The sequence below is a fragment of the Anastrepha obliqua genome, chromosome 4, assembly GCF_027943255.1.
Source record: "Anastrepha obliqua isolate idAnaObli1 chromosome 4, idAnaObli1_1.0, whole genome shotgun sequence".
Taxonomy (NCBI): Eukaryota; Metazoa; Arthropoda; class Insecta; order Diptera; family Tephritidae; genus Anastrepha; species Anastrepha obliqua.
This window is the reverse complement of record NC_072895.1, coordinates 69913774-69985862: the sequence shown is the minus strand read 5'-3', so window position 1 is coordinate 69985862 and position 72089 is coordinate 69913774. Positions and strand designations below refer to the sequence as shown.

Sequence of the window (72089 nt, the reverse complement as noted above, 5' to 3'; positions counted from 1 at the left end):
TCCTTGAACCAAATTAAATGTTTTTCACAATGAAACACAAAAAAATGTTTCTTTTTCCATATTTTTTTAATAATCACATGGGTCAGTTTAATATGGCCAACCCTGTATAAGCGATTTGATATTCCTCAAGATATCAATTAATTTTGGAAACAGTCTCTAAAATTATTGGTATAGGTTCTATCAACTTTCGACAAAATTTGGCAGATATTTTTTTTCATTCTTCGAGCAAACCAGGCTCAAGGTCACTTCTTGATGAACGCTTGTGTCGCCGCACTTTACCTTCGGGATGGGTCCAAAAATTTCTTATTAGATTTTTCCCATATTTTTCTGTATGTAAATGCTTTGTGTTGAAAAGTATCCATATTTTATCATCAAAAACTATGTGTTTGGGGAATCGTTATCGTGTCGAAATAAAAGCTTGTTCCTTGAGATACCCATTTTTCTGTACTGGAATGAGATTTTTCCTTGAGAATGGACAAATAAAGACGTTTATCTATCGTGCTATCTATAAAACTAGTTTCCGACTGCCTCATATGTCACAGAACCCCAAACCATGATTGAACTTCCACGGTGCTTAGCAGTGTCTTTAAGGTTTTTGAATAACAGCTCTTTATTTAATCTCCGACACACCATAGGACGACTATTCGATCCGAAAATGTTAAACTTGCTTTTGTCACCAACGATTACGATCTTCCAAACACTAAACATTTTTTTGTTTTTTCAGTATTGGTGAACAAAAATAGCTTTTCTTTCTTTATTATTTTTATACTTATTTATTTATTTATTTTTGATATAACTGGCTTTCATCAGGCTATGCGAGCGTTGATAATGTTACTCCCTATCACTCTGCGCACTGTTTAATCAGATACTTGAGTGTTTCGTTACTTTTTGGGGCTAATATATAGAGGTATGCGCGATTTTCTTCTAAAATGTTCGCTATTCTTTGACTGTCAGCAAATTTGTTAGCACCAGGTGTTACGGTCGATCTTTAGCTCCTGGGCGATGCTACTGTACGACTTAAATTAGCCATTTCGAAATTTCGCCGTAAGATTTATTTTCTTTTCTTCTGAAGATATTTATTTTTTTGGGATCATTTTTTTTACCTACTTGACTACACCAGCGACAAACCACGAAATAAACAATATCATGTTCTATGTAACTGAAATTTTCGAATATCGGTACTTTACAGCTACTTTTTCCATACTTGCTTTGCTTGAGTTGTTAAATTTTTTATTATAAATAAAGTGAAATAATTTAATTTTTGTATATTTGAATAAATATGAATAGAAAAAATTACATGAAGGGTTTTTCCAGTTATTTTATTCTGCTGGGAAATAAGAAAATATGCTGCTGTATGTAGTTTTAAGTCCTTCACTGTATGCAAGTGCCATACAATGGTGAATCCGTGAGTGGTTGGATAAGACAAACTGTCACGTGCCGCCTAATAAGTAGTTGGCATATTTCATATTGACTTCTGCTGATAGCTACAATTTACAATCTTGTTAGATCTAGAACTCAAACTAATAAGTATAAGTCCTGTCTTATGTGTGGAGCATACATAATATGTACGAGTATATGTAGAGGTATGCCAAATATTAATTTGGATTTACAAACATATGTTTATACCTATGTACAATTGTATCAAATACCTTTATGCTTGACAGCTTAATTTTACGCTTATGAATTGTCACCCCAATGGTCTTGAGATGCCACACCAAGTGTGACTTAATAATAATTCATCAAAAGCCACTTAATCATCACAAAAGTAACGCCAGATTCAGGGAGCATGCAGAGAAGACACAGAAGCACTTGGCATACTGCATGGAAATAGAAGTAGATGTCAACACAAATATGCACACACACCGCTGCACGTACATTTGAAGATATAACACACACGCACATGCACATATAAGCATAAGGTGCATCCATTCATGCATAGATAAAAAGTATCTGAAAATTAGACTGACAGTTGGCAAGTGCGTTACAACTACCACTACTGGTATAGGTGTGTACGTAGGCTATGTATGTATGTATGCAATTCTTATATGCGATATAAATACAAATACATACATATATACATATCTACGAGTGCTATGTCATGCATGCATTCACACCAAAAACCCGCGTACGAATTACATTCACAAAACTCGAGTTCAATCTATGCCCCATGCTACATGCCACATTAAATGCTCCATTTGCGCGTAGCAACAAATATTCCAACAGCTAATCGCTGGCTCCCTCCAATTACAACATGTCGAGTAGTAAAATTCATTTCATTTTTTACTTATCTCTCAGCTAGCGGCGCTCGGCACGTTTTAGTTGCTCCATAGGCTGTGGCATTCACTTTTCGTTTGGAAGAGTTGCTTCAGCTACATACTTTGTGACATATTAATGTACAAATGTATGTATATTTGGTGCCGGCGCTGTTGGAAAACAGGCGCAAAGGCACGCACGCACGCACTGACTTTCAACCTCGGGCGCGTGCACTGCATGAACTTTGGTTGGTGGAGCAGCAGTGGTTTCATTACGTTCGCTGTTGAAATTGGCACTGGTGGTGGAGTGTGGCAGCATTGCCTTTGTGGTTGCACTTGATCACAATTGCATTAATAGAAAGAAATATGTCATTGAAATATATGTATGTGTGTGTGGGTGTAGACAACTGAAGTGCTTAGCCCTTTTGTGGACTCTTTCAAAGTATTATTTACGACTGTTCTGATACTTTTTATATGTTTTTAGTCCCCTTTTTTATTTGTTTATTTACTTTTGTCTTCATTTCAATTTGCATTTTAATGTGAGTCGTTTGAGTGAAATGCATCTGAAGTGCGTCAACTTCTTGCTGGGACCCTTGGGTATCCAAACGCGCGATAGTCATATATCTTGCCTTACGGGTTTTAGAGACCCTGTTTTATATTGCGTAGCTTAGACTCAGCGAATTGTGGGGAACCTTAAATTGTTTTAGCTTTAAGGGGTTAGATAACTATAGCCATTGAGTTTGTTTTGCACAGAAGGTGCATCCTTTCGACCCCGATTTTTTTCTTTCATTTGTAATGAAAATTGGGCACTGTTTGGGAACTGCAAATTTGTACAAGAACATCCCATTTTTTTTGAAGAACTTTTTACTAAATAAACAAATTGATTTTGAGTGAGGAAAATCTTTATTTAGATCTCTACGCGATCCATTGCTTTTCTGTTCACAAACTGCAGTTGTTATTAATAAAATAAAAATTATAGATCTTGCTGAAAACTATTTCATTTGAAAATTTTTTTTTGCTATTATTATTTGGAAAAAATGGTATATTAAAAAAGTCTTGCCGAATTCTGAAAATTATCCGCCGATACTGCTGCAGCGGACGATATGGCGGCGGTCATACCAGCTCGGGACACTGAGGACGCTAGAAGGAAGCTGAACCAATTCATGATAAGGACGCAAATATAGCTTGAAGACTACGACCTGCAACTTGCCAAACATAAAACCGAAGTCGTCCTTATGACACGGTTTCACATGACACTCGAGGTCAGCATGCAAATAGGCGACATGCCATTAGTGACCGGTAAAGTAGTGAAATACTTAGGTATTCAAATTGACTGCAGGCTTACTTTCTGGGCCCAGATACGGCATGCGGCAAGCTCAATTCTCCTGTACGGCAGTGAAGTATGGGGAATTGTGCTAAACTGCAAAGCCAAGCGCATTATTCCATGAATTGACAAATGGGTCCAAAGGAACTTCAGGGAAGTGAATTACTTTTTAATTCAATTCCTCTCGGGCCACGGATGCTTTCGGAGATACCTATATCACATGGGTAAGGTAACCGATTCCAGGTGCATATACTGCGAAGCGCTGAGCGATGACGCTGAACAACGTGTTTTAGTTGCAACAGATGGCTCGGGGAAAGAAATGCTCTGAGGGAGCAGATTGGCGACATCACACCGAGCAACATAATCAGCTAAATGCTCGAATGCGAGGACAGCTGGAACGCGGTAAATAAATACATCGAGAACTTAATGCGGAAAAAAAAGATTTACCTCGACACAGTGCAACAAAACGAAGGCTCATAGATAGAGACAGAAATGAGCCTTTAGCATGAAAGCTGGCTATAAATAAGGTGGACCCAGACGTGGGTGAATAGAATTGCTCCTTTATGGATGCCGTTCTGGGCCCTCTCGAAGTAATATAGAAAGCAATTTCGGGAAGGGTGTCTCCCAGAAGCTGAGGAGGGATCGTTTTAGTGGCCGCACCACACGACGCAGTAGACGACGGTCGCTGTAAGTGTGAAGGCATTTTGAACCCTATCCCACCCACCAAAAAAAAAAACCTTTTAAAAGACGACTTAGTCCCTACACCCGCTTTATGGGAGCGAAGAGCTAGCAATTTACTCTCTTATCAATCGGACACATTAAATCGAGTGCTGACTACCTCTACTTCTCTTTTTCGCCTCATAGTTCAAATTCTGGAGCACTTTAACTCATTCGAACAACATAAAGCAGCAAGCAAATCATAACTACTGCGATATCTCATACGCACACACTCATGTACACCTAACTGGGGCCATTTGACAATGTTAGTGCTTCAAAGGAACATTAAGAGGCATTAGTGGAAGGTCATGGTCAATGGCTTTCAAGCAATGGCGAATACGTCTTTATGAGTTATAATATTTATAGACCTTTCAAAAAATAATACAGCTCATCATGCTATTATTTTTATTACGCAGCACTACTGACTCAATTTTCAAACCCACCTAACCCCGGCCAGTCAGATAGCTAACATGGCGGATAAGAAAAAGAACAGGTGTAACTACCTTCTAAAAATTATATTATCATGGCTTAAATACTATAAAAAGAATTTTGTAGCCGTCGTCCTCACTTTTTGCAGCTCTACACCCATTCAATTCACACACATACATACATACATACATCTGCGCATAACAATTTCGAAATTAATAAAAGTTGAATGTGATGTGATTATTATAATTTATTTTATTAGTGTTATTGCATATGCGAGTAATAATCTGAGCTTTTGTTAAACAATTTCAACGTCACATGAATGGCATTTTTTTAATTTAATGCCGGCAATTGCATTCGATTGCCTTCCAAGCTGGCTGAAGTGCAGTGGTAGGCATTTTGTGCGTATGTGTGTATGTGTATATGTATTTATATAGTTTGTGAACAGTGGTCGACAGCCGCAGCACGCGCCCCCATATAACTGTACATATGTATATGCAAAAAAATTTTAAATTTAGTAGCGACTATCAATCTCCGGGCGCCGTTAACGATCTGCTGTCAGCAATTTCCATTTCCATTTCAATTCCAATTGTGATTTTCCACTTTGTGCAAAAAAAAAAAACAAAAATTAAGCATATTCGCATACATATGTTGATGTGTATTGGAATGTGAATCAATATGAAGTAAAAGTAAATATATATGTTTTTGTACATTTTCACATACAAGTAGGTATACGTCATATAATTTTAATAATTTAACCCTTCTGCGTGAATTGAGCCCATTTTTGGTTCCATTTGAGGTTACATCATATCATGGCGGCGGTCGCCGTAGCCTAGTGGTTGGTGCATGACTACGATTTGGAAGTGCAAGTGTTCGTAACCTAAATGATGGCACGAACGACCAAATGATAGAAAAAAAGTTTTTCTAATAGCCATCGCCCCTCAGCAGGCAATGGTCAACCTCCGAATGTAGTTGTGTCATGAAAAGGCTCCTCGGTTTAAAACTCCATTGTGGAACAACATCAAGACGCACGCCACAAAAAGAAGATATACTACATAGGTATATGTATAGTATGTAACTTTATGTGATATTTTTAAAGGTCGCAAAGAATTTCTCCCTTATGGGGTTAGGTGGGTTTCAGAGGTTGAAAAAAAGAAGATTTTGACTATTTTTTTTAGTATATAAAATCATATATATTTTATTTAAACAATTCACTATATCTAAGATACACATATAAACAGTATTTTGTGAAATTTTTATTTAAAAATTTCGAAAACTTAGCCGTTGGTACGTCATCTTCCTTGACGTCTCAAAAAAAAAAAAATGCTCTTGCCGTGGACAGCATAACTCATTCATCATCTAAAATCAGAAAACCAAACGGATTTCGTTAGTACATGGATAAATCTCGTTGTTGTACGAAGGAAAAAAATCCAAATTTGAATTTTTTACATGCTTTGAACCAAAAAACACATTTTTTAGTGAAATTTTCGACATACGTTGGCTCAATAAAAATAGTTGTAATTAATAAAAAAAAATCCTTCGTTCAATAACTAGATAATGTTATTTCAAAGATTTGTACAAAATTTGAACGAAATCGATTCATAACTTTTCGAGATATCGTATCCACAGACTTAAAAGATGGAGTTTTGAGATAAACACGTATACCTGCGAAGCGCTCAACTGACGTGGCCTAATGGGCGGAACTTCTGAAGGGTCTATCTCTTAGAATTTTACTCGGATCGACTTAAAATTTTAGGAGAGTATTTTAAACATACTGCACTATTTAATGAGACAAAAAAACAAAAATCGATTTTTTGAAAATTTTCAAACCCACCTAACCCCTTATACTGCATTTCTCGCATATTTCTGTACTGCGAATTATTTGTAGAGGTCATAATTAAATTTACATTGCGTCCATAGTTTTTGAAGTGTAAGTGTAGATATATGTACTGATATGTAAATAAATCTATTTTTTATTTGAAATAGAGTAAATAAATATAAATAAATAAAATAGAGTGAAAATAGAGTAAAAAAAGAGTATTTATTTTAAATAAAATATTTATTTCCCAGCCAAGATAAGTAAAAAGGAAGCAGTACCCAAGTTAAAAAGGGAATTTGTTTATTTACAACAAAAAATCATTTACATAGCGCGTTATGTATATGGGACCAAACGGCCGAGTTATGCGAGCATATGTACTCTTATGACGTATTTTCCTACACCGGGGAACCAATCCGCCATGTTATAGGGGGGATTACCTTATATATACTTATAATTAAAACATTTTACATATCTCTAATAAATATAAACTTTGTTGAATTTATGTTACTTACATGATGTTACTTGGGGCTTTTTGTGGGTCACTCTATAAAAATCTAGCACTGAAAATTTAGTGGGTGAAATACTTACATATCTGAGACAAATAAAGTCTATGTATATTAAATAGGCAAAGAAGGTCAAGAGATGTATTTTTGGATACTGGTATGATATTGGAGAATGTTTCTGATGAAGTTTCATAACCTCAAATGTAGTCAATACTTGTAATATTAGAAATTGTAGGCTAGAATATCTATAAAACCTGACAGGCTGGGTTTATTCTGAATTCAGGATTCGGATTTAGTACATTAAAATCTTTGGAAATGTATGCATAAAAATTTGAGTTTAAGACCTACGTAATTCTTCACACTTGAAAAGGACACCCACATCATTGAAAATAGTTCCAAAACTCATCTTCTTATTGAAATATAATGCAAATATGAGTGTAAAATAACAAATATTATAATCTTTAATTTCTCATAACTTTTTGATTCAAATTTTGTGATTTTAACAAAATATTATTTGACGATATTTCAAAAATTCTATGCCTTTACGAATTCGGCGAGCAATCTTTAGAAGGGATTGAATAGTGGCGCTCCTAGATAAAATACAAATTAATTACACTGCCAAACAAAATTGCAACTTTTGTCTGATGATTGAGGTTTACACTTGATGTTTACTAATTTGACATTGCTGATTCTAAATATACCCGCAAATAATTTATGACAGCTCTTGTTTACGAGATATGGCTTTCGTTAATAATTCATTGTCTTTTATTGCTCGTTTGCTGAAAAATTATAAAAAAAGGTTTTATTATTAGATATAAGTTGACATGGCATCGTCAAGACGAGTTTGTGTAAATGATCCGAATCAATTTTGTTTCATTTGCGGAGAGTATATGTTTAAAGAATACCGATTAGATGTGACACCGTTCGTAATTGAGGCTTCCAAAAATTACTTTGGTCAAAATATGCGTTGAGCTTCTACGTTTGTGAACAAATAAGAAAATGAATAGATTTAGGTACGAAACTGCTATGGTCTGGAAGGAACCCGTGAACCACCGCGACGAATGTTATTTTTGTTTGGTTAACATAACTGGCATTCAACGGAAAAATCGAGCCAAATGGGAATATCTTTGCATACGATCGGCGTATACACGAGTTTTAATCCCTAAGATATCACTTGTACCTCAAGCTGGTCCATCACAGGAGAAGCCTATGCATTTACAGGCGAATACTGATTGAAGGGATAGTGAATTTGAATGTGACCTGGAAACGCCAAGGTCATTCAACCAACGACCTTAACAGAGATTTGGATCTATCAAAGTCTGCTTCTAAGCTTTTGGCTTCTTGGCTAAAAGAAAGAAACTAGTAACAAAGGAAAGTAAAACTTCTTATTACCTCACAAGAGAAAAAAATCTTCTGAAATATCTTGTATTTTGTAAAGATGTGTACCTTGTTTAATGGCTACAATGGGATTACAAAATTACGTTTCTAATGAGTGGCGTTTATTCATAGACTCATCAAAACGAAGTCTAAAATGCGTTCTTTTGCACAGTGGGAAAAATTTCGGTCGTTGCCTGGGGCACGTTCTACTAAAAAAAAGGAATATGCAACTGTTGTTCTGGTTTTAGATGAAATTAAATATGTGGGACACAACATAACTTCGATTTAAAAATGGTAAACTTCCTTCTAAGCCAACAAAGTGGTTACACAAAATATCCCTATTTTCTTTCCTTGTGGGGCAGTAGAGCTTAAACACAACATTGGAATAAAAAAGATTGACGATTGACCTTGTCGGGGAGCGCTACTTCCCGGTCAACAGAATGTGTAAAACCCACCTCTAGTATCAAGAGATGGTATAGTTTTACCCCCGTTACATATAAAACTAGGACTTATAAAACAATTTATTTATTTATTTATTTAATACACAAACGCCAATCGGCAATATACAACTTGGTAACAATAATAAATAATAAATTTTGAGGGGAAAGGTTTAAACAAATTAATTGGGTATTTGTAACAATTAATTGATTCAGAAAAACAAAAACATTTCGAAATGTTGTTTGACCTAGGGGTATGGTAATAGACCTGATTTAATATCTGGTACGAAGGTATTGAGTGATCCGCTGTAAAAGTCCACCTCGTTGCGCAGAGAGTTGACGATCCTAGCTATTCGGTTATGTGGACCGTTAAAAACATAGTTTTTAGTTGTCCTTGTGGTTTTTAGCAGGCGGTTGCGTCTCAGTGGAAGTCCAACAGGTGAGAATTCAAAGCAACTATTGATATCTGGGGCATCGATCAGGCCATTCACAACTTTGAAAAAGAATATTAGGTCCGCTACCTGCCGACGTGCTTGCAAATTATTGATGTGGAACTGGTCATAGATCTCAAGTGTTGATCTGTATCCTCCTTGGCGCCTGTATCGGTAATCTAGGCTTCTGCAGAGTTTTACTTGTACTCGTTCAACGCGTTTGATTGCAGAGTCAGTAAAAGGAGATCAGATTACTGTGCCATATTCCAGAATTGGAAGGACTAAGAAGGAGAAAAGGCTCAGTAAAGTGTTGGAATTTGTGAAGCCCTTGCTGGTTCTTGTAATAAAACCAAGAGTTTTAAACGCTTGGAGAGTAACCTTGTTAATATGTTTGTTAAATGTCAATCTGTTGTCTATGATGATACCTAGATCCTTTATGCTGTCGATTTCACTTATTGTCTCGTTGTTTAAATTGTAGTTGGTTGGAGCACAGACGTGCGATCTTGAGAAAGATACTGCTGCACACTTTTTGATATTCAGACCTAGTTTGTTTCAGCTGCACCAGGCCGACAATAAGTCAATATCACTCTTGAGAATTTTGTTGTCTTGTACACTAGTAATCGATCTGAAGATTTTTAAATCGTCCGCATATAGCAGGTACTGGTACTCAGACAGTAAATGATCACCAATGTCGTTAACGAATATGTTGAACAGAGTTGGACCCAGGTGTGATCCTTGGGGCACACCCGACGTTACATCATGCTTGGTGGATAGATGACCATCAACCCTCACTTGAAATTGCTTTCCAGATAGATATGAGTGGATCCAGCCCAGAGCATTGCCTTGAATACCGTATCTATTGAGTTTATTTATCAGGACACAGTGATCGACCCTATCGAATGCTTTGCTAAAGTCCATGTAGATGGTGTGCACTTCGTGTCCTTCGTTTAGCGCTTGTTGGAGGTAGTTGACATAGATAAACAAATTCGAAGTAGTAGACCTCCCGCCAACAAAACCGTGCTGCTTGTTGGTGATAACGTTCGAGAAAAATGCTAAGAGTTGGGGGAGAACTATTTTTTCAAAGAGTTTAGCGAGAGAGGATTGTATGCAGATTGGTCTATAGTTGGAAACCTCAGACCTAGGCCCGTCCTTGTAAATGGGACAGACGTAGGAGGATTTCCAAACTGTTGGGAAGGTACCGGTTTGTAGAGAGAAATCAAATATAATACATATATGTGTGAGATGTCCGCTGAGGCTGGTAGCACAGTTTTTGAGGAAGGTGTTTGGTAGTCCATCCGGGCCAGCACCTTTCTTTGTATTCAATGGGAATTGCTTCCCTTTTCTGTCAAGAAAGTTTCTAAAATTAAGTGCAGAAAAGATAAAAGAGGGAATTTTCGATGGTCCACAGATATTATCTTTAACAAAAGCCTCAAATTTTACAGATGTTATGACAGAGATCGAGAATGAGTTTGTTTGGCTTGTTCAAAATTTTTGGGGGAATAAAACAAGTCTAAAAACTAATGAGTCACTTTCAAAGTCTTGGAGGGAATATAAACAACAAGTTACACTTTCTTCATAACCACCTCTACTATTTTCCTGCCAATTTTGAGGATCTAAGTGAAGAACAAGGAGAGCGGTTCCACCAGCACTTTTGTACGATGGAGGAACGCTATTAAGGCTATTGGAACGCACACATGATAGGTGACTATAGTTAGAGCATTCAGAACAGCTCTCTGCCTTCAGCTTCAAAAAGAAAATCAAATAAAAGAAAGTTAAAAACTAAATAAAATATGATTATCTTCAGATATTAGTGTTTTTTTATAAAAATACTTGTTTGTCATATTTTATTAACAAGAGCTGATACTGAAATTTCAGTTGTATATTTGAAATCCTCATACAAAATTGGACTCACATCATGTATTTTAGCCCCATCATCAGACATGCTGCTGCGCAGTGTTATATGTAGCTTAGTGTAATTAGAAAAACATAAAGTTTTGCATATTTTAGTAAAATACAAGGAATACAACTTTATTTGTCTTTTGGTATGTACATTTTACTATAGCGTCATTTCAACCCAAGGTTTGCAAATTTAAAAAACACTACGGGACGACCCTCAATTCTGCCTCAGTTGGGGTAGGATCTGCTAAGCTCAGTGACTCAGCGGCTGATAACATTCAATTTGACCGCATTCAATACCGCCAATTTGTTAAATGTGATCGTTTGCACAGTAGTGGTGCAGATGAAATAAAAAAACAACAATGCTCTAAAATTTTGATTAAAGAACGATTTTTTTTTAGAAGTGAACATTTTTATCAGCATGTGAATTTAAGACTAGACCTATTAAAACATACAGTCATATGCATACACCTACATGTGTGTATGTATGTATATATTCTCTGATTGTTTTCTATTGTACTCGTATTATCAATTTCATTTGTTTATAGGCTATGAAGTTCAGTGAACGCGAGTTAGAGTAATCTCTTGTGAATAATGAATAATAATACGTACATGCAACATTTGGAAGTGTTAGTCTTTGTCTACTTGAGCATTAGCAGTAACACCATAAATTACGCCAATGTTGACTATAGTGGGCACTGTCTTGCGGGCAATTTGGATTTTTATACGTACCCTGGGTTAGAGGACAAAACATCTTCAGGCTACCTTGAATAGAACGGCCGATTGGGCGTGCACGGTAATACATACATCGAATATATATGTACAATGATATCCGGTGGTGATGAGGTGGTTTTTATTATGCTCGAGACGAAGACTTTTTGAGTCTTACGACTAAACTCTATCGAAAACAGCAGAAGTTTGAATGATCACCTGTGGGAGTGTGAGCTTTACGCAAACATTAACATAGCGGCTGATTTTAGATCCAGCTAATCTGTTGGACTTGAATGTATGCGATAGGTCCCTATCAGCTATACCACAGAGGTGACAGAGAAGTAGAAGGTTTTTTCTGCGTTTGAAGCATCAACAAGAAGATGGATTTGGCTTCCCTAGGAACTTCCAACTGATGTCCCCTACCAAAAGAAGAAAAGGACTGTTGCGCTTGTTGAACTTAGGTGAATATCAATTACATACCTTAGTGCTAAGTGCAAGGAGAATAAGGGAAATTGCTATAACCGCCCGAAAATATTTAAAACTTAAAGCATCGGAAATGCTTTAAAATGCCCTCGAGAGTTTCAGTTGCCCCAGCTCATCTAATACAAATAAAAATAGCCATTGGTAATTCCTGAACATAAATAATAAATCACATAAAATATAAATAAAAACCAAATTTAAAGTAGAATTTTTAATTACAGCTAAGTGAAGGGGTTTGGAGAAAAGCAATTTGAAGGGAACGAAATAGATTTGAAAGAATAATAATTAGAAGCACATAATTTTAAAACAAAGTCAAATGAAAAAACAAGCTATATGTTAGATATTTCTTTTTTTTTATTTTGGCGGCCAACTCTCGTTGCCTGTGAGAAATATAAGCTTACCCTCAAATCGTTTATCGCACAGTTTAATCATTTGCACAATATGACCGCCACGGCCCGTCAGAATAGATCCGTTCACTTTAGAAATTTCATCGATCCGATTTTGATCGAATTCACGTGTTTAAAAGTCCCACTTTTCCTTTTCTTTCCAATTTCGAATATGTTGGAGTTTTTTAAAATTTGTATTCAAATTCGAAATTTTTTTAACCATTTCTGGAAAAGTTTTGACAACCTGTATTTGAAAAACTATAAGTTTCCCATAAACAAGATATTTTCCCCATTCTCAGAAGATCTATGTTAATCCACGCACGAGTTTTGGATATTGCTTGTGCCATGTCGTCCTAAGCTGAGTGAATTGTTCTGGGTGGGTCTTCCAGCTTTTCAATCTGCCGCCCAGAAAGTATTTGACTGACTTTGGTTTTAAATTTATCCAGTTTTACAAGTCGTACATTAAGATGGGCCAGGTGAAACGCACGACAATCAGCATTTGATCCAAATCAAAAGCTGTATAAATTAAACTACACTTTTGAAATAAAAACGATCTACTCTATTTGCGTAGAAGCGTCAAACAAAGGATGGACCATCTCGGGCTCATTCCAACAATGCAGAATTTCGATAGTCAGGGGAAGATCATGCCCTATTCCAATCTGGCCCGATCTCGAAATCCGTTGCCGAAAAGTGATACACGCAAATTTCTTCGTCTGGGTTCAATCAAGTGCCGCACGATTTTACCCAATCTTTTCTTTTCATTTTGTCTTTTGGAGCGTGAAGAAACTTTACTTAAATTTGGGCACATCAAAAATAGTATCGCCTACTAACTTGTGTAACAAAAAATTGAATTTCTATGCTTTTGAGTACTTCTTCTTTGGAATTTGCTACTTTCTATGCTTTTCCGAAAGGACACGGATTTATTAAATAGCTGAAGATGGCTGACACAAAGTGAAAATGATGCATCTTACATCCCTTTAATTATTGCTTCATGAATGAAAACTTAGAATTTTTCCTATAACTTTAGCTTCAGTTTTTACTTAGATATTTTTTTATAATATGATCTCTTCCCACTCTTCGCCACAGCGCGGTGCAATCCAGCAAAGAAAGAGGCACATCTTGTACCTTCACATCATAAAATCGAACTGAGGACTCGTTTTATGTGTTATGTCTTCTCTGATGGCTAGTAACTAATAAGAGGGAACCGTACAACTTCCGGTTGGGTTTGACAAGGCGCAATGTGCTTTTGCTTTATGCGATGCTGCTACGAGACAAATTGGCAGCGCTTGAATATCGTCTAACATCAAATTTGAAAAAGGCGTCCAAAAGTGAGTCTAGTTTCACATATTCGCCGTGGTTCTTGAATATTGCTTTCATATCTCAAGTGCGCCAGTCCGGTCATTTGTTATCGGATTTCCACCTTCGACATTGTGAGAAGTATGATGATGATGAATGATATTTTAAGTTATTGGACTCGTATATTGCTTATGAGCATAAGGAAATGCACTAAAAATAGTTATACCTAGGTATGCAACCGGATCATTTTGCTTTCATCCACCAAAAAAAGCGTTGCAATGGTGCTCGTATTTTGCTTTTTGATATTCACTTACGTTCTTTGTTGGGTGTTTGGATCTACAACTGTATGTTGCCTCCGAATGCCAGATAGTTTTTTTTATGAGTATCTATTATGGCAGAAATATACTCGTAGGTTTGCCTTTGCTTGTTGACTAGCGACCCCTATTAGAAAAAACCTTTACTCATTTGGAGTTTCATGCCGACAATGGGTTTTAGCCCGGGCCCTATCGAAACTTAGTCACTCCAACTATTCGACTATGGCGGCCGTTCTTTAGGCCACTCCCCTGGCTTCAAATAAAATCCTCGGCAGCAATAAGTGCCTTCTATGGGATGTTGCTTCCCAACAGTTAGTGTGAATGTGAGCTATACTCTTGATGAAGAGTCTACCGCAACAAATTTCATGCATAGTGTGGCTATTAAATAACAACCGTTGTGCAAACCCTCAATATAACCTCTCCTCCATACATTGTTTGCACCAGTACTGGAAGAGTTCTTGAAGATGCGACTCAAATGAAGTTCTCTTCAAGCAGACTTCACATTAGGATACAGATACAACTCGTATACTCCAGCAGTCGGCCAATAAAGTTGATAGTCTAACATAAAGATGGTCTAATACTTGCACTACAATGCGCTTTGTCTAGACTTGTCCTTTCACAATGCTGGTCAATTTTTCTTTATTACTTCCTGAAGTCCAGCTAGAATGCGATGGTTTACTGCATAGTTGGTTTTAAGGTGCGGTTTCATTAGCAGTTTTTCCAAGTGTCATGTGAAATTTCACAACAAGTCGTTACTATGCTGCTTCACTTAATGTCTTTTCGGCTAAACAAAACAACTACTCTGCTATGGCTGTGCTGATTTATTTACTGAAGTGAACGGTAGTGCATTTGAAATAAACATCAGTCGGCCACTAGCGGCCGGCGTATGCATATTTTTTTGACAGCTGCTTTAGTTTTATTATTTAATAGCCACACTTCATATTTCTCTTTCAAATGCCGCAAAATCTTTCGGTAACTTCGCTCAAATTTAAGCAATGAATAATTCTTCATTTTGGATTTCTCCAGAAAATGTGTAACAATATACTCTGTAGGTGCTCACCACCCTCACCGAAGTGATACTAATCAAACAACCACCCTTTAAGGGCTCTCTTTTTAGAACCAAACTTTTTGTTTATTCTATATTTATATGCATGTATCTACATGTATGCACATATCCACGTACATGTTAGGCCGGAGCATATCTAGTGTGAGTACATATATTGTTTTTTGTTTTTGGTATATCTCCCCTATAGGCGGAGAAACATACCCAATTGCCCACAACACTGCCGGCAAAATTAGTGCAATTGAGAGACTTGTATGCTTTTCTATTTACACACATACTTATATATATGCATATGTACTTTTGCATGGAATCTATATGTGTGACCACAACCAGTATTGGCGCCGTTGATAGCAACAACTATGGAAGCGAACGACGTGGAATGAAACGAAACTACAGAATTAAATGGAGTTCAGCCAGCAAGTTGTTGGAGGAGAGCTCGTCAAGCAACGATACAGCTGAGCTGAGTTGAGCTCAGCTTAGGGCCAATGAGACTTGGTCATTTACAGTTTATTTGTTGGCGAAGACGGATGCAAGCAGTAAAGCCGGAAAGTTTTAAGTCGATGTTAGGGAAAACTTGTACGAAAGTTTACGTGACGGCGCTGAAATTGAAGTCGAAGTGGAGTGAAGAGAAGTGGAGGTGTGTTGAAGCAAAGTGAGTGCAATAAAGTGCGGGTGTGTGCGCGTTTGTTTAGAGGGCATGCATGAAATGTGCCTGAAATTGCTATGCAACATCAATAACTAAATGCTAAGAAGTCGAGAAATAACAACAATGTTAATCACAATTTCATTTAAATGAATAAAAGTGCAGCAACAACAAACGAAGCGAAATAAATTATATGAATGCGCATACATATGTAGACATGTGTGTATGTTATAATGAGGACTGCGTAATCAACAAAATATGACTAAGTACTAGCAGAGTGTGCAGACAGCAGTCTTGCTGTCAGCTTGAGATACATTTGCGACAATAGCGATCGTACTGCGTAAGTAGCCAAGTGTTGAGTTCGTATATTAAAAATATTATAAGCTGCAATTACCGCGACAATAGCGCTAATAAGCGGACGCTATGCTTAAAAGTGCTATCACAACAATAACAACAACCATAGTAGCAAATGTACATATACTTTGTAGAACAACAGCACATAAGATTAAAGCGTAAAAATATAAATATAAAAACATAAAAAAAGCCAAATAAAATTAAAAAACGCTTGTGGAAAAATAGTGGAGAAAATCATCACATCCGCCGCCAGTTTCGCCGGTCGCATTGTGCTGGTGGTCAGTGTGCGTGTGAGATGCTCGTAGGTGCGTGACGAGCGTTGACGATCGTTTTGTGAGCAGCACATACTTTTTGCAAGTGATACTAGTTGCCAGCCGGCTGGCAGATACGCAATGCAAAATACGCGTCCACCGCCATAGACAATATCATACACACACACACATGCACAGGCATGCACATATACATACATACATATATCCGCTGGCACGCATGTATGTATATGTGGTACATTGTGCGTTTGGCGTATTGTGGGCCGGCCGGTCTGGATGGCAGTTTAATTTTGTATCGCAACGAGTTGTGTCCTCTTCGGGGACGCTTTGGCGGAACAACATTGCAGCAATGCTTTTATAACGCAGTTTAATTAAATTAGTGAAATGAAGCGTTCCAAGTGTATGCTTGCTTATCAGTGGCTAAGTTTTCTTTTTCTATTTCTTGAATCGAAATGGAAACTGTTGAAAAAAAACGAAAGTCTAGTTGGATAGTTAGTTAGTTGTGTGCACGTATTTATATGTATGTATGTATGGTGGATGGCTTCAGTTTCATATGAGACTGCAAATAAGAGAAGATAAACAAGTTTGGTGCCCAAATTGTGATTAATGATTCTGAATGGTGGAAAAAAAATAAAAAAATAAAGCAATTACTCATAAAATATTCATGGGAAAATTAATTTACTTCTCCATATAAAATGCTTAGTGTGCAAATTGCAAAGAAGCAAAGAATTGATGAGTTGAGTCGTTGTTTTTTTGCTTAGAAGTGAAGTGTTTTGAATTACTTAATTAATATCATACGTATGAATACTAACCAATATGAATGACTAATGCAGTCAGTTAATACCAAGAAAAATTAAAAGTGATGTGTGCATATAAAATAATAATAAAAAATAAAATAAACTCAGGCGCGCATATAGAAAAAAAACCGAATAACACTACTTAACAGCAAATTACCTTTCTTGTTGTGAATTTAGTCAAGTAATCGTAATATTTTTCGTCACCATTTGAACATTTCAGAGTAGTTGTTAAACATTTATTAGCATTGGCTAGTGGCCGTAATGCGACAACCACTAAATTTTAAAGTAAAGTAATTGTTAAAGTAGTTATCCAAAGTTTAAATAAAAAATGTAAATTTTCAAAAATAATTTTGCTGGTTAAAATATACTTTGAACCTTATAAGATATAAGTTAAAATACGAATTATTGACAAAAAAATGTTGTATGTTGGGTACTTTTCAATCGCTTTATTCAAGGCCGCAGCCAGCATAACACCAAAAATGTTCAATCTTTCAAAGCAGATATTTTCGAGAAAGTTTACATTTAAATTTTAAAAAATATTTCTAACAAATAGACTGCCTGTTTTTTGATGAACGAATTTATTAAAATACCCGCCAATTACACAAAAAATCAATATTTTCTAAATTCATCTAGGTGTTCACTATAACTTATCAAAGCTCTTCATAAAAAAGCATTTGCCGTTCGGATGCGGTATACAAAGGGAGGTCGCGCCATTTTTAGAACAAAATCACGAATTACACCACAATTATGAGGAGGAGCTCGACCAAGCACCCAATAAAGGGTGTAGCGTTAAATGTATATCAATTTTAACTAAAACGTTGGATTTTATGTGGTTGGATTTTTGTCACAATTTACTTACAAAATGCATTGAAATAAGTAACTCGATCGATCCTATGTTAAGGTTTATAGTACAGGTATAGGATTTTGACAGTTATTTAAATACCAGCAAATACTCGCTGGTGATGCTCTGTCATTAAATAATAATAATAATGAGTTGCTTTACAGGTGTCTGGTGGGCGCATAGTTCATCACAAATGTTTTAAAATCGCTTCGGTTTTTAGCCATTGTCTTGACTTGAGACCACGTCGATTTCTTCATTAAGACTGGGTCTCCATGAGCCTTCGGGGTCTTCCACTTCTGCGCGATCGGCTTGGATTCCAATCGAAGGCCATACTAATAATTTCGGAAGCAAGTTTTCGTAGTGTATGACCTATCCATCTCCATTTGCGCTGTCGGATTTTCAAATGAGTCGGTTGTTGTTTCTTAAGCCAGAACAATTCTTGGTTTGACACTCAAATATCTGGCCACCAAACACGAAGAATGATTTTGAGATATCGATTGACGAATGTTTGAAATTGTTTGTGACTTCCGCCATGTTGCGTTCCCAAAAAGCAATACCGATTTCTGATTTGAATGGAAAATACGAAGTTTGGTCTGCTTCAAAATATGCTTAGCGTAGCATATTTTCATTAGGGAGGCAAGTGCTCTTTGAGTCTCTTATTATGCTCTCAACCTCTTGATTTGCACCGCCGTCTTACGTAATCTAGCTTCCTAGATGTAAAAACTCGTTTGCTTTTTCAACTGGTTGCTTAGATATGGTGGGGCCTTAGTACACCGGAGTATTCGCGCTCATAAATTTGTTTAAGAAACTTTTATATTATATTTATATTATATATCGAGTACTCCCTGCACAGTCCATCAGTTCACCGAGCTGCTTCTGTATATTCCCCTGGCTTTTAGGCAGCAGAGCTGTGTCATCAGCATAGGCCAGATCATTCTATAGTCCACGTCGATAGGGTGCCAAAGTATATCTCTGTTTGATCCTTTATTTAGAGCAGCATTTAAGATATCGTCGATGACAATTAAATATAGCAAGGGAGACAATGTGCATCCCTGCTTTCCTGCTTGTTTTGTCATTAAAGCTTAGAAAAACAATTTTTTTTTATTTTCTCCATCGTCTATAAAAATAAACAAATTATTTGCATTATGCATTAAAGAAATATTATCCTCGTAATTTTTTCCTATTCACCTAATACAGTGGACGCTTAGGGCTCTTAAGTAGTTTGATCTTATAAAAACTTCCGAATTCTTAAGTTTTCTAGACGATTTTTTATAATTAAAGTTTTATAGTGAAAAATACCCGTATATTATAATATAATCCTACATAGATTTTGTATTTTTTAGACCATCGATAATTTTAATAAAATTTGTGAATAAAGTTTTTCGAAAATGTTTACCATGTGCTCCATTTCTTCTTCTTCAATGAAAACTTTTGATAAAAGTAGTTAAAATTTGGAATTGTTCATTTTTTTATAAAGAAGCTAAGTCTCGTTGGTTTCGAAGTTTTCACTCTTTGTTTCTTCACAATATCCGATCAAAGGAAGGGGAAGATTGGTCCATCAAATTTTTACAGCTCAATTCGCATTCTTCTCTCTCCACTTCATTAACAAATATGTTTGATTGTTTTTGTGCGGAATGAAAGTTTTTGTCCCCGCATTTTTTTGTTTGAATATTGTCTAACGCCGTTCCAATTAAAAGCAAAATTGAAATAAAAACTTTGAAAAGCTATTCATAAAATGTTAACAAATCTCATGATTTTAGGACAAAGTTTTTTGAACAATTAAAACTTGCGAGCTCGAGAATTCTCAGCGTCCATTGTACGTTAATACGAGTATAAATTTGTATAGACTAAATTTCGAGTATGAGCCTTAATACCTTATCTTAATATCTGGACTCTAATGCCACTTAGCGGGTTAATTTTTTTCAAAAGAAAAATAAAAAAAACCAAAAAAAAAAATACTTTTCCTAGGTACCCAATCTAGCGAGTTTATTTTTTTGCAGGAATATTTATTTTCTTGGAAGTGCATCTTTAATATGAGCCAAATCGGACCATTAATGCGATTTTTACGAATAGCTCGACTCCGGCGCGGCCAAATAGATTTAAAATAAAATAGACTAATACCTGCAGCTACACAGAAAAATGTCACTGCTATCGGACAAACGGATAAACAGATAAACTGACATTTATTTTTAGAGTAGAAGCTGAGAGAAAGAGTTAAATGATTTCTATTTTACCAATGCACCTTATACTACAAAACTCTTGGTATTAAATGCACTGTGAAAGACTGGAATCAGTACAAAAATATCATTACCTTTCGTTAAGAAATGTATAATAGAATTTACTAAAAAGTCATATGGTAGCAAATGGACTTCAATAAAGAATACTTCAAAGGACTGCTTTCATACCTTACATAAAAAAATTAGCAAAATTTTTAGACATCGAGCATTCAGTCTGTTTACGACGTCTGAGGAATTTCATTTTTATGAATTTCTCAATATCGAAATTTATGTTCTTTGTGTTTTCAATTTTCCTTCCATGACATTTGTAAATTCACTAATGTTTTGTATAGTATTGGATAACAGATATTATTATAAAAATGTATTGTATTTCGAAGTTAAGGTAATTTTCCTCAACAAAATTTGTAAGATAAAAAATTAGGTTAGGTCAGGTTATTCTACAGTTCTTGGAAACAGTTCGCTTAGTGATCACATATATATATATACCATATAATTGGCGCGTACACCCTGGGTGTTTGGCCGTGTTCCTCCTCCTATTTGTGGCGTGCGTCTTGAGGTTGTTCCACAAATGGAGGGACCTACCGACTCCGAACGCGAGCTATTTTTTATGAGGAGCTTTTTCATGGCAGAAATACACTCGGAGGCTTGCCATTGCCTGCCGAGTGGTCAGTGGCCACATAGTCTCATCAAATTTGTTCAATCATGAGATAATAAAATAATGGAAAAATCATTAAATTGGCTTGGAGTGAAAGCCCAAAAAGATAGCTAAACAAAAACAAAAAAAATCTGCTTAAATATCATTAATAAAAATATTTTTCTACGCTTAAACAGCTTTCGAAGTACACCTGTACAAGCTTAACACAAACACAAACAACAAATATTTTACCTCAGCCGTTTCTGCATTCAAATAAATAAACACAACGGCAAAAATCCAATCAAAAATATTTGCATGCAATCAATTGTGATAAATTAGTTTTCTAACAAAAACAAAAAAAAAAAAGCCAGGAAAAAACGAACTAACCAAATATACATAAATTTATATGAAAAGTGCACAATCAATCGAATCGTGTCAAAATGTCAACGCAATACAACAACAAAAGCAACAAGAACCGCGTTCTATCCAACAACCGACAATTCACCTACATCACTCTGCTGTTCAGCATATTTGCCTTGATTTGGCCTGCCGATGGCTTCAATTTTGCAAATCAACCGAATATTGCAATTCCATCGCCGCAGCATTTGAAATTCTTCAAACCACAAACACGCAGTTCCTACTTCGGCTACACGCTGGTGATGCGACCAACGAGGTGAGTTTGGAAGTAATAGATACAAGTGCTAAAAACTATCCTGCATGGCAGTTGAGTACCAAATAAGTGCTTACATTGTCATTATCATTCATTACAAAAATGCTTAGCAAACTACTCATTTCTGTTCTAGCCTCGGTAAAAAATTGAGCGCCTATTCTTCTATTCCTTTTATAGTTCTTATGGCTCTAAACAGGCAAATCAACTAATCAGTTTTATGCTTACAACGTAATACTGCTGACTAAAAAATACAGGGTTGGCCATATTAAACTGACCCATGTGATTATTAAAAAAATATGGAAAAAGAAACATTTTTTTGTGTTTCATTGTGAAATACATTTAATTTAGTTCCAGGAGATTCGTTTACATCACTTTTTGAATATGATATCGCGCAAGTGGTCGCCCTTAGCACGTATTTGGATATGTACAGGGTTGGCCATCTTAAACTGACCCATGTGATTATTAAAAAAATATGGAAAAAGAAACATTTTTTTGTGTTTCATTGTGAAAAACATTTAATTTAGTTCAAGGAGATTCGTTTACATCACTTTTTGAATATGATATCGCGCAAGTGGTCGCCCTTAGCTCGTATAGCGTAATGTGCCCGTTTTTCGGCGTTTTCCATAGTTTTGGCCAGCGTCTCGGCCGATATGGCGGCTATTTCCCGTCGGATATTGGCCTTAAGTGCGCCTAGTGTCTTTGGCTTGTTGACGTAAACCTTAGATTTCAAATTACAGTAAAAAGTTATAGGGTTACTCAATGGGTCAGTTTAATATGGCCAACCCTGTACTTATTACTGTCATCACAAACATCTCAAAGTCTAAAGTGCTCAGCAGTGTCTTACAGGGTCATCATTACATCTTGCATTTGCCTTCATACCTACATTTATAGATTTGTACTTACACATAATATTTATATATTTTTGAGGTTAAATATTTTGATTAGGTGACTTTTTTTTTCTCATGGTTCTCATTTCGTCTTTCATGCCATAAAACCATAGAGTCGAAATAATTAGTATACGAATTTATTAAATTTTCCGCTCTTCACCGGATCTGTCGTAAACTCGCATTCGTGGAATCAAATAACTAAATCCTCTCTTAATGCCAAATCGTAGGCTTTCAAACAGATTTTTAACGACATTTTCATACTCAACTCACTCTGCTAACATTGAATATCGTTTCATCCTCTTAAATGAGTTACAAAAATTAAGGAACTGAGACTTTATTTCGATGGGAAGTTAAAGTTTTCCACCCATTTCAATAACATTGTTTCCAAATTATACCACAATGCACAGCTTTTGTGCGGCTTTGCAGTTCAGATTTTTCCGTTTTAAACCGAGGCCTGACTAAGCCCTCTTCATATCACTGTCATTAGTCATATAGGATGAAATCAAAACTTGAAAACTAAACTTGCTTTCGACTCGCTGAGTTTCAGTAAACTCATTACTACTTTAGTGTTTGTCCCTCGACAGACAAAGGCAAATCTACGGCATTTCTCACAAAAATACCATCTGCTTTCGAAGGCGGCATGAAACTGTAGATCGTTCCCTCAATTTTAAGACAAACATCACAAATGGGAGAAGAAGCTCGGTCAATTATCCAATAAGGGCTTAACCGCCAAATATTGTTATTATTGTTATTATAACTTCCTGTGAGTCGCGTTGTAAGTTTCTGAATTTAAAATCTCTATATAAAAGATTTGCCCTCTACGCTTGCACGTTTGTAGTTAATCCGCTGAATGGATTTGTTGAGTATCCTACTACTTAGTTTTTGAAGGAGTAATGAATCCTCGCCCATTTTATCTTTCTCTATGCTTTAAATCCTCTCTCTTAAGTGTAATTGTCAATATTACGTTCTGATGTGGAGAATTTCTGGCCATCCACAATTCCATTCCATTCCAATCCATACTAAAGGTGCTCCTACTGCTCCCTAATGGAATTAAATAAGGTTCTTAATTTCGATCCGTCTCTGCCATGCGGAGCCATTCGTAGCCATTTGTATGAGTAGAAGTATTTTAACTAAGATTTCCTTAAGCAAATTTTTTCTATAGTCAACAAATAATTATTAAGCTTTTGATTAAATATATCTACATATAAATATTTTTTTACCAACAAATCAGCTAAAGGTTAGGTTCTGTTAGTGGAAGGCTACTCGAAGGCCATAAAGACCTTCCCTTTTTCTAATTCTAAAAATATGTGACATTTTTCTGAGTCAGGGGGCTAATTATCTAGCGCTTCGTCAAAACTCATAAAAATTAGTTTTAGAAAGCTGTGACAAAAATAGTAAAGCTAATTAATGCAATCAAATTTAGTTCCAAGCCAAAATGTGATGAACAGCACAAGCCAACTTAAGTTTTGAACTAAGAAGAGTACTACATTTTTACGATGATTTTTGGGGTAAAAAAAAACAAAAAAAATACCAGTCTAACGGTTAGACGCGATAGAAGTGAAACCTTCCGTAAAACAAACTGAGAGAGAATGAGACGAAAGCAGCATTAGGAGCGGGATAATTATAGGTTCATTATAATATTGCTATAAAGTTCATATTTTATTTTCTTCATTTTATTATTATTCGTCCTCAATGTTTTCAATTTCAACAAATGATACGAGTAGCTTATGATAGCTAAAATATGATACAAATGCTTTGGTTTCGATGTTGTCAACATATCTTTGAAATACCGCGTCAATTGTTGTTTTTGATCGTGTTGTCGATTCAGTGCGATTGTTACACATTTTTAAATTGAATGTTGTATTGAGAAAGTCAATTGAAGGAACCGCTGTGTCCAATGCAAAATTTACGTTAAAATCGCCACTTAAAATCATTGGAACTTTATCGTAATCTTTTCTAAGTATCCGCGATACTTCTGGTGTATACTTTATTATATTTTCGTGAATGAATTCCGTGATGCTATTTATTGATTTTTTTTTTCTGTCGATATTCATGACACTTTTCTGCATTATTTTTCGGCATAATTGCGGTAAATATTTAAAAATGAAAATATTTACGAATATAAAAATACACACGCGGTTGCTATTATGAGCGTCCCCAGCAAAACCTGCGTGACCGAAACTCTAACACAATTACTTTTTTTTGAATGTTACAAACACATATGCACGCAGGTTTTGCTGGGGCGTGACCGAAACTCTAACACAATTACACATATGCACTCGTATTTGTTTGAAAATCTACTTTTTTTTTGGTTCTCCGTCACCTTTGGAAAATGTGTAAACAGTAAACAAACTTTATTCAAATATTTTCCCTCATTTTTGCATCAGTAAAATTAAACAAACGCCGTAGCCGAATGGGTTGGTGCGTGACTACTATTCAGAATTCACAGAGAGAACGTCAGTTCGAATCTCGGTGAAAACACCAAAATTAAGCAAAACTATTTTTCTAATAGCGCTCACCCCTCAGCAGGCAATGGCAAAACACCGAGTGTATTTCTGCCATAAAAAAAAGCTCCTCATAAACATATCATAAAATAAAATAAAATAACTGTATAAAAATTTTTTTTTTCTTGTGATTAGAACCAAGGATTTTGGATCGGAAGCTCACATTGCTAGTCGCTCGGCTACCGCGCCATGCTGTCGGCGCTGGCCTAAAAGTTATTTAGTTCGTCGCTACGTTTATATCAACATATAATACAACGCTTCGTAGCCAAGAGTGTCGCTTTTTTCGTTTCACTTTTTCTCAAATCAGTCCCAACGATTCTAAAGAAGTTTTCACTTCAAAAAGTTGATTATTCGCACGGTATTACAATTCATTCTTTGAACTCTCGCCTTTACATTTATCTTTTCATGCGATCAATTTTTTAAAGTTATTTATATTATTATAAAAAACCCCGAACTCTTATCTTAATTTGGTTAATTTATTAGCATTCATTTACTCCACCCTTTTGGGCTACACCTCCAAAGTAAACAAATAAATATTCTACAAAATAGTTATATAAAAGAATTTGCAATAACGAACGCAATAAATGCTTCTCAATTGTCGCTTCCCCTGGAGTAAGAACGTTGGATATTCAAAAGTACTTCAAAGACTACACTTCCACACTCATTCCCGTATGCAAATGTTCATAAAGACTTGCTTATAGGTATGTAGACTGTGGGACGGAGGTACGTACTCCAGCAAGTTTAGAAAATCATGAAATCTTACGTCAGACTACAAGTGAACTTATAAAGAAATTTATTGTCATTTAAATTCGTGCATGAATTCTTTATTCAATTAACGGCTGAGTGAGTTAACTGAGAGCTCATGGCTAATTCGGAGTGTAGCTGCGGCAGAGGGTAGTTGAACATAAATAGTAAAAAACTAAAAGTTAAGTAAAAATATTGAATGAATAAATAAACTTTGTGCGTATTTGCATGTCACATACACACATACATACATACGAGTATGTTTGTGAACGCTTATGTGAGCAGTGAGTGAGCAAGAGTGAAGCGTTCAAGATATAGGAGTTTAAACGCATTTTACATTTATGCATATGTTGGCGAAGTAAAAGGTTCTCAATGGTTTTTTGCTTTATTTTGAGGATAAAATGATCATAGTTAAACTCATCCTTACGCAAATGCTTTAAAACAGTTTTCCATTAGAATGGATTGAGCGCTCACATGCCGGTCCAACTCGACTGTTTCCATGGTTGTATCAACATATTCGAACAGAACGAACTGCTTGGAAATACCGTTTTGTTGTTGCATTTTATGCAGTTCTGAGTCCTTAAATATATATATTGTATATACATTAACGCGCACATCCTTTTTGATTGTTTGGCCGAGCTCCTCCTCCTGTTTGTGAAGTGCGTCTTGATGTTGTTTCACAAATATAGGGACTTACAAATTTAGTCAAAGAATGGCCAGTCTTTGCATCTGCGGGGCCCTCAGAACCACACCCACAGATGCACTAAATATTATGCTTAACATTTTACCAATAGAGCAGTACGGTAAGCTAACAGCTGCCAAAGAAACTCTCAGACTAAGAGAAATCGGCCTACTCAGAACGAACCAAAGAGGGCACTCCTCCATTTTAGAACAATTCCCCTGCATTCCCAGCACAACGGATTTCTGCAGGACCAAGGACATCAATTTTAATAAATCCTTTGTCACAGTATTTCCTTCCAAAGAGGAATGGGATAACGGGCTCATTGTTAAGATATAATGACTTAAACATATACACAGATGGCTCTAAACTGGACAACAAAGTAGGTAGAGGGGTCTACTCCGACAAACTCGGAGTATACCAATCATTTCGCTTACCTGATCATTGCAGTGTACTTTAGGCGGAAGTCACTGCCATAAAAGAGGGACTTAAAGAAATAAAAACGAGAGTATTATCCACTCCATTCATTTACTCGGACAGTCACACTTTGTCTGGCACTAAATTGCTTGCTTTTCTCTTAATATTTTATAAACTAATCATTCATGGCTGTCGTTTAGGTAACAGTTTTAATAAAAGTGTAAAAAAATATTAAAAAAAATTTTCCGAGGTAAACCGGAATTTATTGGCCGCAAAACAAAACCTCTTAAAGTCTCATAAGTTATTTTGTTGAAAAGTCTACAAATTGTATGCATTAATTTGCTCACATTGCTGCGGTTTCGATAACAATTCGATAATGTTTGTAATTATGATATTTTACACTTTTTTAGCTGCACTCGCTGTTTATTTGCTTCTTTTTAAACAAATTAGAAAGTAAACATTGCGTTGTATTTAATTATTTTTAATCTTTTCCTTGCGTTTTTGAATCCATCAATGTGAAAAACATTTTAGATGCTTTCCATTTAAATTCAACCGGGCTATTCGGGTCATGTTCTTCGATTTCGATGTAACTTAAATATGTTGCTCTCTGGTCAAAATAATGAGACACGTATTTTTTTGTTCGCCCGAAAAAATTTTTTTTCAAGAGTTATCGGCAATTTTGTTTTTCGCCTCAAACTCGATTTTTTTTAATTATATAAGAAAAATTTTTTTTTAAATGCCCATAACTTAGTCAAAAATGAACCGATTTTAATAATTTTGGGTTCAAAATGATCGTAATTACATACACAAGCGACTTCATGTAGAAACAATTGCAAAAAAGTAGTTGAAATTTTTTTATTTAGCAAAAAAGAAAAAAAATTGAAATTTTTTCGAAATTCAATATTTCAAAAAGTGTATTTTTTTTTTTTTTATAACTTTTTCCAAATCAAAAGGACATCTCAAACTTTAATTGAGCTGCATGCCTAGTAGCTAAAATGAGTTGTTTTTGAGTAATGAATTTTTGAGTAAACACCCTGTTTCGCACTTTTTGTTTTTCGCAAAATAAAAAATTTTCAACTACTTTTTTGCAACTATTTCTATATGAAATCGCTCGTGTAAGTAATGACGATCATTTTGAACCCAAAATTATTAAAATCGGTTCATTTTTGACTAAGTTATGGGCATTTAAAAAAAATTTTTTCTTATATAATTAAAAAAAATCGAGTTTGAGGCGAAAAACAAAATTGCCGATAACTCTTGAAAAAAAATTTTTTCGGGCGAACAAAAAAATACGTGTCTCATTATTTTGACCAGAGAGCAACATATTTAAGTTACATCGAAATCGAAGAACATGTCCCGAAAAGCCCTTTTGAATTGAAATGGAAAGAATATATATAAGAAAATTTTTTTTAATTGCTCATAGCTTAGTCAAAAATAAGCCGATTTGAATGATTCTGGGTTCAAAATAATCGTAATTACTTACATAAGCGATTTCATGGAGAAATAGTTGCAAAAAGTAGTTGAAAATTTTTTCTTTTGCAAAAAACAAAAACTGCGAAACAGGGTGTTTACTCAAAAATTCATAACTCAAAAACAACGCATTTTAGCTACTAGGCATGCAGCTCAATTAAAGTTTGAGATGTCCTTTTGATTTGGAAAAAGTTATAAAAAAAAAAAATACACTTTTTGAAATATTGAATTTCGAAAAAATTTCAATTTTTTTTCTTTTTTGCTAAATAAAAAAATTTCAACTACTTTTTTGCAATTGTTTCTACATGAAGTCGCTTGTGTATGTAATTACGATCATTTTGAACCCAAAATTATTAAAATCGGTTCATTTTTGACTAAGTTATGGGCATTTAAAAAAAAATTTTTCTTATATAATTAAAAAAAATCGAGTTTGAGGCGAAAAACAAAATTGCCGATAACTCTTGAAAAAAAATTTTTTCGGGCGAACAAAAAAATACGTGTCTCATTATTTTGACCAGAGAGCAACATATTTAAGTTACATCGAAATCGAAGAACATGACCCGAATAGCCCGGTTGAATTTAAATGGAAAGCATCTTTATGAAATACTACATAATCGGTCTCGTGGGCGGGCTCATCTATGCTTTCCCGTGCTTACGCAAAAAACTATGTACACACTTGTATGGATCTTGGGCATTATATGTGCATATGTATGCATATACGAGGGCAAGGTGAAACATTTCCGACTTGCTCAAAAAGTATAGCCAGCAGACCTCATCTTGTGCTGGTATTCTATAACACTATCCTTGCATGTTTACCTTCAGATCGATTGCGCTGTTAGAGTTTGATAGGTTGATTAGTTTGATAATCCAAAAACCAGAGTAATGTGCGGTCATAAGATATTTTTATAATGAAGCACCTAATACCGACTTAATTTAAAGCAGAATTGTCTCCTTTATACTGAAGGATTAAATCATGGGTGATGACGCACCACGTTTAAGACGCCCTATGGTTGACCTCAATGGTCACAACCGTCGAATTGATCGAAAAAATTTATAAAAGTGTGTGAGGCAGTTGAGACTACTGGAAGATCAGTGTGTTCGCATAATTTTATATCAACATTAGTGTACAGAGAAGTTTTTTCGTGTGCGGTGGATGCTACGTTGGATCTAAAAATTCGCCTATGCTTTGGTGGCTGCGATGGTTAAAATCAACGAGTTGAAATTCGAAAAGATATTCTCCAGATTTCCTTAAAGCGACTAACATTTTTTTCCTAACCTCAGAAAATGATTCGGAGTTAAAAAGTTTGAAGAAAACTGGGCAGTCATGAAAGCTTCCAATGCGTATTTTGAAGAGCTTGACACAGTGTACCATAAAAATAGTATTACTCTATTATTACGAAAAAACTATTGGTTTTGATGGGCATTTAATGGAAAAAACAAATTTTTTTATCAGACCTGAAACTGTTTAGTCCATCCTCGTAAGTGTTTATACGAGTAACAGTCCATGTAGCTGACATGTTACCTCATCTCAATTGTTTGTATTTTGTTTTTTAGTTGTTTGTTGTTTGCTTTTTTCGATGTGCTGTCGTTTCAGTCGCTTGTCACAATTTGTTATTTTTACAGCAGTGGCACCGAAATGCTTATCTACAAATGCAGAACTATGCCTACTCAGTTGTAAATTAAAAAAAAACACATTTATGTACATATATACATATACATACGTACACACTTAGTTGCCAAGTCCATCAGTCAATCTGCTTATTTGCCACTCGCACAGTTTATCAGTCCAGCACTTCATCAGCCTAACTAACTGCCCTCCCGTTGCACATCGATTGTGTTGCTCTTTATCACCTTCTGCATCACTTGAGCCCAACTCAGATCGGCTCAGTGAGAGTGGTGTATTGACTTTGGACACTATTACCTGATTATTCGTTTGAATTTAAAACAAATACATACATGTCTACCTACTTCTGTGGTTCTGTTTGTTGGGGGCATTGACATTGAAATTTTGTTCGTGACGTCGCGTGAACAGCGCGCTACGATGTAGTGGCTGTATTTTTAGATTTGCGAAATATTTATTATTTGCTTATTTTGTTTTGAAAATATACATACATACTAATAACAACATTTTTAGGAACCACACAGTGCATAGAAGAGCACACCAATCGGCGGGATTGCAAAATATTCCGTCTTGTTGCCATTTCGATTATTGATTTGGGCTGGACATGGATAGGGGTATATCAAATGAATGTGCGTTTCGAGTATTTCCAATAGTTTGAATTTTGTTAGGAATCGATTATCAATTGAAACCTTTTTTGAACCAGTTTTCAACCATAAAATATTTATATTACATTTTGAAATGGTGGGATGGCTCCCTTAAATCTAGGGTTGCACATTTCACTGTCACTCGCTTTTATGAAAGGGGCTTATTCTTTGTGATATTGGAAGCGGCCTTTCGCTCTCGTCTATCGAAGGTTAGGCAAATAAATATTTTTCATAATTTTAATTTATCATATGTTTACCGTATGTTTTGAGTCCATCTTCTTAAGTAAAGCCTTATAGAAAGAGGGTTATGTATTTTTTTCATCAAAGATGTACTTATGTAGACATTAAATAACAAATAAAGAGGTTTACACCATAAACAATTTTATTTTGATTTGAATAATTTTTACTTATCATCTTCTTATTCTTCTTGAATGATGCGATAACCGCTTATGCGATTTTGGCCGAGTTTAACAAAGTTCGCCAGTCATTTCTTTCTCGTGCTAACCGGTTCCAGTTGAACACACCAAGTAAAACCAAGTCCTTTTCCACCTGATCTTTCCAACACAGATGAGCCCTTCGTTTTCCTCTCCTATCACCGGCTGGTACCGCATCGAATACTTTCAGAGCCGGAGTGTTTGTATTTATTATTTTATTCACTGCGCTACGTCTAAGTCGTCATAAAGCTCATACAACTCATTGTGAGCCATCGCCTTCGATGCCTGCCATCACCAACGCGCAAAGGTCCAAAAATCTTTCGCAGAATTTTTCTCTCAAACATTCCAAGGGACGCCTCATCGGATATTGTCATCGTCCAAGTTCTACGCCATACGTTCGGAAGGGTATGATGAGAAATTTATTTAGTGTTAGTAATGTTCGTCAAGAGAGGTCTTTACTACTCATTACCATCATCATTTACCTATCATCACCATGCAATATTGTCGCTTCCTCTTTTCCTACATATATCCATGGGACTCTTCCATTGCTCTTATCATTACTAGATGCCCTAAGCTCCTTAAAGACTCAAGCTCCTTTCTGCCTGACAACTACAATGACCCCAAATCTTGTTCTTTCAATCCAAATTTCACCCACCTTAGGCAAGATCTCGCGAATAAGGCAGTTAATCTATCATTGTAATACTGCACTGAACCAGAAGCCTTTTAACAGATAGTGCGGCGCATATTAGCGCCTGTGCTGGTAGAGTCCTGCGTGTGGACCCAAACTCTTCACAAAATAGGGTGGCTGTCAAGGTTTTTAATAGATTTTTTAATATAATTTTACTCCATTGTTATAAAAATGCATAGAAATGGTGATTTTATGGGTCAAACTAAAATGTCTGCGGAATAATGAGAATCATGGCATAGACTTAGTTATTTTGCTTGTTATAAGTTTCTCCCAATGATTAGTGAAAACGATATTTTATATTTTATTTCGTTAAAGAGATTGATAAATGATTACATTTTAATTTTAATTAAAATTTAAATTTAATTACTATTTAAAACTTTTATACATTTTGCTAAAACATTTTGAAATGGAAATAGATTCACATAGTATATGGAAATATATACGTATATATGTATATAGAAATACTCATAAATGTTCTTCGATATTTGGAAGGTTTTGATTTCTTTTTTTCAAACTTAAAATTAACTCTAATTTTCGGTAGATTTTTTTTAATTTTCTCTATCTATTGGCGGAGTTAAATATGGTCAGTGCGTTTGTGAAAAATTTCTTTCTAGCGAATAAGCAAGTAGCAAGTCAGGTGAACATATCCAGCTCCCTAGCAATGACTTCTTTCTTCCCGATGGAATTTCGGTATATCCACTACACACATCTTCTATGCCGAATGAAAAGCTGCACGATCGCTGGCTTCCGACACATTCGTCCACTTGGTACGATTTTACCATTAATGATCAATGGTACTTTCACAAAGCTTTGTGCACTTCGATATTTTGAAATAACGTGAATATTTATATTGCGCTATTTCCACACTTGTACAAGGTGATCATCAGAATTTTGTTGTCGCCCCAATCCGTCTTAATTTTGCGATTGCTTACTCGTCTATAAAAGTGATTTTAAATTATTGCAAGTCTTTTTGATTTTTGCATTAAGTACATATAATAACTGCAAGGCTACTACAAGGGGGCGCAATTATGTTTGCCATTTGTGAACTAGACAGACAGTATACAGACAGAATGGAGTGTAAAAAAGTTATTCAAAAACAAAATTGGATGACTAATTTTGTGTCACCTTGCATAACCAAGTTTGGCCAAAAAGTGTGCAAATGACATATGAAGCTTCATTGGAACCATTTCCGACTCAGAACTGACAAAGCGCTAATATACAAATGCTCTCCCCTTATTGATCTATCGACTTGCACTTGCCTTCGTCAAATAATGATCGCAAATTTACTAAAGTTTTACATCTCACTTTAAAATCAGGGCACAGTTTGGGAATACGTTGTTAATTTATCAATGATTAAAAAACTAGAGACAAATACGTTCCAGAATCGTCGTCTCCATTAAAGAGTTAACGCGAAGCAACAGTAGTGCGGCACTTCTGCTATTGACTTCTCATGTCAATCTACGGCCATCCGTTGGTTGTTAGAAAACCAAAACCAATTATTGTTCAAACCAAATCCCTTATGACCAAGTGGTAATTACATAAAATGCATTTCATTAGCGTCACTACATTTTTACCATACAAAACGATTTCCTCAAAGTCATTAAATAGTAAATATCGCCTTATTTGGTGGTGCATTTATAATGCAACGGGAAATCCACAAACTAAAATTGAAAGAAATGACAGTTGCATACAATGTCAACCCCCTCAGCTAAATAGGTAACAGATGCGCAAACGAAAGTGAATGCTGACAAGAGCTCGACTCTGTATGACTAATGCACTCAACTACGAACACAATTGAGTGGACAATTTTCATAAACATTTTTACGTGAATAAATATACAAGTCTATATACACACATATAATATATACAAACCGTCATAAGCCAGTGTGCATTTATCTAGTGAATACAGTAAACCAGGGTGGGGATACTCGTATTACTGAGCATATTCATTTATTCATGACTGCAATGACGTTTTTCACCTTGATTTGCTAGTTATGCATATTTATTAAGTTCTTTTGAATGAATATAGAGGAGAAGAAAACATTGGCAACAAAAAAAAAATTGTATTCAATTTGTTTTGTGTTCTTTGCGAGTAAGCTTTTGTTTCCAATCCCATACAACCAGACAAACAAAAAAATGGAATTGCGCAAGTCGAGAGCTAATTTTTGTAAATTGTATGCCTAGATATGCATATATGTATGTATACTGATACATATACATATATATGTACATACATATACATATGTTTTGGGATATGTTTGTATATATTTATGTGAATATGTAATAGAATTTTCAGTAGACAAAACGACCTTCGCGTAAAGAATGCTGTCGTGACTGCGTTTTGATGCAGGTGTGTATGTCTGCGTGTGTGTGTGTGTACTTAATAAATATGCACAGCTGTTGATACGCGAGTTAAAACGCAGATCACTTTGAGTAATAAAATTCTTTACGTGCAACGTTTGCAGCTTCTGAATATAAGTAAGTAGTAAACATAAAACTAATATATTTCTTTAAAATAGAGTTATGCCGATTAAGTTCTGTCTCTGGCTCAAAAATTACCCAAATTATTGATTAGTTAACGATGAACGTCAAAATTATAAAAAAAAGCAAATTTAATTAAATAACGAGAACTGTGTTTAATATGTTTGCTTTTGTATTTTTGTAGCGTCGTCCTTGAACCATGAACCTTTTCAGTTTCGGGAACAAGAAAAAGTCACAGGGGTCCAGATCAGGGGACTACGGTGGCTGTGGCATCTTTAGTGTGTTGGTTTTGGACAAAAAGTCGCGCACAAGCAACGATGTGTGAGCAGAGACGTTATCGTGATGCAAGAGCCACTTGAGCTTTGGTTTCCACGTCATAACCATAAACGCACGATTGGTCACCAGTCATGACTCTCTGGAGCAAATTTGGGTCGTCGTGGACAGAGTCCCACATCTCATTAGCAATGTTCATGCGTTGCTGCTTTTGGTCGAAATTGAGCAGTTTTGGTACGAATTTTGCGGCGGCCCGTCTCATGCCCAAATCATTGAAAAAAATCGAATGGCACGAGCCAATCGATATATCTAGGTCCTCAGTAACTTCTCTGACGGTGATTCGACGATTGGCCAATACCATTTTCTTCACTTCATAAATTTGTTTGTCTGTTGTTGAAGTGCTCGGGCGTCCGGCACGCTTTTCGTCGTTCACATCTTCTCGGCCTTCTGAGAACATTTTGTACCACCGATAAACGTTGCTTTGGTATGACACAGTCAACATTCGGAATGGATCCGCGCACTTAATTTCGTTTTTCACACAAAGTTCGATTCAGGTTCTTTGATCCATTTTTTGACTAGATAAAAATCGAAAACGAGCCGAAACACGTGTAAGCAAAGCAGCTGCCAACCATTAACTGAACATTCAAAATGACCGAACTCGTCGGCATGAGTGAGAGACATGAGTACCAACATATCGCCACAAGAAAATCGAAATTCGAATATACGTAACCTGCGAAGATTCAAAATTCGCGATACTTCTTGAACACACCTCGTATGCTCTAATGCTCTGAGGAAGGCTTTCCCTGCGTTGGAAAAATCAGGGGGTCTCACTTGGTGTATCAACCGATATGTCCGCCGGTTAGCACAAGAAAGAAATGACAGGGGCGCTTTGTTAAACTGACCCAAAATCGCGTAAGCGGTTATCGCGCCAATTAAGAAGAAGAAGAATGCTCTGAAAAGCCGCTCGCCAACGGTTAATGGTAGCGTTGTAATATCTGAGTTTTATGCCTATGGTACTACACCCTTTTCTCGACTCACCATTTGAAATGCGCGAATTGCAACTTGTACACAAAGGCAAAAAATCATTTGGCAAAGACTAGATTACTTACGAATTCTACAAGTACGCCCGGAGGTGCTAACTGAGGTGCTGAGTTCATTCATAATGCGAGATTCCTTAGAAAACAGATTCCTCACGCCTTTGGGTCTCCTCTGCGGTGGAAAGATCAGGTGGGGAAGACTTGGCTTCACTTGGTGTGCCCAACTGGCACTGGTTAGAAAGATAAAGAAACTACTGCCGCGCTTTATTAAATTCGGCAAAAATCGTTTAAGTGGTTATAGCGCCAATCAAGAAGACGAAGATATACTATGTACGTGAAGTTTTTACAAATAGTTATTCCATTATTTGGAGTTTGGCAAGAGATAATCGAATTGTCATAACAACGGCCTCAGCCTTTGTTGAATTTGGCAAAAGTTGATTACACGATTACAGCGGCAATTAAAAAATAAGAGAATAGTAAACAATATGGAAATTTAATAGCTTAAAAGCGCAGATTAAATTGAATTTACATAAGAACAAAGTGTGTTAACGCAAACATATATTTGCATCATTTTTTCATCAATGCATATGCAGCCGTATATATGTAAATAAAATGTCGCATGTATGTAAATACACATCCTCGTACAGGTACATATTCTCATATGCATCGTGTGGGGTAAATTGGCATTGCTTTGCAAAACAGTTGTTCCATACAACCCATTTTCCGACTGCTCTCACACTAGTATCAAACGAATAAAAAATAAAGCAGTTGTTACAGATCGCTCCTATTAGTAGTTCCGCAAGTTTATTATAGCTTGTGATGTCGAAAATCGTTGCCTTACATTCATGAAGGAGGAATGCTGAAATTCACTTGAGAAGAGTCTTCCCTTGGGTTTACAATATATGATCCTCTGAAAACAGTTGAAAATATGTATTAGCTGTCAAAAAAGAGAAAAAAATGTTTTCGTAACCTAGACGTCCAGACATTTATAAAGGCAATTCACTTTCATGCAGCCGCGGCTAGTGCTGCTTCGTACAAATTACTTCCTCTGACTTTGATTTGGTTGGGTTTAGATTTGAGTGAAGCGTAGATTATAAGAACAATAATTTAATAACACTTACCAAAATCTCCAAATTGCATGCTTTGCGTCGTCGAATTGGACATTTACGTCAAATAATTTGCTAAATTTACTGCCTTGAAAAATCATAGACTGTCACGATGACAATGAGAGACTTGTATTTGTATTAGTAAAAAAGTGTGAATGTATTGCTATTGTCTTTGCAAAAGTGCCTCGTGTAAACGCCAACTTAGTAACAGTTAACCAAATGCAAGTGCAAGTTGGGGCGGTTTATAAATTCGTCGAACCCCTTCATGTTGTATTAATCCTGTCTACCCCTAGGGGTACAATTATAAACCATTTTCTCACTCTGCTTGGCATTTATTTGCCATTTGAGTTCAAATTGGGAACAAAAGGTAAGGTAGGGAATGAAGAGCTCAAGAGTGTTCTTAGACCCTTTCGATTGGCAATTTGGTAGATACCAGAGGTTTGAAACCCACTGTGTGCATGAAACACCAAATGATGCAAAAGGTTTTTTCCAATAGCGGTCGCCACTCCATAGCAAGCGTCCAAGTATATTTCAGCCATGAATGAATTTCTCAATAAATTTATCTGCCGTTTGGAGGAGACGTAAAACTGCAAGTCTCTCCATACGCGGGCCAATTATAAACGAGTAAATGCCTAATTTGGTAAAGAGATTACACAGATTTAGTTAGAAGTGGATTATTTCATGCCTATTGACAAAAAAAAAAAAAATAATTCTAATATTATCCACTATATAATTGAAAGCAAATTGACTTAGCTGCTTACTGATATCGGCTTTTTTATATGAAAAGCTGGCATAACTAATATATACTTGAGACATGACTTAGTCGGTTCCTCAAATTATTTATAATATTTAGATATATGCGATAAAAACTGTTTTGATGACCACCAAATACTTAGTTTTGGCATTATATTTTTATTTTGTTAACTCAAAACCGGTATGTGTCGCCTTTTTGTTAACATCATCTCGTAATCATAATAATCTTGCCTTTAAATGTTACGCCAATGTTCAACCTTCTCGTGAAGCGCAACATCTTATGTTAAGTTTGAACTAACATAGCTGCAAATAAACTAGTTGCCAGTAATTTTACGGTGGACTGGTAGTCTTCCAAATTTCTCTAGTTCCGCATTTCACTGGATACAGTCAGATTTACAGCCTTGTGATATACTTGCAAAATGTGGCATAGAGTGCAAGTGCCCGGCCAAACATGTTTACATGCATAACAAAAAAGGGCAATTTTTGAAGTTCAATGTTGAAAAAGTGCTGACCGCAAATTAAAGTCAACAAAACCGCAAAGCAGAAAAAATTTTATATTGGCGAAAAAAATATACATATTTTCCAATTAAAAACAAGCTTAAGTAAAGCTCCCCAATGATCTGCTATAGCTTGTGCGCACACCTACCTATGTACATTCATACAAATGTATGTATGTAGATGCTGCACTCTAGGGTGCTGACTCATTCAAGACGCCAATGCTAGTCACCGCGCTGCTGTCGTCGCTTCCGTATGCTCGATAAAGCTAGAAGTGAGTGCAAGTTTGTACACAAACATACACACATACATGTCTACATACATACACATACGCACAAATGTATGTACATGCGCTTACTTGTAGATTTTTGTCTGGCAAAAGCGTCATAACCGCATGCAATATATCAGTCGCACGAAATTTCTACTGTAACAGTAAAAAAAAGTAAACATTCAAAATCAAATAAAGGAAAATACTTGTAATAACGCATTCAAAAAATAAAAAAATGAAAAAAAAAAATAGAGCGAGCAGCAGCATCATAATAAATTACTTATGCGTCAGTATGCCGGGTTAAGGAACCACCGCAACGGACGATTCCCGTGTCAAATGCCCTTGTTGCTGAAGATGCATACGAAAATGGGAGTGTCGACATGTATGTGTTTGTGTGCATACAAGCATTCACGAGAATGCATAACTTCACACAAGCATACATATTTTTTTTTGTGTTTTATATTGACATGTATGTATGTATGTATGTACATTTCAGTGAGCATGCCTTATAGGAACAGCTTTGTGGCCCGCTTTGTGACTTTAAAAACCGTTAAATGCATTTTTTAGCTGTAAAATATTTTAATGTCTCTGTTTTTTGATTCTCTGTTCGTTTTGCTTTCATTCATTTTTTTTGTATTTTTTGAATATGCTCATCTGTGATTCCTCTACTTTCCAATTGTTTTACTTTGTTTTATGCCAAGCAATTCAAATAAATAGAATAGTCCTACTTTTTATGAAACATAAAAAATAAAATTTATTTTTTATCGACTGCGTTCGCCCAGCTAAGCGCTATTTTATGTGCTCTGCCCTACGCGGCTTGCATAAATTAAGTCGAAACTGGACTTCGAAGTACCTATTTATATGTACATACATGGACACATACACACATGACACCCGTTGTACCATTTCATTACCACTGGACGTACAAATAATTAGTTTCTATAAATATATGTACATATGTAAGTATTGATTAATAAATAATGTAGCACGTTTTTTAATCACATTTAATTGCTTTTATTTATTAATAATGATTCGTTTCCAATCTCTGCATTTTTTCACAAGTATTGAATATATGCAGGGTAATTCAATAAGACCGCAGATTTTCTGTCATAAATAAAAAGCAATGAAATTTGTCGACTGCTTTTTTATTTCCCTACGCCTATGGTATTTATGTATGAAACACAAACTCCATGGCAAATGCGCATCAGGACTTCTATGGTAACATTGGAGGCGCATATCAAAATTTCCATTGGCTTTTTGGAATAGTTCGGGCTGCGTTTATTATTATTCATAATGCGTATGATTTCAGTATTCGGACTTATTGGCATAGACCACACTTATCACTAGCCATAGAGAAAAAAATCGTTAGGTCTCGGCGGCCATTTCAACTCGTTGTTTCGTGAGATAATGCGTGTTGAGAGCTTCGTTCGCAATGTTTCCATTGTTTCATGCGCTCTGTGCTAAGTGGCACCGTCTTGTTAAAACCGTTTCTATGCCAGCTCATAAAACGTTTTATTATTATAATATCATGTCACGATAACGTCCATTGTTCACCGCAGCAGAATTACCGGCAAATTTTTCGAAAAAGTACTATCCAATGACTCCGACAGCCAAAAAACCACATCAAACAGCGACAGTTTGTGGGTGCAGAGTTTTTTCTTGAATGGGATGTGGATTTACAATACCCTAGGCCGATCGTCTTAGTTACTAGTGTCTTTCGTAATGTTTTATAGTTACTCCTAATTATATTTCTAAAAAAAAAATACAATACCCTAAACGACTAATTATTGTCTCAGACGGCCAATTGTGTTGACCGAAAAAATCACGAATTACGCCAATGCCCATCTTGCAGAACGAGTATTTTCATAAATCGTGTGCAAATTTCTTGTGTTCTTCAACTTAGTATCGATCCATGAATAAGTTTGCCAATTTCTATAATCCCATTGTCAGAAAAAAATAACGTATCTCAAATAATTACTGTCAAAGATCTGCGTCACCGTTGAATCACCCTATATTTATTAAAGTTAATATTGTGTCTTCATTATATCTGTATTATAATTGTTCACTTGATTCCTTAAAGCGTATGCATTTAAAGGTAAGTCACCTTTTCTCGATCCAAAGCAGAATCCATAAAAAAACAATATTGGCACCTGGAGGTAGTTTTTTATGTTATCAGCAGTGGCCACTGTCAGCCAACGTGTGAAGATGCATTATTGAGCTCTGTAGTTGATTAATCAGTAGGCATCTTTGGGTTTGCAAAAATACTTCATGTGTGCATGTAAAAAGTTTTTATCTGATATTAAAAATGTGTTGACCCACAAACCTATTAACATAATAGAAATTTTATTTAAAAATCATAAACAATTTCCTTAAAACACACCTCCAAAATTTCAAAAGGCCAAGTAAATACATACATATGTACATATGTATGATCATACATAAGCATGCATTATTACGCCAGCCACTTTCGCAATAAAATCTGATCATAACTCCTCTTTCAACCGGTATTGGGATGACTTTTTATTTTTTCGCTTTTTGTTTTGTTTAGCAATTTTTGATGTTTTGTTCTGTGGCGCAATGAGGTCATGATTTATCTCAACGAAATCTAAATGGTAGTAATTAAAAATAAAAAAGTAGAGTTAAAAAACATAGTAACAACAAAAAAGAAAAGATATGTGGTAGTAATTTAGTGACAGAAACTATCAGTAGTACTGTGCTTGTTGTAATTATGTACACGCATACATATGTATGTATATATGCAGAGATTTGCTGGTAATATATTTAAATTAACAATGTATTCGCAATTTTTTTCATTCACCGTTCTACAAATAAAACAAGTTGAAGAGTAATAAAATTGAACAAAAAATTCTAAAGATAATTTGAATAAAGCAAAAACCAGGCACGAAATAACTAACCTTTTTGTACCGATGAATAACCATATTTATGTTTGTATATGTGTGAGTAGGAAGTACTTGGAGCCACACACAAGTACAAATACCTAATTACACACTAATGATAATAAATTGTTGCTTTGGAATGTTAAGGAAATCTAAGCCAATTTCCTCTAGAGTAATCTTGTCATTGAAATTTGGCAAATTACTATAGGAAATTAGCTGGAAAATCACGTAAAGTCGCAATTTATTTCAATGCAATTACCAGAAAATTATTAATATTACAAAAGTACTATTTTTTGGACAAGAGAGAGTATGAGAGCTGAGATGGGAATTTGTACCTTTTATTGCTTGTGTTTAATTATTTATTGTTGAGATGTTAGAAAAAATTTCATTTAAGCTGGTTTATCTCTCACTGTCGGAGAGCAGTATTATCTAAAGGTGGGATCATTCAGCTTAGTTGCAAGTGATGGGATCTGCTAGTCAGACTTTCCACAAGCCCAATGTGTGTAGTGAGTAAGTATTCGATGAGGTTAAGAGATAAACGTTAGAAAATGGTGTGGGGTAAAAATAAACATCTCAAACAGAGACAATTATTTTTATGTTCTTTGCTTTCGAAAGCACTAGAATCAATAAAAAAAAGACATTTTCTATCGTAAAATTTTGTCTCCATAATTTCTTTTTAATTTTTTGGAATTACGGATATGTACGTATCCTTATTGTGAGGCACGCTTAACATATCATGTATGAAATGCTTTTTCGTCACGAAAACAGTAAAAGTGGCGCATAGTATAAACAGGACAAATCGTCGAGCGAAACTTCGCTGGTAAAATTACAATAAAACACACTCCATCATATGAGATTGAAGCATGAAGTTATATATATATGTAATTGGCGCGTACATCCTTTCTGGGTGTTTGGCCGAGCTCTCCTCCTATTTGTGGTTTACGTCTTGAAGTTGTTCCACAAATGGAGGGACCTACAGTTTTAAGCCGACTCCGAACGGCAGATATTTTTATGAGGAGCTTTTTCATGGCAGAAATACACTCGGAGGTTTGCCATTGCCTACCGAGGAGCGACCGCTATTAGAAAAATGTTTTTCTTATTGCTTTCGGCTAAGGCGGCCGCCATGGAGTTAGTAATATTAAATAATAATATACAATAGAATAAATAATAAATTGCTTACTCAATGTTTGAACACAACCAAGGCATCGGCGGAGCTCTCCTGACGAGGCTCGCTGCTGCCGGCGACAAAACCCTCTTAGTCAAAAATTTAACCATATCTTCTTCGCAAACGTTGCCTCACTTGAAGAAATAACAAATGTATATTTAAAAGTTTTATAATTTGAATTAATTGGAAAAATTGGGTGTCGCCCGACGAAGTTCGCTCAGCGATTTGATTTTGTTAATAAGTTTGGCGAGTTTATTAATTTTTTTTCGAAAAAATCGGGGAAAATTGGCACCAATAATAGATAGTAAATTAAAGAGCCCATAAGTTGATGTAGGAGTGTACTGGATTTACCCAAGTTGATTTACCCAGTTTGATATATATTAGTAATTTACTGAATTTACCCAACTTGCATCAATACTTTATTATTTTTAGCGTTACCACGCCTATTTTAATATTTTTTTTATAAAACCGTAAGTTTTATTTGATGTTACAATATTTTGGATATAATTAGGTATTCATAGTTTTAATAAAATCACCCTCTTAAAGTTAATGCTACTCTCAAATTGTCTACGAGCCATGGAATAATGAGACAAAAACAGCAAATGAAAACAAATTAAATCCAAATCACAGTGGAACAAATAAACACTTTTAGACGTGCGAAAATAAATTAAAATCTTAAATTTAATTTCGACTCGTCGCTTGTTTTCAGCATGTTTGTTTATTTTAAATTAGTTCCACCGTGGGATTCTGCCCTTATCAATCGCTGTTGTGACAACATACTTCTTAAATGTACAGGATTTGATTAAGGCCAAATATTTTCATTTGGTTTTTTTGTCCAATTTCTTTTTTGTCTTCTCTCAATGGCAGTACATTTTTCCTTTGGACTGGACAACACTTACAATATTTAAAAACTTATTTAAAATAGCATTAATTCAGTCGTAACATATGTAAATGAATAAATAAGTTATAACTTCAAACCAATTTTACCTGGAAATGTAAAAAACACGTTTTGGTTATGAACTGTATTTAATTTATATAATATAATAAAATGTAAGATTGTTTGCATTTGTTTGTTTGGCATTGTTTGCAATTACTGCACAAATTTGATTTGGAATAGAGTAATAAATATAGAATCAAGATTGCTTAAAGAAGTCCTGGACTAGTCTGCTTTAATCGCATTACGTAATAAAATTTTCAAATTGTCTTCCATTCTCGTAAGTTGTTTAGGAAAAGAGTTGCCAAAATAGTTTAATGGCTTTGAAGTTTGTTTTTCGACTTTAAACGGAATTCACACTGCAAATTAGTTTATTATTATTCTTTTTACCAAAGGTCTAGTTCCATCTGCACTTTCTCAAAATCTCCTTCAAAGTCATTACAATAAAAAGTATGAGTATTATCGTTGAAGCTCGAGGTATTATGGGGAAAATGTGTTTGAAAGCCAAGGCGAATAAGTTTATGTTTTAAACATGTAGCTTTTAAATTGCGATATACGATATTGATTAAGGAAGCGTAAATGTGGCTTTTTTAAATAATTTAGCTTCGTCTAACTTTCCTGCATTATTGTAAAAAAAATCAATAAATAATTGACGTGTGATCTACTATTAGGGGTTCGGCCGAGCTCCTGCCCCTATTTTGGGGGTGCGTCTTGATGTTGTTCCACAAACCGAGTCCGAATGGCAATGGCTTTTCTTAGAGGCTTTTTCATGGCAGAAATGCACTCGGAGGTTTGCCGTTGCCTGCCGAGGGCTGACCGCTATTAGTAGAAACTTTTTCTATCATTTTGCTGTTTCATGCACGGATATTCGAACTCATACTCTTCCAAATGTAAGTTACGCCCCAACCCATTCGGCTACGGCGGCCGCATTTTTGTACGATTTATTAAATTTAACTTCGGAGCATTACTTAGAAGAGAAACATTACATCGCGTTTCGTTGTCGTTGGTGTAAAAACACACACTGCATAATTGTCTGGTTTTAGCTGGCAGTATTTTATATATTTTAGAGTCTAATTTTTGACCAATGATTTTATATTTTTTAATTTTTAGTCGAGCTAAGTATGAGGAAAAGTGGAGTGCTCATTTTATAATAATACGTTTTCTATAATAAGTTATGAATATAAACTCAATTTTTTGAAAACAAAAATATATGTACATAAAAATCGGTGCTTATTATATTACTTCAATTTTTTTCCTTACTTTCTATTGACTGTTATTAGTAATATTTTATAAATATTTCAATGCAGCCAAACAAGAGCAACATTAGTATGCAAATTAACAAGTATGGAATTAGTTTATGTAATAAAAAAAATTAACACTTTTAACTGGTTCTAGCACGAATTATTCATCAAAGCCGGGCAGAAGCAAAATAAAATTAAAAAATAATTTCAACTGTGATTCGTGTACTAGTTAGTCCATCAACCCGTTACGCCGCATACCATTTCACAGCTTTGCCAGCCAATTCATGATGACTCACATACCAGTTTCGATTAATTCTGTCACATGTACATAAACATACACACACATACATGCAAACATATTTATATGAATTATCAATGTTGTCGCGGTTTCGTAATCAACTCATGGCTCTTGCGAATTGTTGGTAGTGGTGGTCAATGTTTTGAATCCGCGCTTATGGCCATTTCTCAGCTTACACCATTAAGACCAAGTAATAATTAGTGAACCTTTCTGTTCAACTGACATTCGCTTGATTGTTGGCGTTTATCGATAATTTTGTTTGCGCCGACGGCGAAATTGTCACGGTTCGCATTACGTTCATGATAATATATATATTTTTTAGTGTATTTTTATGGTCCTTATTTTGTTTGTTTTGTGGGCGGCCGCCGTAGCCGAATCGGTTGGTGCGTGACTACCATTCGGAATTCACAGAGAGAACGTAGGTTCGAATCTCGGTGAAAAACCAAAATGAAGAAAAAGTTTTTTTCTAATAGCGGTAGCCTCTCGGCAGGCAAACCTCCGAGTGTATTTCTGCCATGAAAAAGCTCCTCATAAAAATATTTGCCGCTCGGAGTCGGCTTGAAACTGTAGGTCCCTCCATTTGTGGAACAACATCAAGACGCATGCCACAAATAGGAGGAGGAGCTCGGCTAAACACCCAAAAAGGGTATACGCGCCAATTATATAGGTATATATATATTTTTTGTTTATATATTTGTGAGTTCATGCATTTTCAATTTACTTTTGTAATCTTTTTTCTTTAATTTGTTTTTTTTTTGTTTTTGAATTTTAATGAGTTTTGCTATTTAATTTGCCTTGCCTAAATTGCTTGCCGGTTTTGGTAATGATTTTCAGCTATAGATATCGCATTTTTCGCTTTCACCGCTGGACAAATGTTTTGATTACATTCGCGTACACACACATCCATACACAAATACATATGCATGTAGGCAGCTATCAAATTGCATACCCACACATTTGCCTACTCATTGATTGCAACAACTTTAATGGGTATATTAGTTTTAATGGATATGATCTTGCTCTGCTTGATTCATGCAAAATTATTACTCGAATGAACCTTCGCGTATTTTAATGAAAGCAAAATTTCTTTCAATTTACGATTTTATTGTTTAGTCATTACTCAATTTCAGCAAAAAGAGGATTTCAGTACAGACATATGTGCACGTCGTTGTGGCAAAATTGCATTTCTTAGAATTCTTACAAATGAATCTTTAAATATAATTTTTGATTCGGTGGGTTGCGATTGTTTTCTTTGACTTTTTCAAAGCGAGACAGGCAATGCTAATTGTAGTAATTGAGTAATGGGAATATTTGATTATGCAGTAAAAAGCTATCTGACAACCTGACATACCTACGTCGCTTTTAAAGCTTGCGTGTCGCGTGTTTCTATAGCAGAGGTCACAATTTACCCCTTCCTAGAATGAAACGGCATACGAAATTAAAATTTCCTTACATCTCGGGTATAGAGATGTTAAATAATTCTATGTTTAATACCATGAGGATAATTTGTTTTGGGAAATACTACCCTTTAACCTTTTTGCCCTTTTCAGAGAAAATAGAAAATAGTACGTAAAAGAAAGGAAAACGTTTCTCAGTTGAATACAAGCTTAAAATATGTTATTCAATTCATTTTCATAATGCTATGCAGTTTTCTGGTCACTATGCGCGTATTATTGTACGGAGATATCGATTTACAAATGACAAAAATTTACAAAAGCTTGCAGTTTGGAAGCTCTTTCTTGTGGTGTTGATGAGAGCTCGGAGTCGTACAATAAAATTTTATGATTTCACTTTTTAGTTAAAAATGTGAGTTTTAGAATTTTTTAGTAAGATGTTTAGAGCATCAAACGTTTTTAGACATGTAAAGACTACTTTTCATTTGCTTAATCTATCTGATATATCAGCTAGGGTGTCACAATTAGCAATAATTAGGCTACCAAGATATGTGAACTCCTGAACCTCGGGAGACAGGACAATCGCAATCAGCGATCCTTACCAGGGATTGTAAAAATGGTTTACAGATTTCCGTGGAAGTTACCGCTATGCGGAGAAGGATGAGGCTATGCAATACCTTCTCTGCCACTATCCGTCACTATTTCGGCGAAGGGCTCAGGTGCGCGGTAGACACTTATTTAATCAACTTTTGGATCTCAGACCACGTACATTATATAATATTAGGAGCCTAATGAAATTTACCTTCAGTAAAAATTATTTTAAGGAGCTAGAGGTATTTGTAAAAATTCCCAATAACTTTAGAAATGGCCGGAGTCTGAGATACGACTTAACATAATACTTTTAATGGGAATGCAGAAAAAAGTTGTTTCGACTACTATTAGAACATCGATATTTATATTAGTCGCATAGCAATTTTACTTCTTAATTACTCTGTTTAACCATTCGCGCCTCATTGTCTTACGTAAACCGAGATAAAGATAAGTAGAACAAGCCGTTTAGTCGATACAAACATAAAACATTTTTCAAAGCTCTTCATAAGACGTAGATGGGCATAAAAGTGAGTGGAGCAAGTTTTCAATAATTTTTTCTGCAAATATTTATCAATTTAAAAATTTATATTTTTATTCCGGCACCTTTGAGATATTCTTTATGTTAAGTAAAGATTTTAAAGCTGCTGGATCACCTGAACGCATTCGACAGAAACGTGTCTTACTGTGGGCGCAATTGAATTTCCCAAAGTCTATATATAAAAAAGTCTAGTAGTCTAGTACTTAATCCAGGATTAAGTAAAATTTTAAATGTTGGAATTGTAGCTTTTCAAAAAAAAAAAAAAAAAAAAGTGATAAAATTTTTATTAAACTCGCTTTAAATTTTTTATGAAATTGAAAATATATGGTTTTGAAATAAAACACAAAAAAAAATTATTGAAAACAGTACTTACTTTGAAAATAAAAAGTCAACTTTTGATGAGTAATTTGGCCTTAAATTATTTGTGAGATGGAAAATACTCTTTATACGAAAAAATCGTGTCGGAGAATGCGTCTAATTTTTTGAAACTTTTAATGGATATTTCTCAGAATTTTTTTGTCAATGATCAAAACTTCTCGGTAGTACTTAAATATTTTAAGCTCAAATACACAAGTTTTCTACAATATTTTTTAATTTTACTCCAATACGTTTTTAAAAATATGGGTATAATTTCGAGAATATTTATGGTGAAAATTGCCTCTATATAATAAACTTCAATAAACATATTGGTGGTTTTTATAGGGATATAACAATTAACACGCAGAATAAATGATATATGTACAGACATATCAAATAAAGGGTGTAGGCCAGCTCCTTCTCCGATTTGTTGTGTGTGTTTTGATGCTTTTCCACAAATAGAGGAATCTACAGTTTTATGTTATGCCGCCTCCGAACGGCGGATGGTTTTTATGAGGAGCTTTTTCATGACTGCCATTAGTCAAGTAGTTGCCCATAGTCAAGTACCAACCCCTTCGGGTACGGCTGCAGCGTATTAAGATATTAGACTGATATTTATTCCATTTATTCTATGCGTTCCAAGTTTTAAGTTTATGTAGGGAATTCTATAAAATTCATATGAACAAAACTGGCGCGTTTGTTGTGATTGATTCCTTGTATATAGTTAATTCCGCACAACTCTTCCATAAATGTTGATAAATGGCAGATCAAGAGGTTTCTCATACTGAGCTAATTTTCAATTTATGTAAACTGGTTTGACTAATTTTCTACTGAAGTATATACTTACGGCTGTGATATCTGCGATACTTCAACCCATTGGCACAGGAAAGTTCAGAACTGAATTTTTGGCATGCATTTTTACATAACAACAATATAAAGTTGCGATAACCCTCCGCGACCTTCAGAATTAATGAAAACGTAAGTCTTGAATGACTTTTAAAAAAAAATTCTTTGAAAATTTAGCAGACGTGGATTTGCTAATTCGAATTAAAAACAAACTGTCATAATATTAATAATCAAGTGGGCTTAACAAAACTTTTTGAAATACGAAGAGAGAAATAAAAATAAATAAATAATTTTTTGCAATTTCTGAATGCGTACAGGTAATGTCTGACTACAACTGGTAGTGGGAAAAGCTCTGAAAACAGTGCCTTTTCAAATAAATATAATTTTTGAACAATGTGCCGGTATATCTATTTGTATTATAAAAAGTGAAATGATTCCAAATAAAAAGGTTCATGGTTTATCAAGATAATTGTCAGAGTTTCTCTATATCAAAAGAAAAAAAGTTTTTAATACACACATTGTTTGCCGTATTTCCAGTATCATAAATAAAAAATATTTATTGCAAATACATTTGAAGTGTTTTCCATTGTCGGCACACCTTGGCCCAAAAAATAAATATTTGTAAAATGCCAATAAGCACTTCTTTGTTTTGCTGTCAGATTATGCTCATTTCTGCTTGTGTTTATGGTACGCTTTTAACAATGAACGATTTCGCTAAAGACCAACACACTTTACTTGTAAATGTGTAATGTGACATGTTATAGAAAGATTGGCGACTTTCGAAGTGATTCATGAAAGCTTCCAGGTAACCTATTACAGTGTCACGCGAGAGGAGAATCATTGAACGTTGAACTTAAATGAGTGGAAAGAGAAAGATGAGCATGAATTATACTCAGCAACAGCAACTAAATATATCAAAACAAAGAAAAACATTTCGTACATAGCTCTCAGTTGAACGGATTACTCAATGGTGTAGCATTTCAACAGTAATGAGTGCGATAGTGTGTGGAGGTGTGTGAAGTGGACCATCGATTCATCACTTTGAACCCCACTTCTTTAGTGCTCTTTCATACGAATCAACCGGCTACGTTATTTAAAAACAACGCGCAGCATACCGCTTACTTATTACTCATACGCGACGTGCGAGATGCTACTAACAAAACTTTCTCTTATTAAATCAACGATGAGTAACGAGCACTCAGCAATGTTTACACACTCAGCACACACTGAAGGTGTCATCAGGTGGGGCATGAAAAGCACTTTCGGAAAGCTTTTCTAATTTAATAATTTCGAAAATTAGTACGGCGGCAATACCACTTTGCATAATGCGCACTTTTCGAAAGTAACATTTTATTTGAAAAACTTTACTCTCAGAACAATTTCCTCAAGCTAAGACTCCTTTTTAAATGAACAAGTTTCGCGTGAAAGAGTGTGGTTCAAAAATCCATAATAAACATCGCTTTCTTCAGAGTTTTCAATTTAGTTTATTTTTAGAAACAACTGCGGCAGCACATAACTTTAACAATAATAAGTAATTTAATGACAAATGTCATGTATTATGTTAGCTTTTCCATGCCGCTTGCATAAAATTTAATTTTAATTATTAGTGATTATTATATTTTAACTCTATCAGTTGCAATTGTGTAAAATTTGAATCACAATTATATGTGTTATCTCTTGCGCGGCTGTGATACGCTTTCCAAGCAGGAAATCTTCCTTTTATGCAGATATCGCTTTGTTTATTTCTTGTTTTTGTCAAGTCTTGAACCAACTCTAATGACCAAAAACATTTGTCTGTCCCTTTATGGTAAACAGTTCTTGGCATTTTTTCTCGCTGAAAGAGTCGACAAATATTGTATTAGTATTTCAGATCACTTTTAGATCAGACCTATGACAAAAATCAGACCTAAAAAAACATCTAGGGGGATATCAGAACACCACAATGGGCCTCTGTTCCTATAGAGTGAACTCTACATTAAATAACAACAATCTAACCCAACCTAATCCGGTAAGTTGAAATTAATTTCTTAAGTTCATTTTCTTTGTTATAATTGTTCTTTGAAATTGGTTTACGAAAAGTTGAAAATAACTCTCTTAATTCTCTTTGCTCATATTCACACGGAAAAATAAAAAACTTGGATAGAAAAATAAGTTGATAAATAATTTTTCATTCCACGTCTGACTACTCCTTAAGTGAATATGTAAGTACACTTGCCAGCTTTATTGTTGATTGCAGAGCGAATAAGTGCACAGGTATAAGGTGTTGATGGTGGATATGGTGGATACAGCGCGAGCAGTTGGCGCTTTAACTGAGCGGCCAGTTAACTTAGCTGCGCGCCTTGCCCATTGCATTGCGTTGGAGAATATGGTTTGTTAGTTGATTGCGAACGCGCAGCGACATAGGTTGCTATAATTTACTTAACCAGTTAGTGAGTTAGTTAGTGATAGAATTAAACAAAGCCGTGGCCATATAAGGCACATCGTTTAACGAATATTTGCCGTTGCTATCGGCGTAACCGAATTTGTGATCGATTTTATAACCGAAAAGAATATATTGATATAAAAAATATACCCGTTTAAATAAATTAAAATCATTTGACGTGGAAATGGCGCTTTTAAGCTGTTCCCACATTCTATTGCCATTTGTGCTTTTAACGCTACACACATTTACATTACGGGCATATAATTTATCGCCGAAACCGAATATAATTCTTAGGGATCCACAATTTGCCACCGCTTTGCCAAAAGTGGAGTCTTCTTACTTTGGATTTACCTTAAGCTTGCGACCGTTGGGGTGAGTAAGTGAGTGAGTGTTTGGTGTTTGTGGGAGTGCAAGGTGTGTGTGCGTGATGTGGTGGCTTTGGTGGCTGTGGTCGCTGTGGTTTTATTAGCAGGGGTTACGCATGATTTTTTCGGGTTTAAAGTAGTGTGAGACAGACTTTTCGTTGAGTGATTCATAGTTATTACGATAAAAATAAGTCTGTTGAGTGTTGGTTTTAAGGAAAACACTTGTATTACTAAATGTGTTGGTATGTCTGTGCGATAAAAATACAATTTGTAGAAATTGAACAAAAGTGTAAGAAGTTATTTTATTGTCATGATGATTATTATGAGTATTGTTGCAATTAATAATATTATTATTACGTATTAATATTGATACTATCATTAAAAATTTTATTATTAAATTATCTTTTTTCATTTTTTATTACAATTTTATATTTTTTTATTATTATAGTTATTTTTACTTTTATTATTAGTACTATTCTTTATTACTATTATTATTATTGTAAAACTATCAAATGTGAAGTTTATATGCAAAGGCCTTGGACAAATTTAGCCAGTTTTTGATCTTTTTATGTGTTATTTTGAATGGATTAAGAGCGATAAAACTTAGGTACGAAAGCTTGCGTCGAACAAATGTTAAAATATATTATATCTTATCTAATCTTATCTGAAAGCGAAGAGTTGTCTCGCGGCTTATGGAAAATTGATTAATTTGTAATATTTACGCTTATCTATTGCTTAGCTTTGAGAGAGGAGGACAGTTGCTATTGAGCAGAGCTGAGAGTTAATCCGAGCTAATCATTTGTTACCTTATTTATTATTTTATTAGCTTGCGGAGCAGATTTGGTCAATTTTTTTCGTTTGGACTATTGTTCCAATCCTTTTTAAAATGGTTATTTATCACCTTTTCACTTAATGCATTAATTTCGCTTTTTTTCTATTTAATTGCCGCTCATTTACTTGTGCAGCCTCCACATCCATATTCAGTTTTGGAAATTAACTTTAAACTTATCCTTAGGTTAGATTAGGTTTTTGTGGCAGACGATACCACTGTGTAACACAGGAACCTTGCTGTTTATTTTTAATGGAACAATTTAGACTCTCTTATGAAGCGTAGGATAGGTTTTATCCCAAAACCGGATAGATCCGTAAGTCAGTGAAAATGGTTTTCCTAACAATTTTACTCTACTCCTCTCTAAGGCTGGACAATTACATAGGAAGTGTTCTACTGTTTCTTCCTCTGCGTCGTCTCTACAGCTTCTGCAGTATTCGTGAGAAAATACTCCTAGCCTAAAAGAGTGCCTACCCACAGTCAATGACCGGTGACACAAGCCACAATCTTCGAGATGTTCTCTCTTGAGAGGTTGAGCAATTCTCTTGATCTTTTCTTATCTATTTGCGGTCAAATTAGCCTGGTTGTTACACAAGTATTTTCTTCTCTCCATGACCTTTTGGCCTTCTGGAGAATATTATTTTTATCCTTATCCTTACTAATTATTTGCAAAGAGAATACGTTAAGGGAGTCGTCTGTTTAAGTAATGTTGATATTAACTTTAAGCGAAATGTTTGTCAAGTTCCGTGCTGAAAAAAATGTACCAAATACTAATTGCTCTGATAACGATCTGAAACATACTACATATACTTCAACTTCGCAAATTTAGGCTGCGTAAAGATCCACCGCCACTCTATAATTCCGATTTTGATTTAAAATTGATACAACCAAATTAAGAAATAAATTATAATTTTAAACATTAAATAACATTATTGGCTGTTCCCGTCCGTCGCGTGGGGCATTAACTTACGGGCCTGCCCATAGCTTCACGTGATGCTATGCTTAACGTATGCTGTGTGATTTCGCTCAGTTATTGCCCCGCTATTATAAAAGACAGTCGTTTTAAATTTTATAGGGTATATTTCGCCCCACGCGACAATTTATGCTATGTTGTTCCTTCGTTACCTATTCCTGTTTAGAAGAGGAAAACGATGAGGAAATAATTGACGGCATCGATGGTGGCAATGGTATGAAGAATTATAAGCAATTGAATGTATTTTATAATTCTTTCCGTAGTTTTCAGTTATCAGACTGTTACTCTAAATGTTGTAAACGCATAGTAGCATAAAAAACTTCCATTGTCGATACACTGAATAGACTGAAATCTGACTATTCAGTAGCCCGCTCTTGCACCAGGTGGCTACTTCGAGTCCATTTGATTGCTCTATATTGATTGTATAAATGCTCATATAATATTTGACACTTTGCATATAGAGCACAATATAAAGCGCAAGGATTTAATTAAGCCTTTGGTATTTTCCCTAATTGAAACTCATCTTTCTTGTCGAAGCATAATTAAAACATTGCTTCGGGAGCTGCCGTTACTCATTCAGCGTTTTACACGTTGCCCTCACGACAAGAAAATATCCCAGAATTCGAACGAAAAAAAGCGTACACGTGAAGTGCAAATAGAAGTGCTTAACCACCCAAGATTTCAAATAATTTATGGACTGTTTTGTAAATTTGCTTTAAATGTAATAAATGTTTTGAAATAATTTAATGTGTGTAATAAAAATTTATTCTTAAAGAAAATTAATATAAAAATCCAAATATTTTAATCACAATTAATTTAAATTTGGGGACATGGAGTACTCCATGCGTTGGATAATGGTAGTAAAAAGTAGCGCTAAGGACGGCGGGTTAAGTCACTTTACAGGTAACTTGAACAATTTTTAACATCAACAAAGACTTGAATTTTTTTTTAACTTGCACGAGTAGGTACTTATGTACATTATATATTGAATTTAGAATTATAGGAAAATATTATAAATACTAATGTTAAAAATATTCAATATAAATTTGTAATTAGCTTTGTACGCAATATGTAAAAGAAAACCGCTATAAAAACTGAAGTAACATATTTCCTTTAAATAAAACAACAAACTTTACTAAATTTTTCGGTGTAATAGAGTTTCACCTATTTATGTTAGAACCATTTTGGTCCCAAAAAAAAAACTTTGGTAAATCAAATAATAAAGCAAATATCGCAAATCTTAGACACTTCTTAAGATAGGCTTAAATGTTGGTTATACGAGGGGTGCCTTTTATATGTCGAGATTTGGCAACCCTGGTGTTGCAATCTGGCAACTGACAGCTGTATCGCAAAGTTTGACATTTTTTGGCTTTTACGTACTCAGAACGTTTTGAAATACCAGCGCTATTTGTGTTGTTTACAGTAACTTAAAAGATTCATCTCGGTCCAAAAATGGAATTAAATCGTGAACATTTTCGTGCGATTATTTTTTACAACTTTCGACGTGGATTAACTCAGCAACATTGCATGGATGGACTTAATTCATTTTTTGTCGATGAAGCTCCATCAAGGACCAGTGTTTATCGATGGTATGGTGAATTCAATCGTGGTCGTAGTTCACTTCAAGACGAATTTCGTGAAGGTCGTCCAAAATCAGTTGTTGTTCCGAAAACCATTGATGCTGTACGCGAACTGATATTGCAAGATCGTTATGTGACCTATCGTGAGATTGAGACAATCTTAGACATTAGGGGGACCAGCATACATTCAATATTGCATAAACATTTGACTGTCAAAAAAATTTGTTCGCATTGGATCCCACAAAATTTGTCAATCGCTCAAAAAAAGGCTCGTGTCGATTGGTCGAAGGAAATGCTCAAAAAATACGATCGCGGGGCTATGACATCGTGACACGTCTATGACATCGTGACAGGTGATGAATCATGGATTTACGCGTATGAGCCCGAAAGTAAACAGCAATCGACTGTATGGGTGTTTCAAGATGAGCCAAATCCAACAAAAGTTGTTCGCGCACGAAGCACTTCTTCAACAGGACAATGCGAGCTATCACACATCGGCTCAAACAACTGCATTTTTGAGCACCCAAAACATCGAATTAATGGGTCATCCGCCATATAGTCCTGACTTGGTACCGAATGACTTCTTTTTATTCCCGTACGTAAAAAACAAACTGAGAGGTCAACGTTATTCGACACCTGAAGAAGCGGTTGTGGCATTCAGAATGAATGTTTTGGAGGTACCTCATTCAGAGTGGCAAAAGTGCTTCGACAATTGGTTCAAACGCATGCAAAAGTGTATAGATCTTCATGGAGAATATTTTGAAAAACAATAAAGTGATTTTCGATGATTAAAATGTGTTTTTGTCCTCTAATCCCGAAATATAAAAGGCACCCCTCGTAGAGCTTATGAAAGGCGCTAAATGCGTTTCTTGATAATGACATGTATTTTCAATTGAAGGCTTGCCATTGCCAGCAGAATGACGACAGCTGTTAAAACCCATTTTTGATGTTTACTGTTCGAAATAGAAACAAAGTTCATAAATTACCATTCTACGAAACCAATACATTCAATCCGGAATCGAGTTGGAAAAATCACACTTCAGTGTGGCGAATGTTGTTCGCAAGTATGAATGAAGGATCCACCTAGAATTTCAAGTTATCTTTTTTAGACGTTCCCTGATTAGATATGGTATCCGATTTAATTCTATATGGGAAACCAAGAAACCCCAATTTACTATTAAATTCCAATAAATAAATATATCTTCTTCTTAATTGGCGCGATAACCGCTTACGCGATTTTGGCCGAGTTCAACAAAGTGCGCCAGTCGTTTCTTTCTCGTGCTAACCGGCGCCAATTGGACAAGTGAAGCCAAGTCCTTCTCCATCTGATCTTTCCAACGCAGATGAGGCCTTCCTCTTCCTCTACTACCACCAGCTGGTACCGCATCAAATACTTTCAGAGCCGGAGCGTATCCATTCGGACGACATGACCCAGCCAACGTAGCCTCTGGATCTTTATTCGCTGCGCTATGTCTATGTCGTCGTAAAGCTCATACAACTCATCGTTCCATCGCCTGCAATATTCGCCGTTGCCAACGTTCAAAGGTCCAAAAATCATGCGCAGAATAGATATATACTTATATACGGCGTTATTTAGTACAGAAGTTGGAACTGTATCACCCATTACCTTTGATTCAATTTAATATTATTTCTTGCCCGATACGAAGTTTTAAAAATTGTGATCACAAAGGAGGTGAAAGCTTAAACTTCCCATACGAGGACGAATCCATTCTGCAATGTTTACTTTTGATTTGTTAGGTATATGTTACTTTCATTGATATCTGTATAAATTTTCATGTCCATAATATTAGCGATTATATATTGTTTTTAATTTTGTTGATCCTGGAAATTGCATTAAATTTTATTTGCGGTACGTAATGTATGCTGCGAAAAACAGAGATGATGTTGCCCCAAAATGAAAGCCAAACAATTTAAAGAAGGTAGAAAAAGCATTGAAGACGAAACTAACTCTAAAGAATCATCAACATGAACTCAAAGTTCTAGTGATCAAACTTTGTTGGTTGTAGTAGATACCTGGTTTGGGCTGATATTGTTAGCATTTAATTTCGATCATGCCCAGATCAGTATTTTAAAATATGTACTACTTTGAAATGCCATATCCTTCTCCATCGAGTGGGGCTAGTGAAAAATACCGGGAAATTTCTCTCCGTAGACGCTTAAAATGACATTGAGTTAAGGCTTGTACCTCACAATATAAAATTATTGATCTATGAATATTAAATAATTTCAACAGTTACACATGTAAACGAAAGTTTTTATTCGTTATATTTGTAAACATAATTAGGTATATTTTATGTGCTGATTTGAATTGAATACTGAAACTTTTGCACCCATTTTTCCTTTTTAGAAATAAAAATATTTGATTTTACTTGAGGCTTTTAAAATTTTCGCCTCGGCTTCGGTTCGGCTTCGATTGAAATTGTCCGAAATTCGGTTCGATTCGGCTCGGTTTAAAAGTCGACGTTCGGTCGTTGCCTAGTGTATGGGTTGAGTTTATTCAAAGATATTAATTTTATAGTTTTTTCTCTTTTGTATCACATAGGACGTGCACATGAATATATAAGGTTTAGATGATCAAGGACGTTTCATTATTTATTTACATGTTTTAGTGCCTTAATATATGTATGTGAATATTTTTCTCTCTCTATTTTTATGAAATGACATTTACTTACTTCTATTATTTGTTAAATTTGTAAAGAAAATAAAACAAAATAATGGCAAAGAAAATAAACGCCAGAAGTTAGCATAAATTTCAGGCATTTGCTGTGTAGTAGACAGAAGATGAAGTCATACTTAAATAAACATACCAGTGGATGATAAAAAAAAAACAAAATCGCTGAATGGATTGTGTCTGTGGTGTCTATGGCTGTCAGCTACAAGCAGAGATATTGATACACTTTTACACATTTATATATTTACTTCATATTTGAACTGCTCGCATATACACCTGGACAAGTTTATTTAGCCTATTTTTTTGAATTTGCGATATACTTCAATATTTTAAAGTCATTTTTTAGCGATTGATCGGAAAGATATGTGCATTCATATAAATAAACTTTTACCGGGTACAATGGAATTTATTCATAGTCAGCACTTAACGAAAAATGCAAAATAAAAAAATAAAAAATTGATATAAGAAACATAAGAATTGTAGAAACGTTACCTGCACCTACGGCAACACCAACAATGTGAAGTATGTATGTACAACACTACAAAATATTACTGAGGTGATAAGATTAGATGTGTTGCCTTGCCATGAAAATTGCCACCATGCATTTGTATAAAAAAAAAATTGCAGTATATTTTGCAAATTTACCGCTAATACATTCATAAGTATTTACGCTGAAGGTTAATTAAATAGACGATGCCCTGAAGAAATTACTTCTTACAAATCGAGGTATTGTTATGAGGTCCATTGCGAAAGCTTTCGAACTGGTGTAAATTAAAAACAAACAAAAAAAGTACTAAAAAAGATTTTGACAAAGTTGATTTATTTTATTTAGAATAGTTCTCTTAGGACTCTACTTCTGCACATCCCTCTGAATGGTCGAGAAGCATATCGTACGACTTATTTAACACGTTTTTGGAAATCTTATTCAGGATGGCGGTGGTCGATCCTTTTTATTTAAGTTAATTTTGTTTATTTAATTTAATTTATACTACGCTTTCTCATATCTAAATCTGGCGGTGAGTGGTTAATAGACAGCATGCTTTTTTTGTAAAGAATTCCAGTATTAAAATTGAACGATGTGCCATCGTGCAACAATTGCCAACTTTAGTTTTCGCAGTATTCTAGTGGAAAATGTTGAATTCGACAAAGCATACGCTTTACAATGCCGAAAAATAACGCAGCATTAACCTTTAGTTCGATTTCCAAAGTTACAACCGTCGTATTCTTCCCCACTTTCTTTAAATAATTTCGACCACTCCTAAGAAAAAGTATGAAACACTCGTATGCGACGTCACACATACACACAGCGCTTCTATCAAATTCGCTGAGAGCAAAGTATCGGTACCACAATCGGCACCACCTTATTATTCTCTCCATCGTGCTTTTTGCATAATCTGCAACACTTGTGTGTGTTTGTTAAAGGACAACCAAGTTGCCTCAGCTATAAAAAAATTGAGATTATTTCTTAGTTATAAATGGCATTTCTATACTTATTATCTGAATCGTAATTAGTCTTGCAGTTAGCTGCTACGAATAAATATTAAACTCAATGCTGATAAAATCGCTTAAACATTTTCACAAAATTAATGATGAATTTATTCCGCTCTGTGTTAGACCAGTCGAATTTTAATTTTTGTTTTTCTCTGCATATTCATAGGGTAGCGGTGCCTTTTCTTAAATTGTTGTACTCGAACCAGATGAATGTCTGTCTTCTTCTACTTTCTACAAAAAGTGTGGGTAAACGTTTTTCGGCTGATTTTCGTTTATCTATGTACCCAAGTTTGTCAAAACAGTTATACGAAAACTTTAACTGTTACGAAAGAAAGGAATCAAATCATTCTATTTCGATCTCGTCAATATAAAATTTGTGGAAGCGTTGAATTTTACTTGTTCTTTTCTCTTATAAAATACTCAACATTTTTACAGGGCGTGTGGCAATATCTTCTTAATGTTGACAAATATTGAGGGGGCAATTTTTTCGAGAAAACACTGGTAGTTTAGAAAAGGTACTTTCACATTTTCGCATCCTTTGACACCAATGGTCCATTTGTGCCCCGTTTATTATATACGATGCCCTCAACGAGGTACTATTGGAAAGTCACTCGCAAAGCCTTTGAGGGCGTTAGTACATAGTTTAATTTTTTTCAGTTCGGTGTATAATTTTAGTAACGTTATAAAAATATTCCCTGATAGTGGATTACGAAGGAGATAAGAGTTTAGAAAGTAATTTTGCTGATGTGCTCTCTGATGCTCCTGACGATTTCGACGAATGTTATTTAGAAGAGATAAGTGAAAGTGATGCAGAATATATAGGTTCAGATATTATAACGGGAGTGCGAAGACCTTTACCGTGTGATTCGATTCCAAATTCTGCAACTGATAAACGTAGAAGAAGGTGTCACGAATGATGTTCACATCAAAAACCACAAATTTGATATGTAAAAGATGCAAAGTTGCATTACATTTGGGGAACTATTTTGCCTACTGTTTACCCACCATGAGAAACAGAAACAAACAAACAAACAACTTTGTTTTTTAATAACCTCGATAAATAACCTTTATTTACACGTATAATAAAAAGCAGCTAAGTTTATTATGTTGGAATGAATTTAATATTCGTACATTTTAATGAACAACTTTGCTTCTTACGGCAGAATAGAAGAAAATTTGTGTGAACCGTGCGTTCCACGCGAACCGTACTCTTTAGCTTTTACTCTTTTTCTCTTTTTCATAGGTCAACCTTTTCTGACTTTAGAAATTCAAAAGCAAATAAAAGTGCCGCTTGTTTCCAGAAAAATAAATAACTTACTTTTCGTCTGCCCCCTCTTTACTGCCCAAGAACTGTGAAATTTATTTGATTTGATTAATTAACTTCATCGCGTTGGCATTCTTTTACATACAATAATATGTATACAAATTAACGCCTCGAAATGTGAACCATAAAAACTCGATGAATTTGTCGACCGCTCGTAGCTCGCTGTTTAGAGCACTCTTTTAGTTCGCATATTTTTGTCGACAGATAAGAGTCTTAGCTCAGTGCTAATACAAATATTTCGTTGTTATCAGCAAAGTTATTACATCGATATGATATTTTTAAACAGTGAATAAAAAGATTTCTAAAGACTATTTCCAATAATACATATACCAATTAAGTATGTATGGTATGCATGAATATATGTGCGCATTTAATTCTGTCTATTGTAGCATAAATAAGTAAGGTGGACCACCTTTAGTCTAAGCAGTTTCCACTAGTCCACATTTTTAATAACTAACCCCCCCTTGAACTATTATGTCCCTTTAAGTCATCAGTTCCGAATGTAGGTAGGTAGGGTGGTTGTCGCAAGACACACTTAGACCTTCGGCAGGTCCATTGTGATACCACTGGAGCTTATCCTTACTCTACGTGTTCCTTTTCAAACCATCCGGTTGCTTTAATAAACGAGCAGAGCTTCGTTAGTTTTAGATGGGCTATGCCCGTTACATCGGTTAGAAATGCTGTATCGAGAGTGCGCAGCCTTCTCATAGCTAGGCTTTCACACTCACATAAAAAGTGTCTGACTGTTTCCTCTTCTTCTGTATTAAGACAGCTTCTACAGAAATCGAAGTAAGGGAGTCCTAACCTTCTAGCGTGGCTGCCTATTAAGCAATTACCAGTTAAAACACCTATCATTTTTCTTATAGATTCTCTGTTGAATCGTAGCAAGATCTTCGATCGACCGCTGTTCCAGTTCGGCCATGTCTGTCTGCTTAGTTCCCATGTTGTGAGGTTTTGCCAGATTGTATTTACCTTTTTGATGGTTTTCCTGTCTATAAGTAATTTACAAGTGGCTATGGGCATGGGTATCAGCGCCTTATCCGGTTCGAGACCGAGACAAGATGGGATAGATGCAGAGGAGATGAGAAACGGTTTATTCATCCTCATCGTGTTCTCACTTTTGGTTGAATGGGTATGTCAATAAGCAAAATTGTCGCATTTGGAGTGAACATAATCCACAAGCCATTGCTGAGACGCCGTTACATCCTCAAAAAGTCACTGTTTGGTGTGCTCTATGGGCAGAGGGAATCATTGGTCCATATTTCTTTAAAAATGAAGCCGGCAATAATGTTACAGTCAATGGAGAGCGCTATAGAGCCATGACTAATGACTTTTTCGTGCCTGAATTGGACGATGTTGATGTGGACGACCTTTGGTTCCAACAAGACGGCGCTACATGCCATACAGCCAACGCAACAATCAATTTATTGAAGGAAACTTTTGGTGAGCGCATTATCTCGCGCCGTGGACATGTGGCGTGGCCTCCAAGATCGTGCGATATAACACCGCTAGACTATTTCTTGTGGGGCTATGTGAAGTCGCTTGTCTACGCAGATAAGCCCGAGACGATTGACGTCTTGGAAGAGAAAGTGGTCGAAAATTGGGCCTCTTGACTGGAATTTATTCGAGCCAGCCGCGGCGGCCACTTGCCCGAAATCATTTTTAAAACATAATGGCAAACCCTTATCTTTATAATAAAGCTAAATTCTTGGCCATAACATTAAATTATATACGTTTTATTTCACCTTGAAAACCTAACCTCTAGAAAAAACACCCTTTAGAACAAGACAAAATTTGTATTGCTTCATTTTTAAAATTTATCAGATTTCAGATTTATTAGGCATAGCAATTTTTCAAATGAAGAGTTCCTTTTACGAGTGCCTACGTAGTAAATAGAAATATTATTACTGACACTAATTTCCCTACATATATTTTCAGCATAATTGTTGGTGCACCACGAGCTCAATCCACACTGCCCGCCCAGCGCAACGTCAATGAAACTGGTGCCATTTATCGTTGCACTCTCTCACCCGTAGCCACCTGCAATCCATATGTCATTGATGATAGAGGTAATGTCACCCTCGAAAAGGACAACCCATACACCTATGACAATGAAGCCCGTGACAATCAGTGGCTTGGTGCTGCCATGGATGGTGGCACGAAAGACACCGATAAACTCTTAATTTGTGCGCCACGGTTCTTATCACCCACCGCTAATGATTACTTAATGAATGGCATCTGCTACTGGGTCCAGGATACACTTAATGACAATCCCATCAATGTTCAGAGGATCTCACCGTTACGACTAAAATCGGATCAAATAAAGACTTTTAACAATCATCGCATTTACTATTATATGTTGGCGGAGGAGGGCCTGAGCGCACATGTGACAGATAATAATGAAGAGTTCGTGATTGGGGCGCCTGGTATTAATACGTGGAAGGGCTCGGCAATACATGTTCGCAAAAGGTTTGAGGAGGATCCAATATTGAGTAGGCGTGACACATACGAAAGAAAGCGTGTTGCTCGGCAACTTGACTTCTCGGGCCAATATACATTGAACACCGAAGATCAACCGAATGATTCGTACTTTGGTTATGCCGTCGGTTCGGGTTACTTCGATAGCAAAGAAAAGAATCGACTGATGTACGTGGCGACAGCGCCTCAGGCCAATTTGCAATCTGGAGAGGTGAGTAGCATTTAGATTCATTGTCATTAGCGAAGTGATTTAAAAAAAAATAAATTATGTACTTCCACTCTCATCGACAGGCCTATTTGTACAAATTCTCCGAAGATAGTACGCTTAAGATGACACGCGTTTATGTTTTTCGTGGTCTGCAATTTGGTGAATATTTCGGTTATTCGCTGCTGACAGAAGATCTCAATGGTGATGGGCTCACTGATGTGGTAGTCTCAGCGCCACAACACTCAACATCGGGTTCTTTCGACGATGGCGCCATCTATGTGTTCCTCAACAAAGGCAATGTAAGTGCAGATTACAATATGACTAAGCCGAATACCGCTAATAGGCTATTTTCTACTTGCAGTTTAACTTCGAACAGAAATTGATACTTTCCCCCGCAACCGGCAAAGCACGCTTCGGTACCACGCTCAGCAGGCTGGGAGATATCAATCACGATGGCTTTAATGGTAGATGATTTTTATCCTCTTTCCACAACAAATATATAAAATAATTATTCATATCTTCTCCACCAGATATTGCTGTTGGTGCACCATTTGCTGGCAATGGGTCCGTCTTCATCTATCTTGGTAGTAATGACGGTTTGCGAGCGCAACACAGCCAACGCCTGAACTCACCAGATTCGGTGGTCAGCAAGTATGGTGAACATATGTTTGGACACGGTCTTTCAAAGGGCGCAGATATCGATCACAACGGCTTCAACGACTTTGCCGTCGGCGCGCCAAATGCCGAGGCCATTTTCGTTTATCGGGCCTATCCGGTAGTGAAGATATACGCAACAGTTAAATCACAAACTCGTGAAATTAAAACCGATCAAAACACATTTAAGATCACCGCATGCTACAAAATTACAACCACATCTACACAAATAAAAGATCAAGATTTGGCCATACGTATTGTTGTGGATCCGCAGGTGAAGCGTGTTAAGCTGATGCAAACACGCACAAATGAGATTAGTTTTAATACGACGGCAGGTTTGCAGGAGCAATGTCGTTCATTTGATTGTGAAGTACATAGTAGTGTGGCGGATATCTTCAAGCCGATCGAGTTGGAAATGCACTATGATCTCATCAATGGAGTGCCAAAATCTGAAGGTGAGTAACCGATCCCCTGGCTTATGATGGTGCTTATATATATACATACATACATAATTGGCGCGTACACCCCTTTTGGCTGTTTGGCCGAGCTCCTGCTCTTACTTGTGGCGTACGTCTTGAGGTTGTTCCACATATGGGCTTACAGTTTCAAGCCGACTCCGACCGGTAGATATTATTTATAATGAGCTTTTTTATATCAGAAGTACACTTTTCTGATTTCATTTGCTATCTTTTATCATTTCATTTGCCTAGCGGAACCTCTGCAATTCTCAATAGGCTTATGAAATAATTTGTGGACTTGCTCTCTCAGGGATGATCAAAAAGCAACTTGCAGTGGTATATTTTCTAATCTTACTTTTATTTTTCTCTACCTTACAGTTTTCTGTGATAAATGTGCCGCTGTTGATCCCACCGAATCGAAAGTATATAGTGAGAAAATCATCTTTAGCACGGGCTGTAGTTCGGATATTTGCGTGGCCGATCTTGAAGTTAAAAGCCACAATTTGGAGTGAGTTTTGCAGTTTAAAAAAAAAAAAAGTAAATAAATGTTATTTAAAAATGCCCCCATGACATCCATTTCAGTCACACATACATTCTTGGCAGCAGTCGCACACTGTCCGTCACTTATGACATAACTAACAATGGCGAAACCGCTTATCTACCTCAAATCAGTATCACTTCATCAAACCGCATGCCATTCGCCAAAATACCCGGAAACTGTCGTATTAAGGATACTGATTATTTAGAATGTGATTTAAATAATGGCGTGGCGATGGCGAGAGGCGCCAAAGATTCGTTTACCGTAATTTTCGATGTCGCGAGTATATCGGGAAAGGCCATGGTTCTGACAGCCAAAGTGTTCAGTACAGGCAAAGAAGCAAATGAAGCTAATAATAAGGTCACCGATGTAATAACGCTTGGAGAATTCACCGAAATCGATATTGTTGGGTAAGTTAATTACAACGAAGAATAAATATTTTATAGGAGGAATTAAGATAGCGGAAGATGCGTAGAGGATAGTTGGGAGAGTGTATAAAACAGGCAAAGAGACTAGAAGGTAAAGAAAAATAAAAGATCGGTCATTTTATATGACATAACATACCACAACAAAGAATATCATTAAAATATATATAATAACTTTATTAAGGTAATCGGCCTAATTGAAAGCTAGTAAAATTGTCATTTATCTTATACCTTAAAACTTAAACATAATCTCATAATTACCAAGCACCGAAGGCCCAAGCAGCTAGTGTGCTCTTTTTTGTTTTTAAGTTAGTGTAATATTTTATATTATTCTAATAAATAATAATAATATGAATAATAATATGACATAACAAAATCCATAACCATAAAATTTTTCCATAGTTTTTCAAACGACGCCTCTTAAAATAGAAATTCGTGGCAAAGAATGACTTCACAACAGCCAGGCAACCTTATGTGCCCTGCAGTCTCACATATATATACATATATATATATATATAAGGCGCGTACTCCTGTTTAGGGTATTTGGCCGAACTCCTCCTCCTATTTGAGGAGCTTTTCATGGCAGAAATACACTCGGAGGTTTGCCATTGCCTACAGGGCAACCGCTATTAGACAAAACTTTTTCTTCATTTTGGTGTTTCTGCGAGATTCGAACCTACATTCTCTCTGGATTCCGAATTGTAACCACCCATCAACCCATTCGGCTACGGCGGCCGTTTCACTGTCCTCATTACCCTGAGAATAAGGAGCACTGTCTTGATTGGTTGAGTAGTAGGACATGAGATACTGATGGCCATTAACCAGAACTATTTTGCGAGCTTTTCAAAGCCGAAATAAAGAAAGTTATCAATAACTGTGAAGATACGGATTCATAAGACCTTGGATGGAAAGTTCACGACTGAGGCAGGGAAAACAATATGTTCTTCCTTATCAAGTATACTGCTAAACCTGAATAGAAAAGACTTGGAATACTATACGGGAGTCTGCCGTTTTTTTGAATTGAACAATGAGACGCCAGATCGTATGCTCTGTGAATATACAACTCGCAAGAGGAGGACTCACACACCTAGTTGGTGTGACTCTAAAGAGACCGGAGTGCACTATGATCCAGTAGAATTAAGACACAAAGAACCATAGATATCGACACTTTACACTAAAATTACATCACATAGTTGTAGACTAATTTTAATAATTTTTTTTAGGAAATTTTGTTACATATGTAGGTATATGTATATTATATCAGAATACAGAAGAAGAAAATAGTTCTCTGTTGGAAAGAGCTTAGACTGGAAGTATAGAGAAAGAGATAGAGATATGAAAAATGTTTGCCCAAGGACGGTATAGTCCGATAAATTCGCTAGTTAATAGCAATAAAAATGGAAAACCGTACCACAATACAACAATACAAAATTAAAAGAAATGTCCAATTATTACGTCAACTGAATATCTGAATCTATCAAATTAACTGAAAGCGAGGTTAAACTTTATACTTCGGCCAAGAGTGCAATTATTGGTTTTTGGAATGTGTGGATAAATTTAATTTCTTTAATCTATGGCTTACTCTCGATCAGGGCTTCACTAATTTATTTCTATTATTATTTTTCTTCCTATAAAATCTTATTTCTTACTTACACATTTATTTTAATTATTTTTATTTTTTTAGTATCCCCAAAACGCCTCATGTCAACCTGGAGAAAATTAGCAACACCACGGAAATCATTAATAACTATGAGGTGAGCTTTCAATCAAATATTTATAATTTTATTCCTGTGAAATCTTCTTTTTCTCTAACAGATAAAAAGCGTGGGTCCCAGTACTGTCGGCGCCATGGATGTGGTCTTCTATATACCTGTGGCATATAAAGTGCCCGGTACTACAAACACCATACAAATAATCGAAATGGATAAAATAAATATGCAGGCTGTCTACGACGCCCAATTGATTGGTATCGATTATTATGAAAATAATACACAGCTTATAATGAATACTATAGAGATTTCGACGAGTACTCACAGCACGACCACAGCGTCCAAATTGAAGGAGCATAAAAAGAGTACCATGACTTATGAGTACAACAGCTTTTATGATATGCCAGTAGAAAGCGATAGTTGTAAGTTAAATCAAATGAATTACTTTCTATACTCTGACTTTAATTCATGCATCTTATCCTCCTTGTCTTCAGATGACACAGAAGACACCTCGAACATGTCTTTACGTCGCAGACGTCGGCAGGCTGCTGCCCATACGGCAACCAAAGCACAGTATGCGCGTATAGTAAAAGCGCACGAGTTGTTGGGCGAAGAACTGAAGGGTAAACTGCCGGTGAATCGTACCATCGTTTTCAATTGTAATGATCCCGAAATGACAATATGTGTGCGTGCTTTTATGCGTGTCTATAATTTCAATCCTGAGAAGCCCATCACTGTCAATATGAAATATCAGGTCGATTTGAATGAGATTAATCAAATACTAATTGAACCGTGGGAATATTTTGTTATACTAATCGGTTTGGATGTGAAAAAAATCGGTGACTTTAATGAGAAATCGCTGGCAATACGAAAGAGCATCGACTACAATATTGTGTCGAAGCATCAACTCTATGGTACACCATTCTGGGTGTATATATTAGCTGTGCTGGGTGGACTGTTGCTATTGGCGCTAATGACTTATGGAATGTATAAGGTGAGTGTGACAGTTATGGATAAGAAAACATTTTATAGAGTTTCATTTTGGAAACTGTAAGGATCATGGTTTCGTAGTACACTCTGAGTCAGAACACTCAGCCTCTTTCATTCAACTGTGGTCTTTGTGAAGCTTGAAACAGTGATCGAACATGTTTATACAAGTATGATAGAACGCGGCAAAACTATATCTTCTCAACATTTTGACCGATTTCGCAATTTTTCCTTTGCTTTTTTGAATGTCTTTCCTTTTTTATCAAAATATGGTCGGTTGATATTCTATAATATTTTAGCCAACGGTGCTATTCACCTTGTATGTACAAAGTATTTTTTTATATGTTTAAATGTGCGACCCCACAGCTAAGCAAATTATAAAAAATCAACGGAATTTGTTAGCAACTTTACTTTACTTTAGCAACAACAATTTATCAACTAAGCTCCCGGAGCTGCTGGAGAGCGACTAAAGTCATGTGTGTGGCACACAATTCCGCTCCTATTGGCAAAAGCTGGTCGCTTCTGTGCGATTGCTTCCTTCAGATGACCTAATTGTTGACAATATAGGTCCGAATTAAGAGTTTGGGCGCACGGGAGCGGGTGTTGTTGTAGCTGGAGGGACAATCCTGGGCCAATATAAGTCCGGGTCGTTCCGATAACGGAGCACCGACTGTCTTGGGAACTTACGGGAGCGGCCCATAGTGTCAATACCACCAAATAGACAGCAAAACCTTCCTGACCGTCGATTCTGGCTTCGAACACGACTGTTTTCATTTGCAGTTGCTGCATGTGACCCACTTTTCATAACTGCTCACCATCTGCTTCCGAAATTGGCCGTTTTTTTTGCGATTCAGTAGGGAAATATATATCTTGCGTACAAGAAACATAACTAAACTTGATTTCGGCAAGTGTTCAACAGATCGTTGTGAATTTCGATGATAAAGAAAAAAGCCCTAAAAGTGCAAAAAATACAAAAAAAACATGAAAATTTCAAAATGCGATATCTCTGCGAAAAAAAATGATATTTGAGCAAACAAAACGCTATTTGAAAAAAGAAGGATTGTGTTTAAAGATGCCATCCTTTAATTTTGGTGAAAGAAAAGATCTGCAAGGCTACATAACCTCAAATATGGGCAAAAATGGGGTTTTTTGCACTTTTAGGTTAGGATATCTCGAAAACCAGAGCTGATAGAGCAATTCTGAGGCCAGATTTGGATTCAGCGCATCATAAACCTTCGGAAATATATAGTCTGGTTTCTGGGTCTGAATGTTGGTTAAATTTTGTCGGCCTGTGTAATCAGCAATTATCGTCTGGTTTGGTGGTAACGTTCAATAGGAATTTTGCTACACTCTTTCCATCTAAGAAAGAATGGAATAAGGGATTCTCTCTAAACAACTTCGATACCACAGTCTAAACAGATGGCAGTAAAATGGATTGTGGTGTTGGAGCTGGTATGAGCTATGAGAATATAATAGACTTGGAATTGAAAAATCTGTGCGTCTCCCTAATACGAGTACCAGCAGTGTCTTCCAGGCGGAAGTACTGGCAATTGGGGAAGCTTGTAGGTTACTAATCGCAGATTTCTCTTTTAAGGGCAATATCGCTATTATTTTGGATAGCCAAGCTGCAATCCAGGCAGTGGACGCGGCTATAACAACCTCTAAAGTGGTGGAGCAAAGTAGGAATAGCCTCACCAACTTGAGTGAAAACCATAAAGTAACCTTAATTTGGGTCTCGGGACACCGGAACATAGAAGGTAACGAAAAAGCTGTACCAGTATTCACACCATTAGGTGCGGTTATGAATGCAATTTCCCTAAAATACCTTCGAATCGCAGATTGTAGATGGAGAGACCAGACGAAATGCAAAATCAGCAGAACGTTATGGCCCACCTACAACCTCAAGCAATCGTCCAAATCGATAAACATGAAATTACGGGACGCCTGTAGACTAACGGCAGTCATAACTGGCTTCTGGTCTATCGGAGATCAAACCGCCAAAATGGGCATCCCTCACAAAACATACTGTCATAGTTGTAAACAACCGGAGAAAAAGGAAACAATCATCCATTTCCTCTGTGAATGCCCTGCCCTATGGAAGGGCAGAATGTTAACCATGGGCAAACCGCTGTTCAAGAGTCTCGAGCAACTGTTTGGCTTAGACGTCAAAAACCTAATAAGGTTCCTAAACCGCACAGACTGGATATAGTCCTGCTGTAAAGAACTGTTAAACAATTTGGTAACGAGGATATGGCAACAAAATGGTGCGGAAGCGCTAGTTGGATTCTGGATAAATCACCACTCTAACCAACCAACCAACCTTGGTTCCAGAAGTTCATAATAAGCAATACCGGCCATATCCCACCAAATAGACAAGATAATCTTCTTGGGGTAAAGGCCATCTCTAGGAATCAGTTCTGGTATTTCATATTTATCTAACCATTGGCGTTTGCAAACAGGATTATTGTAAAGGACCCATTTTTCATCACTAGTAACGATACGGTTAAAAAAAATTTCGTTTTCAAGCCGTTGCAGCAGCTGAGAACTCCCATTCACTCGCTGCTGAAGGTTGGCGACTGAAAGTATATGCGGAACCCATTTTCCCAGCTTTGAAACCTTTCCCAACTGAACCAGGTGCCTGTGAACTGTTCCATGCGTTGAATTTAACCTCTGAGCTATCATATCGACTGTCAAATTTGGCTAAGCTTCATCGAGTTCGAGCAAGGCGTCGGTGTTAAAGACTTCAGGACGAGCAGCGCGCGAGGCATCCTCCACGTCGCAGTTACCACTTTGGAATTTTGAAAACCACTTTTCGCAGTCCTTACACTCACGGTATTCTCTCCGTGAACAGTGTTGCCTTTTTACCACTTTTATAAAAAAAATACAAAATATGCCTCTTATACGCGTTCGAAGATTCCATTTTATTTTTTAACAACACGTGCTTCTATCCGCGATTAAAATCACTTGTTGAACGCACAATATATCGAATAAAATATAAATAGTTCCGTTATATTCCGCGAATAATTTTTTGTATGCAAAATCCATACAAAAGTGAAATTATGGGTAAAATACGCACGAACTTATGGACTGACCTGAAACATTGAATCACCCTGTATGGATTTGCCTTGACTAAGGCCATCTAACGCAAAATAATGGATTCATTTTTACTGAATTTAACTTATTTTATTGATATATTTTGCTTTTATATTTCACTAAACTTAAACCATTTTTGTATTTATATTTCGCAGCTCGGCTTCTTCAAACGCGCGAAGAAGGAAGAAATGGATGCACTGGTGCACCAAGGCTCAACGAGACCGGCACAAGAAGATGTTGAGCCAGAAGCAGAAAATCTAAATACAGAAAGGAACTAAAAAAGGCTTGAAAAATTTTTTTATTTGTTACGCTGCAATAAATTCGAAACGAATGGCTTTATATCATCACACAAAAGTAAAGGTGCGGAGGTGAACTAGAACTCGCATTTTTTGTCAAAACAGTTCAACGTTAACTTAAGCATAAAAGGTGCCAGTGTTGCATTTGTTTGTTTTTAAAATAAATAGAATAGATTGTTTTTGAAAACATAAAAAATCGCACGATTTAAAAAAGACGAAACCAAATGGACCAATCGATTTAAGTGTTGAATTATGCGTATTTATTTTATTGTATTATATGAAGTTTAGTTAGGCGCTTTTTACAATTAATTCAAAATTAAAAAAGTGAACGAAAACAAGAATTAGCTTAAGGCCAGCTGCCATGTGTATAATATTATGTTTAAGATACGTTTTTTTTTCTTAACAAGCCGGACCAATGAACCCAAGATTGTCGACCGCGAAAGTAATTTAACCTTTTTTGTGGCAATTTTAGCAAGAAACATCTGTGAAAAAGAGTGCATTGCTTTTAAAGTCGGTAAACAATTTTTTTCTATTTTTTTTTTTTATTTGCAAACTGAATTTTGTATATACATACACACATATTAATTTGTATAGTAGATCGAGTACACGCATACAATTACAATAGTATGTGCATATGTACTATATATTTTATAAAACTGTTTTTTTCTTCATTCATTCATATGTATATACATATTTGCATATGTATGATTTCCATGTATGTATGCCCTTTGTGCTAAGACTTTGTTAATAGTAGTGTGTGTAAGTTAGAGTAGTTTATGTTTAAATGTAATATTTATGTATGTATGTGCATTATTAATTGCCAATATTTTTTTTCTTTTTTTGTAAACTGAAACTAAACACATACTTATTATACAAATGAGTGATCTTTAAGAAAACTTCGCAGTCAATATATATAAAGAATAACAAA

The 72089-nt window shown here is 35.7% G+C and overlaps 1 protein-coding gene across 4 annotated transcripts; it reads left to right on the top strand.

The window, feature by feature from the left end:
- Window positions 1-15956: 15956 nt before the first annotated feature.
- Window positions 15957-71816, top strand: LOC129244751 (integrin alpha-PS3-like). 4 transcript variants are annotated; one of them, XM_054882565.1, is made up of 12 exons: window positions 15957-16069; window positions 21405-21880; window positions 62254-63004; window positions 63085-63300; window positions 63363-63465; window positions 63532-64110; window positions 64492-64621; window positions 64696-65061; window positions 66761-66830; window positions 66892-67207; window positions 67280-67779; window positions 71021-71816. In XM_054882565.1, exons 2-12 carry the CDS (start codon window positions 21648-21650, stop codon window positions 71141-71143), a joined length of 3387 nt encoding a protein of 1128 aa, XP_054738540.1. In that variant the 5' UTR covers window positions 15957-16069; window positions 21405-21647; the 3' UTR covers window positions 71144-71816. The 4 variants fall into 4 exon arrangements, with proteins under 4 accessions (XP_054738540.1, XP_054738539.1, XP_054738538.1 ...); XM_054882564.1 differs by having other exon boundaries at window positions 15957-16084; XM_054882563.1 differs by having other exon boundaries at window positions 15957-16415.
- The last annotated feature ends 273 nt before the right edge of the window (window positions 71817-72089 follow it).

What these genes read in the sequence shown, in the direction of transcription:
- LOC129244751 (XM_054882565.1), top strand. Translation starts at nt 21,648, where the DNA reads ATGTCAACGCAATACAACAACAAAAGCAACAAGAACCGCGTTCTATCC. An exon ending in CTGGTGATGCGACCAACGAG is followed by an intron (nt 21,881 to 62,253) that starts GTGAGTTTGGAA and finishes ATATATTTTCAG; the next exon opens with CATAATTGTTGGTGCACCAC. An exon ending in CAATCACGATGGCTTTAATG is followed by an intron (nt 63,466 to 63,531) that starts GTAGATGATTTT and finishes CTTCTCCACCAG; the next exon opens with ATATTGCTGTTGGTGCACCA.